At 36.8% G+C, this 70,887-nt stretch overlaps 5 protein-coding genes across 11 annotated transcripts in view; 2 read left to right on the top strand and 3 right to left on the bottom strand.

Moving 5' to 3' along the window:
- Positions 1 to 12,226: 12,226 nt before the first annotated feature.
- Positions 12,227 to 12,796, bottom strand: LOC140177483 (uncharacterized). Its single transcript, XM_072210596.1, has one exon. The coding sequence runs from the start codon at positions 12,794 to 12,796 to the stop codon at positions 12,227 to 12,229; it is 570 nt and encodes a 189-aa protein (XP_072066697.1).
- A 3,120-nt stretch (positions 12,797 to 15,916) lies between these two features.
- LOC112737634 ((R,S)-reticuline 7-O-methyltransferase) lies at positions 15,917 to 19,453 on the top strand. 4 transcript variants are annotated; one of them, XM_025787615.2, is made up of 4 exons: positions 15,917 to 16,036; positions 17,436 to 17,913; positions 18,668 to 18,966; positions 19,033 to 19,453. In XM_025787615.2, exons 1-4 carry the CDS (start codon positions 16,028 to 16,030, stop codon positions 19,327 to 19,329), a joined length of 1,083 nt encoding a protein of 360 aa, XP_025643400.1. In that variant the 5' UTR covers positions 15,917 to 16,027; the 3' UTR covers positions 19,330 to 19,453. The 4 variants fall into 4 exon arrangements, with proteins under 4 accessions (XP_025643400.1, XP_025643401.1, XP_025643398.1 ...); XM_025787616.3 differs by having other exon boundaries at positions 15,927 to 16,036; positions 17,413 to 17,913; XM_025787613.2 differs by lacking the exon at positions 15,917 to 16,036 and adding an exon at positions 16,043 to 16,184.
- A 2,349-nt stretch (positions 19,454 to 21,802) lies between these two features.
- On the top strand, positions 21,803 to 26,057 carry LOC112737633 (uncharacterized). 4 transcript variants are annotated; one of them, XM_025787608.3, is made up of 10 exons: positions 21,803 to 21,950; positions 22,624 to 22,726; positions 23,519 to 23,613; positions 23,774 to 23,842; positions 23,941 to 24,056; positions 24,462 to 24,516; positions 24,653 to 24,773; positions 25,007 to 25,054; positions 25,148 to 25,242; positions 25,572 to 26,057. In XM_025787608.3, the coding sequence occupies exons 1-10, from the start codon at positions 21,855 to 21,857 to the stop codon at positions 25,671 to 25,673; spliced, it is 900 nt and encodes a 299-aa protein (XP_025643393.1). In that variant the 5' UTR covers positions 21,803 to 21,854; the 3' UTR covers positions 25,674 to 26,057. The 4 variants fall into 4 exon arrangements, with proteins under 4 accessions (XP_025643393.1, XP_025643396.1, XP_025643397.1 ...); XM_025787611.3 differs by having other exon boundaries at positions 21,894 to 22,131; XM_025787612.3 differs by lacking the exon at positions 21,803 to 21,950 and adding an exon at positions 22,003 to 22,150.
- A 26,472-nt stretch (positions 26,058 to 52,529) lies between these two features.
- Positions 52,530 to 54,311, bottom strand: LOC112732962 (uncharacterized). The gene is made up of 2 exons (XM_025781798.1): positions 53,883 to 54,311; positions 52,530 to 53,657 (listed from the first exon to the last, which is right to left on the bottom strand). The coding sequence occupies exons 1-2, from the start codon at positions 54,309 to 54,311 to the stop codon at positions 52,530 to 52,532; spliced, it is 1,557 nt and encodes a 518-aa protein (XP_025637583.1).
- A 14,148-nt stretch (positions 54,312 to 68,459) lies between these two features.
- The window catches only part of LOC112737632 (uncharacterized), a 4,552-nt gene continuing 2,124 nt past the window's right edge, over positions 68,460 to 70,887 (bottom strand). The window contains exons 3-6 of the mRNA XM_025787607.3: positions 70,692 to 70,887; positions 69,886 to 69,971; positions 69,681 to 69,772; positions 68,460 to 69,085 (exon numbers count right to left, since the gene is read on the bottom strand). The exon at positions 70,692 to 70,887 is cut by the window's right edge and continues 30 nt beyond it. Coding sequence (XP_025643392.1) covers positions 68,847 to 69,085; positions 69,681 to 69,772; positions 69,886 to 69,971; positions 70,692 to 70,887 — 613 coding nt within the window. The 3' untranslated portion in view covers positions 68,460 to 68,846. The remainder of the gene's footprint in view (positions 69,086 to 69,680; positions 69,773 to 69,885; positions 69,972 to 70,691) is intronic.

The following is a 70,887-nucleotide window of genomic DNA, read 5'->3' as shown; positions in this document are numbered from 1 at the left end:
TATTAGTAAAAAAATAAAATTTCGAAAAACTTTTGAAAAAGAAAATAAGGATTCTAAAATTTTAACAAGAACAATAATAAAAGACTCAAAGATAAATCACAGATTAATAAAGAAAAATAAAAATTTTTTTGAAAGAAATTTTTTTTTTGAAAAGAAAGTAAAAGACTCTGACCCAAAAGATAAAATCTTCCTAATCTAAGCAACAGGATGAACCGTCAGTTGTTCAAACTCGAACAATCCCCGGCAACGACGCCAAAAACTTGGTGCACGAATTGTAAATCACACTTTTCACAACTGGTACCACTTACCAGCAAGTGCATTGGGTCGTCCAAGTAATACCTTACGTGAGTAAGGGTCGAATCCCACGGAGATTGTTGGTTTGAAGCAATCTATGGTTATCTTGTAAATCTTAGTCAGGAAATCAATTATAATTATCAGTATGAATTGCGAAGAATAAAAGAGCATGGATTAAATACTTGTTCTGCAGTAATGGAGAATATGTTGGAGTTTTGGAGATGCTTTGTCTTCTGAATCTCTGCTTTCTCCCTGTCTTCTTCTTCATGCACGCAAGGTTCCTCCTATGGCAAGCTGTGTGTTGGTGGATCACCGTTGTCAATGGCTACCATCCGTCCTCTCAGTGAAAAAGGTCCAGGTGCGCTGTCACCGCACGGCTAATCATCTGTCGGTTCCCACTCATGCTGGAATAGGATCCATTGATCCTTTTTCGTCTGTCACTATGCCCAGCCCTTGTGAGTTTGAAGCTCGTCATAGTCATTCAATCCCTGAATCCTACTCAGAATACCACAGACAAGGTTTAGACTTTCCGGATTCTCAAGAATGCTGCCAATGGATTCTAGCTTATGCCACGAAGATTCTGATTAAGGAATCCAAGAGATATTCATTCAATCGAAGGTAGAACAGAGGTGGTTGTCAAGCACGCGTTCATAGGTTGAGGATGATGATGAGTGTCACGGATCATCACATCCATCATATTGAAGTGCGAATAAACATCTTAGATAGAAACAAGCGTGTTTGAATAGAAAACAGAAATAGTTGCATTAATTCATCGAAACACAGCAGAGCTCCTCACCCCCAACAATGGAGTTTAGAGACTCATGCCGTCAGTGATTACAAAGTTCAGATCTAAAATGTCCTGAGGTACAAAATAAATCTCTAAAAGTTGTTTAAATACTTAACTAGTAACCTAGGTTTACAGAAAATGAGTAAACTATGATAGATAGTGCAGAAATCCACTTCTGGGGCCCACTTGGTGTGTGCTGGGGCTGAGACTTAAGCTTCTCACGTGCCTGGGCTGTTTCTGGAGTTAAACGCCAGGTTGTAACCTGTTTCTGGCGTTGAACTCCAACTTGTAACCTGTTTCTGGCACCGAACGCCAGACTACAACATGGAACTGCCGTTGAACGCCAGTTTACCTCATCTATCTTCGTGCAAAGTATGGACTATTATATATTTCTGGAAATCCCTGGATGTCTACTTTCCAACGCAATTGAGAGCGCACCATTTGGAGTTTTGTAGCTCCAGAAAATCCACTTTGAGTGCAGGGAGGTCAGAATCCAACAGCATCAGCAGTCCTTTTTCAGCCTGAATCAGATTTTTGCTCAGCTCCCTCAATTTTAGCCAGAAAATACATGAAATCACAGAAAAATACACAAACTCATAGTAAAGTCCAGAAATGTAATTTTTAATTAAAAACTAATAAAAATATAATAAAAAGTGACTAAAATATATTAAAAACTACCTAAAAACAATGCCAAAAAGCGTATAAATTATCCGCTCATCAGTGGCGTTTGGCGGTGGCGTGATGGTGGCTGGGTGGTGGTTGGGGGTTGGAGAAGAAGAGAGGGAGTGGAGCGGTTTGGGGACGGGGGGGGGGGGACTAATAGGGTTCGCGTGACTGGGGGGTTATAAATTTGAATCCACACGATCGCGTGGGGCACGCGGTCGCGTGGTGCACGCGGTCGCGTGGTTGGGCTGAAATAGTGGTTGACGCGATCGCGTGAGTGACGCGATCATGTGGAGGGCAAAAAGAGTGAATGACGCGATCGCCTGAGGCATGCGATCGCGTCGCTGGAATTTGTGCTAAACGCACGAATCCAGCATCGTTTCAGCGCAACTCTCTATCTCCTTTTGGGGTGTTGTGTAATCCTATGCGACGCGATCGCGTCGCTTACGCTGTCACGTGGGATTGATGTTATGCAAGTGACGTGATCGCGTCAGGGATGCCATCGCGTGGGTCATTTGTGCGAAACGCACAATGGCCGCACGATTCCAGCCTAACTTTCTAGATGTTGGATCTTTATGCCGATCTCCAGGTCACGCGAGCGCGTGAATGACACGGTCGCGTGGAAAGTGTTTTTCGCATCTTGACGCAATCGCATGAATGATGCGGTCGCGTCGCGCACCCTTTTTTTTTATATATGCAGTATGCAGAATGCAAATATGAATGCGATGCAAAACTCCAGGTTCAATAAAATAAAACTTGAAAACAAATAAAACTAAATAAAAATTGAAAAAGGGACGATCATACCATGGTGGGTTGTCTCCCACCTAGCACTTTTAGTTAAAGTCCTTAAGTTGGACATTGGATGAGCTTCATTTATAGCGGCTTATGCTTAAATTCATCCAAAAATCTCCACCAATGCTTGGAATGCCAATAGCCTCTGGGGTCCTAAACTAGGCATGTGAAGCTTCTGAGCAGCTTCAAACAGATTGTCAGGCTCCCGGGGTGATGATTGTCAGCATAGATTCTAGGATCCCAAACTTTGCTTTTAAATCCGCCTTCGTCTTGATCTATACTTTTCCATCCGGGCGGTTTAGAGATTAGATTCTCACCAGGATAACCAAGCGTTTTCCGAGATCCATCCGATTGATCATGATGTCAATCCGTGCACTTCAAGTTGAAGCGTGGAACCTTATTGAACCTTGTGCACCAGCTCTGAGTTTGAGCCATTTCCCTTTTACTTGTAAAGCTGCAGAGAGCTCTAAGCTGGCCATCTGTTTCAAGCAAACCATATTCAAGTGGAAAAATACAGTTAAAGGTTAAGGATTGTACCCACTTGAAGCTTGTATTGGGTGGTAATGGCCTTGGGATAGGTGGTTCCAGTGGTTCTGTGAGTTCTACTCCCTTGTGTGCTTCTGTGAAATTCTCCACTTCTTTGCAGGATTCTTCAAATGTATCCATGTCCTGATCAAAGCCATCTATGTCTTCCTCATCACTTAAGTCATAGACTGGAGGTTGAGAGAAATCTACCTCCATATCATCTTCGCATTCACTTGGGGAAGATTCTTCGATCTCAGAGAATTCACTTGCGGATGCAGGTTCATTACTAGGAGAACCTGACTTGTGACTATCATCATCAAGGAAATTTGCTTCTTGGGCTATTCTGTCTAGGTCTTCATGAAAGACTTGCTCTGGGGATTGCGCACAATCCTCCTTAGCATCAATTGTAACATCCTTGACAGAATGCTCCACAACTTTGGATTCCCATGGAGGTTCAGCGTCTCCTAAGTCTTCAACCAACTCTTCTTCTTCAATAATAACAGCTTCTAGTATCTCCTTCATACTACGCTCTTCATTAGATTGTCCACCTGGGGCTGTGGGAGGTCCTTGAATGCTCGAACGTCTAGAAGATAATTGACTTACTGCTTGCTCCAGTTGATGAAGGGTTGTTTAAAGTCGATTTACTGTTTCCTTGAGGTGAACCTCTGATTCTCGGGGTGATAGATTTGGATATGGTACAAGGGGAAGTGGTGGTGTTTGGGAGTGATTGGATTGGAACTGGGGTAAATGAGGATCATACGGTGGTGAATGGTGAAAAGGAACTTGTGAGTGTGGTGGTTCGAAGTTATGTTGAGAGGATGGTCTATAAGCACAGGGTGGGGCTTGTTGGTGATTACAAGGTTGTCCACCACGTCTATTTGCTTGGTATGCATTGTAGAATGGTCTTTGTCCATGATATCTTGGAGGGTGTTGTTGCCTAAAGGGTTGATCAGATCCTCTTGGCTCCATCCATCTTTGATTGCTCTGACCTTGATGCATGTTCCTGTTATAACTTCCATTCCTTTCAATAACATTAGAACCAAACTCAAAGCGAAAGGGGTGAGAATTCATAGTAGCTAATAGAAATAAAGAGGGGAAAAATAAAGACAAATAAACAAGTAAAAGAAAAATATTTACAATAACCAATAATAAGGCACACGATTGCAGTTCCCCGGCAACGGCGCCATTTTGATGAGAGAACTTTTGCGTGGTCTAGAAATTTGCGGATAAATTCTCGTTGCAAGTATAGTTTCTAAACCTTCAAAAGTCCTTTCATACAAACGTTTTGGTTGTCACAAGTAACAAACCCCTAAATAAATTGATAACCGAAGTATTCAAACCTCGGGTCGTCTTTTCAAGGAACTGTAGGGAAGTATGTTCTTATTATTGGTTATGGAGATTGCAAATTGGGGTTTTGAGAATGAGGAGCGAATAGTTTAATTAGCAATTAAAGTAAATGAAGAACAAGTAATTTAAATGGCAAGTAAAATAAATAAATGACTGTAAATAAACTTTTGGCAAGGTATGAGAAATTGGAGGTCCTATCCTAGTTATCCTTATCAATGATGATGAGAATTGAATCTTAATTCCACTTTATTAACCTTTACTAAGATAAAAGAAGGTCAAGGGATTAATTGGTTTGATCTTCGAATCCTATTTATTTTCTAAGAAAAGATTGGGATTATTGAAGTTCAGTTTAATTAACAAAGATAACAATTATCAATCATGCTTGAGTTTGATAACTCCTGAGTTACTGATTTCTTAACCAAGACCAAAAGAAGAAAAATAAATCTACTGGAATAAAAATGCCTTCAGATGGGAATAACAATAATGTAAAGAAAAGCGATAATAAACTGAAATACCTCAAATAACATTAATTCAAAAGAGTAATCTGCAACATGGAAGAATTCATAAATTAAATTGCAAAAGTAAATAAAAAGGAATATTGAACCTGATAAAGAGATAATCCTGAAAGCGAATAAAATCCTAATTCTAAATCCTAATCCTAAAGAGAGAAGAGAGAGGAGAGAATCTCCCTCTCAAAACTAAATCTAAATCATGAAAACTAACTAAAGTGGTGACTCTCTTTGAACAAATACATTCCCTCACTTCATAACCTCTGGTCTATGCCTTCTGGACTTGGATTTGGGCCAAAAAGGGCTTCAGAATTCGCTGGGAGCATTTTCTGCAATTTCTGGTGCGTGGCCTCTGTCACGCGTCCGCGTGGGTCATGCGGTTGCATCATTCGGAGTTTTCCTTGTCACGCGGTCGCGTCAGTCATGCGGCCGTGTCGCTGCTTATTCGCGCTTGGCATGCGTCCGCGTCGTCCATGCGATCGCGTGGCTACCAGTTTCTTCACAAACTCCGTTTTATGCTTTCCTTCCATTTTTGTATGTTTCCTTTCCATCCTTTGAGTCATTCCTGCCTTAGAAGATCTGAAACTACTCAACACACTAATCACGGCATCGAATGGAAATAAAGGTAATTAAAATAATTAATTTTAAAGCATAGGAAACATGTTTTTCACATACATCACATAATAAGGAAGGGAAAGTAAAACCATGCAAATAATATGAATAAGTGGGTGAAGGATTGAATAAATCACTCAGATTAAGCACAAAATATATCATAAAATATGGGTTTATCATGGTGCTGACGTGGTAGACAAGTGGGACCCTCCCTAAGGTTTTTTGGTGAGCTCTTTCCGATTCTGCACTTCGATTTCTCATTTTCTGCTCCGAAATTGTCGTTTTCTCTTCTCTCTTTGATCTTTGTGACTGCTATCATAGAAAAGCCAGATGTTTTTGCTGCCACTGACAGAAAGGGTAAATTTTGTCAAAATTGTAACCGTTCTGGGCACCTCTTCCCTGACTGTCCTTCTGTTGAATGTCGCACATGCCACCAGAAAGGTCATATTAGCTACCATTGTTCACAACTGTTCTGCCGTTACTGCAAGCTCTCAGGACATTTAATTACTGCATGTCCTACTCGCCCACCACGTCCTAGTCCACTCAACTTGTCTCATGTCTCTCTTTCTGATATTGCATCTCTTCTTCAGCGTCTTCTCTCTATTTCTGGTAATACCCCTGTTCCTTTTTCCACCCCTCTAGGTAATTCTAAATGGTACTTTGACTCGGGTTGCTTTAATCACATGTCTCCGTTGCGTAATATTTTCTCGTCCATGTCTACCACTACAAATGAACCTTCTGTCAATACTGCAAATGGCTCCCTCTTGCACGCAACACACAAGGGTTCTATATCCCAGTCAACTCTTAATCTTCCTGATACTTATTATATTCCCAAATTAAACTTCAATCTTATTTCTGTTGGTCAACTTGTTGATCTGGGTTTTGAAGTCACTTTTTCTGTTTCTGGTTGTCGTGTACAGGATCCTCGGACGGGACAAATCATTGGGACTGGACGTAAGGTCAGAAGGTTGTTTGAACTCGAGAATCTTCATATTCCTCCTGTACCAAATCTCTGTGCTGCTTCTTCTCCCTCTACCCTCCACTTATAGCATCAGCGTCTTGCCCACACCTCCTTAGGAAAACTGCGTCCTCTTGTCTCTCAGGGTGTTTTAGGTTAGGTTCCAAATGAATCTTTTGATTGCATTTCTTGCCAAACTGCCAAACAACCTGCTTTATCTTTTCACAATAATTCATCTCTTGCTTGTTCTCCTTTTGATCTCATTCACTCTGATGTTTGGGACCCCGCTCCCACTGCCTCTATGGCGGAGCTCGATACTTTGTCGTTTTCATTGATGATTATTCCCATTTTACTTAGTTTTATTTGATAACTAATCGCCATGAGTTACCTCAGATCTATATCAACTTTGATACTATGATTAAAACTCAGTTTTTCAAGGTCATTAAGGTTTTCCGACGTGATAATGCTATGGAATATCGTGATTCCAAACTCTTAGCCTTTCTTGCAGAACATGGTACTTTGTCTGAGTTTTCTTGTCCTGGTACATCTTAACAAAATGGTAGAGCTGAACGCAAACACCGTCACATTCTTGACTCTGTCCGTGCAATGCTCCTTTCTTCTTCGTGTCCTGAGCGTACTTGGGGTGAAGCTGTTCTTACTTCTGTTCATGTTATCAATAATAGACTCCCTTCTTCTGTTCTTGGTAATGTTACTCCCTTTGAGCGTCTTTATCATACCTCCCCAGATTATAGTTCTCTTCGAGTTTTCAGTTGTGTATGTTTTGTTCTTCTTTAGTCTCATGAACATAGTAAACTTGAACCTCGGGCTCGTATGTGTTGTTTTCTTGGTTATGGCACTGAACACAAGGGTTATCGTTGTTGGGATCCTCTCTCTAAACGTATTCGTATATCTCATCATGTTGTCTTCTGAGAGCACCACATGTTTTCTCGATTCTCATCCTTTGAGTCCATTCCTACTACTCAGTCACCTTTGTTTACTAACCCCAATGTTGATCTTTTTCCTAGTGATGATTCTATAGATTCTATCTCGAGTGACCCTCCATAGTCTCCTGTTCTTCCACCTTCTCCATCTCCCGATGATTCTAGACCGGACGATGATCCTGCTCCTACTGTCATGCCTCCTCCTCCCGCTCGTTCTTCTAAGGTAAGGAATCCACCTCCTCATCTTCTTGATTACCATTGCTTTTCTAATATTCTTCATCAACATGAACCTAAGACATTCAGAGAAGACTCCTCAAACCCAAATTGGCAACAAGTAATGCAAGAAGAATTACAGGCACTTGAAAAAGCACACACTTGGGATCTGGTTGATCCTCCTTCTGTTCAGGAAGTTGTGGGCAGTAGATGGGTATACAAGATCAAGACTCACTCTGATGGCTCTATTGACCGTTATAAGGCCTGCTTGGTTGCTCAATGTTGTACGCAAGAGTATGGTATTGATTATGAAGAGACTTTTGCCCCTGTCACTCGTCTTATGTCTGTTAGAGCTCTTCTTGCCATTGCCGCGGTTAAAAAATGGTCTCTCAGTCAGATGGATGTGAAGAATGCATTTCTTAATGGGAATTTGAAAAATAAAGTCTATATGAAACCACCTCCGGGATATCCTTATCCTTCTAATAAGGTTTGTCTCCTTCGCAAGGCACTTTATGGACTTAAGCAAGCTCCTCGTGAATGGTTTGACAAGTTCAGCACTACCATATGCAGTCTTGGTTTTACTTCTAGCCCTCATGAGAATGCGCTCTTCATTCGTAAAAGAGAACGTGGAGTTGTTCTTCTACTTTTGTATGTTGATGACATGATCATTACTAGGGATGATGTTGATGGTATCTCTGATCTCAAGGCCTCACTTCACCGTACCTTTGAGATGAAAGATCTTGGTCCTCTCAGCTATTTTCTTGGTCTCGAGGTCATCTCCACCGATGATGGCATCTATCTCTCTCAGGCTAAGTATGCTTCAGATCTTCTTGCTCGTGCTGGGATTACAGATAGTTGCACTGAGTCTACTCCTCTTGAGCCTAATGTTCGATTTACCCCTATGAATGGCACTGTTTTGGATAATCCGACTCTCTAACGACAGTTAGTTGGCGGTCTCGTCTACTTGACTGTCACCCAACCAGACATCGCCTATCCGGTTCATGTACTTAGCCAGTTCTTGTCAGCTCCTCGTACTACTCACTATGCGGTAATTCTTCGCATTCTTCGCTACATCAAATGCACTCTATTTCATGGCCTTTATTTTTCTACCCATTCATTTTTGTCTCTTCAGGCTTACTTCGATGCTGATTGGGCTGGTGATCCCACTGATCGTCGTTTTACTACTGGTTACTGTTTGTTTCTTGGTGACGCTCTCATTTCTTGGCGTGCTAAGAAGCAAACGTTCACTGCTCGCTCAAGCACAGAAACTGAGTACCGTGCCCTCGCTGACACCACTGCTGAAGTTATCTCGGTTCGTTAGCTTCTCGAAGATTTGGGTGCTCCTCAGTCGTCCCTTACTGATTTTTTTGTGATAACTGCAGTGCTATTCAGATCGCTCATAATGATGTGTTTCATGAACGCACCAAACACATTGAGATTGATTGTCACTTTGTTCGGCAACGTATCCTTATTGATGTTGTTCGTCTCATTGCTGTTGGAACACTAGATCAGACTTCTGATATCTTCACGAAAGCTCATCACCCGACTTGTTTCCGAACTTTGTTATCCAAACTCAAGTTGGTATCCTTAGCTCCACTTGAGTTTGAGGGGGGATGTTAGAGAATCATTAGAATCAATTAGTATCGTCTATATTTATATAGTATATCTGTACATTAATTGTAGGATTCTATGTCTTTATTACTTTGATTCATTTAGTACCTATAAATACCCCTTGTATATTGTACCTTTTGATCACAACTCAATAATACACTTTTCAGATTACTCTCTCAGTCTCTTGTTTCTAACACCACAGTTGCCCGAAGGGTACGACTTTGTTGCTTTTGGTAAATTGCTTTTGTTTGAGATTTATGAATATGGCAACAATTTTAGATTCTGTGAATATTTTGAGAATTAAAAAAAAAGAACCAGTTTCATAAATCTGAAATTGTTTGAAGCAGGAATGAACTTTGTGCATGGTTTGGGTAAAATAACACTGTCTGTTCACACTCTTAAGTTGAATGGTTTTCTTTTTTATGCATCCCTTTTTGAATTAATTTGGCAATGCTCACTTTCCAGTATTTGCGTTTTAAATTTGAAGTTGAGAATTTAACTTTGTTAAAAGAATAGCTACTTGAAAATGAAGTTTAATTAGACAACGCTTACTCTCTGACATTTGTTTATTTTCTTTCAAAAAAAGGAAGAATTGATGGTATTCTTGTTCGATGATACCCAGGTAAGTGTTACTGATATTGCAAATATGTAATGTTGGTTCACCCTTGTAGCTATCAATTCGCCATTGCCTGTCTAATTCCAAAATCCTGTAGATCAATTTTAATGTTACCAGAGCTATTTGTATTCAATTTTATACTTTGGAGTTCCTGCATAATTTACCACTCACTTGTATCACACTCAAGGTTTAAGACTGAAATATTATATTGAACTATACTCTTGAGATATGCATCCTATTCTGAAATTGCATGCTTAAAGAATCCATTTTCATTCTTTTTTGTTAGATTGTTTTCTAAGTAAAGAAGCTACTATACAAGAAAATATTGAATTATTATAATGAACTAAAGTGGTCAGTTATGTGCATATATCATGAAGTAAAAGAAACCGTTCATTTGTTCAGCTTTTTCGCTTAAGTTTGAATGCCTTGATTAGTAGATTCAATAGGATTTTTTGTGCTTATAATAAGGAATGACCGTGTAAACTTTTTGAAAATTTTGACAAAGATTTAAGAGTTTTTAATTTGAAAAGAATATCTTTTAGTTGTAGACTTTGGGTGACTTGGTTAGCTGCATGATTAATAAAAGCATTGATAAACAATATAGAAGGTAATTAAAAACAACAATTACATGATTTGAGGCAAACAATAATTAATCTTTATAAGAAAGTACAAACAGAGCAGGGAAGAGCAAGATTTTCTGTTGTCTCCATTTTGTTATATTTTGTCATGATATCTATAGGCATACTTTAAAAGAGGTTCTTGATGCCCCAAATGTTATGAATATGATTAAAGATACTAAGACAGCACAAGAGATGCCATGACAATCAAATTATTGAACATAATGCACTTATTCATTTGGCCATGCTCAATAATTTTTAAATATTATTTATTTTATAATCTGTTGAGACTGGAACTAAACTATTTACTTTCTCTTTTTCTTTAGGTTCGAACTATGAATGATTTTTATGACATGCTTTCAAATGTCAGGTTTCATTCTTGAGAGATTGTTCTCTTTTGTTCCCTTGTCCATGTTATGATTGAAATGATGAATTTCCTATATAAAAATTCTCTTTCTCCCAATAACTTTAGTACTAGTTCCTCATAATACTAAAGATTTAGGTAAATCAATAGGATATATATATAATTTCTATTTGCTCACAATAATGTTATGCACTCGCATCATAAGTTGCTGTAATGATTATGAGATTGTTGACAATGAAATTTTTATTGAATATGAATTGGTATTTAATTTGGTTATTCTATTGGCTTAATTTATGATAATATATGGTTGATGTTGTGGACGATAAATTAATTAATTGTTTAGTATTTTAACAAAAAATTAAGTTTATCGTCGGTTAAATCCGCATATCCACAAGTAAACAGTTATTAGCGAGATTTATACCGTCAGATTTATTCTGCCACTAAATCTAACGGGAATCAGGTTACCAAAAGATTTTTTCGGTAAATCCGACGATATCCAGCGACTTTCTTGTAGTGCACGATATATAGCATCATAATATAATCAATTATTATACTAAACAAAAATACTATTTATACACTAAAATTAATTATTATGTATTTATGTATAAATAATATATGTATTGTTAATTTATTTTTAATGTATATTTTGTATTTTAATATAAATTTTATATTAATGATTAATTTTAGTGATTAATTTTAATATATATTTAATATGATTATATTTTTGAATAATAATAATTATTGATATAGATATAAAAGTAACGTGCTATGACTGCTATCACGTATTAAAACTAATAAGATTATTATAAAAATCAAAATAATAATATTATATACAACACACACATATATACTGTAAGTATCATATTATTTCTATAAAATTGTTTCCAAATTTGGCTATTGCAACAACCAACAAGGACAATTTTAAATTTTTTTAAGTGGCTATTGCAAATCCCAAAAGTTCTTTCGAATCTTGGAAGACACATGTCTAATACGGTTATAATTAAGGAAGAAAGAATGCACCGCAAAGCTTGATTTAGTTGTAATTATGTTTGTCTTACTAGGAGGTACATCGAATTTAAATTTTAGTTATGTCTAAAAGGTCGATATATGAACCCATTAAAAAAAAAGAGAGAGTGTGCGTAAAGAATTAAAGATATTTGACTAAAAAAAATAAGAGAAAGAAAGAATAAGAGAACCAAAGACAAAATTAAATAAAATATTAGAAAAAAATAAAAATGTTTATATAATAAAATAAAATTAAAAAAAAAATTTTTTGAAACAAAGGAAGCTCAACACATTAAAGTGGAGCATACAAAATAAAGAAGAAGACACACAACGAGCTACCAATGAAACCAACCCCTAACAACCCCAGACCTATCAACAGCCTCCCCCAGAATCACCACCACGCCATTCTGTATAGCTCATCACCGTCATTGTGTGGATGACCTCCAGGCTTGCTCTTGTATTCTTAAAGATTCGTGCATTCCGTTCCAACCAGATGTTCCAAATTACTGCAAAGAACACTGTCATCCACATCTTCAGCCCTTGTTGTCTATTATGCAAGCCACGCCAGCTTTCAAACATTTCTCTAATGGTTCCAGGGATCACCCACTCTCTACCTAGTGACCTCAACCACTTGCACCACACCTGCCAAGCTACCTCGCACCTAAGGAATAAATGTTCAGCAGATTCTAATTCCTTAGTACACATTACACACAAACTATCTCCCAGAATGTTGACTCCTATTTTAGCCAACCGCTCATTGATGTTAACTCGATCAACTAACACAAACCACCCAAAGAGCTCAATTCTCGGAGGTACAAAACCTTTCCAAACGGAGCTCGTGAAGCTATAGCTCGTTATTTCAGTCGGAATGGTCTCCGCTTGTATAGCCTGTATCACAGAGCGAGTAGTGAAAACACTTTTATTGTCAAACTTCCACACCATGCTGTCCTCCCTACCTGATGACAACCTCACTGGCCTTAACCTCTCATGAAGCTGATTGACAAGTTCCAGTTCCCATTAGAACAACTCCCTCCTCCATTGGAAATTCCATATCCAATCAAGCCCATCCCAAAAACCACAGTCCTCAATTAGAAGTCCTTGCTGGCTTGAGATAGAGTATAGTCTCGGATAACTCCCTTTGAGAACACCACCTTGAACCCAGTTATCTTCCCAAAATCGGGTTTGCATACCATTGCCTATTTCCATTGCCAATCCACTTACCATTTTATCCCGAACCCGCGGTTCTTTTATATTCAGCTGACAAATGTCTCTCCAAGGCCCTCCTTTTACTGGTAGAGGCTGAGTTGCTAACATTACATTCGGGTTCAACTTGCTATACGAACAAACAATCTTCTTCCACAGCGGGCACTCCTCCTTTGAAAACCGCCACCACCACTTAAACAGGAGCGCTGTGTTCCTTAGCACTGCATCACCAACCCCCAAGCCCCCCACCTTTTTTGGCGCCTGGACTACCTCCCACTTAACCATAGGTATACCATAGTTACCGTTCTCCTTACACCACATAAAGTTCCGTTGTAAAGTGATCAGCTTGTCCGCCACAGCTTTCAGCATCTTGTACAGACTAAGGTAATATATGGGAAGACTATTCAGCACCGATTTGATAAGGACCAGCTTCCCTGATTTATTCAACACCTTTGCTTTCCACAAGCTAAGCTTCTGTTCCACTTTATCAATGATTGGTTTCCAAGTCTTTACCAGCCGCGGATTTGCACCTAAAGAAATTTCCAAGTATCTTACCGGTAGAGCAGCTTGCTGGCATCCCAGTATTCCACATGTCTGATTAATCCATCTTTGCTCACAGTTCACCGAGATCAGATTCGATTTTTCAAAATTGATGCTCAACCCTGACATCAACTCAAAGCACCGCAACAGTCTCTTATAGTTAACAATTATTTCAGGCTCCGACGGGCAGAACAAGACAGTGTCATCCGCAAATTGTAAGTGTGACAGTTCAATATGATCCCCCTCTACCAACAGTGGAGCAATGCGTCTGTTCCTGACAGCTTTTCCCAACATAAAATTAAAAAAAAATTAAACTAAAATTTATATATAATTTATATATAAAAAATTAAAATTTAGGGACTATTGCCGCTTTCTTCCTATGTGGGTTCGCCACTGGAGAGAGACATATTTTTGTGACCATAAGGATAATATAGCAACGTTTTGGCATAAGCAAGGGACAGATTCTGATAAACTGCAGATTGCAGATCCTCGGTTGTTACCTAATAAAATATAGATTTCAATTGCGATTTGTGAAGTGTTTGTTTCTTGTTGCACAAATAATGTCGAGGTAGAAATAAGAGGTACTATAAGGTGTAATAAAATAAGGTTTGATAGGTGAAATGGTAGGGGCTGGGATACCATTTGTCTATTTCTCAATGAGAATTAACCAGTAAAAATATTCGTTATATTAAGAAGAGGTTTCTTTCATATTCTGAAAAAGTATTTTTTTAATTAAAAAAGAATTTTTTTTAATAAATTATTTTTATTCAATTTAAAATTTATTTAAATAAAAAAATAAATTATTTGTTTTTTTTTTTAAGTTAACAATACCTTATTAAAAAAAAAACAGAAACAAAAGATATTTTTAATATTTAAAATTTTTTTGAAAAAAATCTGTTTAAATATAAAATAATTTTTGTTTGTTAAAAATAAATATTTTTTTTAAAAAATAAAAAATTAAATTTTTTTTCAAAAGTCAGATCTTATATTTAATTACGAAAAATTTGAAAATAACTTAAAAGAAAAACTATTCTTATTCGCTTTTACATGAGTTTTTAAAAATCAAATTTGTCATTGAATGGATGAAAAGGTTAAAAAATTTAGAAATTCATCTAAGATTCTATTAAAATTAAATTAGATATAATAAAATAAATTATTTATATATAAAGTATATATTTAGAAAAATAATTTTTTAAATTAGTTAAAACTTTTTTTATATAAAAAATAGATAAATTTATCGAATATTGATCCTTCACTTGTAATTAATTGCTTGCAGCTGACGGAGGCAAACAGTGAACAATAGAGACAGCAACTCGCAGAAGAGAAACAAGCTCCTCCATAACAGAAACAAGCTCCAGGCCAGGTGAACGCTCCTCAACGGCGACGACGGATGGAGTCGTGGAAAGTGGTCAACCGGCAGCGAATGGTGGTGATGGGGCTAGCGGCGAAAGAGAAAGAGAAAGGGGAGAGAAGTGAGGTTAATGATGTTGCAGAAATGGAAGGGAAGAGTTCGCAAATTTAAATTTAGGGTCAATTTTATTGGCAGATTTATCGTTGGAAAAATCCGTCGGCAATACACAATCTGTGACCAAAACGGTGCATTTCATTTAATTATCTGATCTTACTGTCGGATTTTTCTTCCCTAAATCTGACGGTAATGATCACGCCAATTTTTTTTTTACCTCTATTTATTACCAGCAAATTTATCGTCGAAAATCTGAATCCGACAGTAATTTTTACTCAATGAATATATTGTCAAATTCGTCGATAAATCTGACAGTAATATTTTTCTTGTAGTGTAATATGAGAAGTAATGTTCCTAAAAGAAGAAATAAGAGCAACACAAAAAGAAAAATAAGAAAAGAAAGAAGAATAAACAAGAAGGAAAAAAAATTACAGCAGTAAAAAAGACATTTTTGTAGCAAAATTTTAATGTCAAAATTTAGAAATTTATATATTATTGTTAAGAAATTTTGATTTTTTTGTTCTTATAAATTTTGTATAATTTAAAATTCTTCCTTTTCTTCCACATCTTCTTCTATTGTTTTTTCTTCTTTTTTATCTTTTTTTTTTATTTTTTTAATTTTATTTTTTCATATTTTTTTATTTTATTCTCTTAAAAAAAATAAAACAAAAAAATCAAACAAAAAGACAATATCAAATCAAAAAAATGAGAAAAGAAAAAAATAAAACACGGCAACAACAACATTAATAGAAAAAAGAGAAAAATACAAAAAAAAGGACATAATTTTACGTGTACGTTGTGTGAGTAAATTTTGTTCGATTTAGATCAACTTAGTTAGATTTAATTGTAAAAAATATTTGGATATGTAGTGGAATTGTTAATATATTAATTATGTTTACTCTATAAAAAGGTATAGCGAGAAGTTGTTATACTCAATTTGCAGGAAGAAAAAAAGACAAAATAAAATGATGCAGGTGAGTCCTTAAGCTCACAATATACATGTATAATTTCTCATTGCTGCATATTATTGGAGACACACGCCACATACATAATACATTTTCTTCTTTTCTTGTTTTCGCATTCCATTATTATCGTCGAAGCGTATATACCATATTGCTATATGTAAGTCCCAGCTATGAACTCTAACAAGGATTATAAACATATGCCCAAATTAATTTATCATTCATGTGACTACTTTGTATCGCTCATTGCACAATTTCATGTTCATGCATCATTATATATATTATTGGTGCATTAATTATCGATCTCTTTGTTGCTAATTAAAATTTACAAATATTAGTTATATATTAATGGGTATTATATAGAGCATAAATAAAAAATAATAAAAAATTAATTCAAATAATCTAAATTTATTCTATTTAATATTTATTAGTGATTGTTAAAAATAATTGTATAATTTTAAATGTAATAAATATATAATTATAGATATTATATGTATAAAATTATAAATATAATATTATGTAATATAAAATAACTTTAGATATTTTTTAGTATTATTGGAACATAAATAATGGACTACTACATTATAACGATAAATTGTTAAAACTAACAAATATTTTTTTTGAAGAGATATTTTTTCTTTTTCTTTAAATACATCATCCGTAAAAATGACGCTTAAATAGCTAAATACTTCATTTTACCCGTAAGTATTTTAAGTTCGAATTTTAGGTCAAGATACGCAATTACTAATATTACTCTTGTAGAAAAAGAAATTATAATTCTATTAAAAGGATAATTCAATGCACAAATATTTTGCGTTCTTAAAATCTAAAAACAAAGTCGCAATTAAAAAAAAATGTAAGGAAAAGTATAGGTAGATAATGAAAATACTAAATAATTTGAATAATGAATATATCGGATGTTTATGGGCGGTGCTAAGTAACTAATGACTTTTTTGAACAATATGAACAACCACTAATCAAATAAAAACACACTATACCTTCAAATTATCTACCTAAATCTTAATATTAGAATAACATTTCGCACACTATACATCCAATACATTTATTGTCACATTATTTAATATTTTTATTATTTACCTATACTTTTTTATTTTAATTTGATGAATGGTTATTCATGTTGTTTAAAAAAATGATTGGTTATCTAGATACATAAAAAAAACTACTTATCGGTTGCTTCAAGACTTCCTTCTCTTGGTAATTCTATTAAAAAAATAAAATTAAAATTTTCGTAAATGAACTTCAATATGTAAGATAATTAATATAAAAAATTTATCCATAAGCATTAAGTTGTTTCACTCCCAACTAAATTTCCAAAAAAAAAAAAATGATGTCTAACATCAATATCTTCAAATTTGTTTATTACTTAGCAAATTATTTGAGTGATGATCAGCAAGGTGTAAACATGGAAGACAAGGAGGAGATGGAATCATTGCTTGGTCAAGCTGAAATCTGGAAGTTCATGACCAGCTTCACAGACTCCATGGCGCTAAAATGCGCCGTGGAGCTCGGCATCGCCGACATAATCGAGCGGCACGGCGAGTCGCTGCCGTTGTCGAAGATCGGCGAAGAAATTGAAGACGCGGCTTCGCCTGAGATCTCGATGCTCCAAAGAATAATGAGGGTTCTTGTAAGAAGAAAGATCTTCAGTGCTCAGCACTCGGAAAACGGAGACACGCTGTACGGAGCCACACGCGCCTCCAAGTGGATCCTACGCGACGCAAAGATGACATTGGCGCCGATGTTGCTGCTTGAGAATCATCCCATTCACTTGAACCCTGCTCACTACATTAGTCAGTGTATCAGGGAAGGAATGCAAAATGGAACTGCGTTTTTCAAGTGCCATGGCCATGAACAATTTGTTATGACAGGTTTCAAACTCTACTCTTCTGCAAATATTCATTTCTTGCCAAATCAAGAATTAAAAGGTGCATGCAAAAACCAAAACAAAATTGATTATTAGAATTTTTTTTTTAATTTTGTAAAAGTTTTCAAATATATATTCATAAAAAAATTATAAAAAGATATAAAACATTTATTCTTATTTTAAAAATCTAAAGATATAAAACAGATCCAAGGCTTGTTTGGGAAGTTTCAAAAGTAATTTTTTTGAGCTAATAACTTATGAAAAGTAGTAGTATTAATATTTTGTACAATTTTCAAAATCAAATTGCAACTTTCTAAAAAGTTATTTAGGAGTTTATAGAGAAATTTAAAAAAATGAGTTCTTTTATAATACTACTACTTTTTATCACATTTTTATAAAAAAAAGAAAAATCACTTTTAGAGCTAAAAACTTAAATACAAAATAACTTATTTATAAGTTACTTTTAATATAATCATTTATTATTTAAGATATTTTATTAAAAAAAGTTTAATTAAGGTATTTATCTAAACTGGACATAGTATGGGCTTGTATTTGACGGTAAATAATGTTTTACTTTTTTGAATTTCTTAAATATTTTACTAATTTTTTCTATGTTTGAATTACTTTTGAAATCCTTAGAGTTTCACTCGGTTTTCAATAAATTTTCACATTTAAAATTGTTATCAAGTATATAAATATTTGTAATCAAGTTCCTATGTAGTATAAATGTTTCTAATGTTTTAAGGTGTGAAACGTAGGTTTGGACCCTGAATATAACAGGTTGTTCAATGAGGGTATGGTTTGCACTGCAAGGGTTGTGTCAAAGGCTGTGATATCAGGCTACAAAGATGGGTTCAAAGAGATTAAGTCGTTGGTTGATGTTGGAGGTGGAATTGGAGGGTCACTCTCTGAGATTGTGAAGGCATTCCCACACATCAAAGGTATTAACTTTGATTTGCCTCATGTTGTCGCAACGGCACCCATGTATGATGGTATCACCCATGTTGGTGGAGACATGTTTGCTTCCATTCCTCAAGCAGATGCTATTTACATGAAGGTATTAAACCCAACTTAGTTCATAGTTTTCAAAGTGTAAAATATAATTGCCAATGTTTTTCAACAGTGGATTTTACATGATTGGAGCGACGAGCACTGCATAAAGATTTTGAAGAACTGCAAGAAGGCAATAGGAGAGAGTGGGAAGGTGATAATTGTGGATCATGTTCTTAAGCCGGAAGGAAATGATGTGTTTGATGACACTGGGTTTGCCTTCGACATGATGCTTCTTGCACACAACAGTGGCGGCAAAGAAAGGACCCAAGAAAATTGGAACTGCCTGTTTAAGGAAACAGGCTTCCCTCGCTACAACATCATCAACATTAATGCTCTTCCATCAATCATTGAGGCATTCCCAATCTGATCTCAACAAAAACATGCTTATGTTTCTCACCATTTCATTCTTGTTTGTGTTATCGTGAACAGGGTTTTGTAGTCCCAATTTCGGTATGGTTAATTTTGTGTTTTTATAATATGATTTTTAATAATTAGTCTTTTACATCCGTTAGATAATTTAGATACACGTCACAAAATAAGTCATTATAACATTATTTAACTAAAAAATTATCAATTTAATCACAATATTATCTTTCAATAATTCATTAAGAGATTTAATTTTTCGAAATCAAAATTGATGTAAAACGCGATCTTTAGCATTTAGCTATACAAAATTATTTAAAAAACAAATATTAAAAATTATCATATTTTATTATTTTTTATTATCATTTAATTATCAATTAAATTTTTTTAATTTAATTTTTTTAATTTAATATTTTAATAATATATTTTATTTTATATTTTTAAATAATACTTAACTGATGACCAAAATTAATAAATTCTTATGGGTCTATAGTATATGTAATCGCTTATTATTTTTCATGTGTGAGAGAGAGAAGTGTATAACGAAACTGTGAGGAGAGATGTGTTTCACACTGGTATGGGATATACAAATTGAAGGCACCGATTTGTTTGTATTATTTTCTTTCTTAAACAAACAATCACAAATCGGATCCGATTTGTGATTTCGAAAATAAAAAAATTTTTAATGTTAAAATCGGACTGTCCGATTTATAGTTTATTTTTTTCTCCAAATAAATTGGACCCTCCAATTTATAATTTATTTTTTTCTTCAAACAAATCGGACCGTCCGATTTGAATAAAACATCATATAAAAAAAAGGGAAGTGCTAGGAAAACAATGAAAATTTTGAACAACATGAACAACTACCAATCAAATGAAAATACACTACACCCTAATTTAATGCTACTAATTAAATTTATTCTTTTAACCCTATTAATTCACATTGTTTATACATTGTTTAAAAATCTTGTTGGTTACCTATACTTTTCATAAAAAAAAACACCTAATCTTTCGATAACAATATATTACATATATATTTAATTAATATAAGAAAAATTAGCCATATGTAATCACTTTCCTACCATGCAAACAAAAATAATCATGACATAATAATTTGGAGACGAGAAACCAAATTACCTTAACCAGCAGCGATAGCTACGATATAGCCTAGCAATGAGGAAAATGTATGGCTTCCAAAGCCACAAAAAAATAATCCAGAAAAAGGAAAAATAAAAAATAAACAAAGCAAACCCATCACACAACACTTTGCCCTCTTCCCTTCCTCAATGCAAAACACAGCCTTCAACAAAATGTCATTTTTCCATCTCTTGTTGTTCTTCTTTCTGGCCCCACAACCACTCCCCTCTACCATCATAGTGGGTCTATTCCAGACATTGATACCACCAACAACACTGACATGTCATATCATATCATATATCATAACATAGCAGGTATTTGTTGTATCTATCTATCTATCTATCTTATATTATTCTATGCATCTATGCATCTTCCACTATAGTCTTTCTTTTTCCCTCAACAAATATTCTTGCGTAAATTTTCACCACCTTAATTTTGGATATATACAAAATAAAACAGTGGATCGCATAAATAACTGAAATGATCCAAGGTGGGCTAGTCAGTAAGTTATTTAAATTCTTAATAATAACACTCAGATGATTATGTATATATATATAATATGAACGACGAGATGAACAAATAATTGTCATTTAAACACAAAAATACAATATTTTTTTCTAAGGCAGATTCAGAAAGGAAATAAATGTGACATTTATAAATAACTTAACAACTATATCAGGTATATAAAAAAACAATCATCAAATCTGTTATTCGAATAATACATATTAAAAAATAAAATATAAATTAAAAATAAATTAAACAACATATATATTTATACACAAATACGTTGTCACTAATTTAATAGCTAATTTTTTTATACGCACGTAGTATTTGATAATTTAAACGTGTTCCATTGATTGAACAAAATTTTTAATGTAAATAAAAGTTTATATAAAATGTAATTTTTTTAATAAATAATGAAATATACTTTTTTTTATCATGGATAATTGTATAACCTATAATATATTTTGCAAAAATACTATTCATACATTAAAATTAATCATTAATGTATTTATATATAAATATATGTATAGTTTAATTTATTTTTAATATATATTTATATTTTAACATGTATTTTATACTAATAATTAATTTTGATGACTGATTTTAATATACACGCAACACACTCGTATATTTTGATGAAATTAGTGAAATTTACTTTATTATTATGAAGGTGTCTAAAAGCAATGTAATAAGATAATGTCTACGCAACAATACAATAACATACATACAAGAAATTCCCTTGATATGCTTTTTCACTTGTCCTCTTATTGAATTTCAAAGCGTTTGTTATGACAAAAGTATATAAATATTTGTCTTGTATGTAAAGTTGGTGGGCTAGAAATAAAAAATAAAAAAATAATTAAAAAAAGAAAGAAAGCTTAAAGGTATATGCTATGCAGAGCACGGACACCACCCACCTCCACTTCTGAACCAGCTTTTTTCAAATCTACTTTTCCATCACTAACTTCATTTTTACTCCTTAAAGTTAAGCAAAGGCAGAATCCCCTTTTGATTTATTTTGTTATGTGTTTCCTTCATTGTCAACTTGTGTTATTATGTCTCATGTTAATTAAACTTCTGGTTATTATTTCTCTCTCTCTCTCTCTCCCTAGTAATTGCTGAAGTGAAAAAAAAAATGAGTGGACAAACAGAATTTTTATGATTGGTAGGTTTGAATTTACAAGGTTAGCATGGCTTGGTTGCAATCATAATTCATTGGGGACCCTTTTCTTTCAAAAATTGATCTGTCTTTTTTTTATATAGAAAAAAAAATAATTGTCTTTTGTTGTTGTGACTTTTGGTTTCTGTTAAGCTTTAAAAAAGGGATGAAAGGTTTCTGAGTGTGATTGCATCCTCATGAGATTGAGAAAGAGGAAACGATGTTTTCCTTCTTGCTCCTCTCTTCACAAAGTAAATCAAATATTCTCTTCTTCTTTTTTCCCCCTCATATATCACTGATTTTTGATAATGTAGGAGTTTCTATATATAGTATTCAGAAACTGCATCATTTTTACCAGTTTCTGTAACCATTTTGAGAAAGTAAATTGCTTTCATAGGTTGTGGATTGATGAGTTTTTCATATTCTCCGAATGCAAGTGTAATCCAATTTTTGTTTTTTCTTTTTGGGTTAATACATGGCTTATGAATTGAAATGCAGGTTGATGAAGATGAGATTTATTGGAGACATAGAAAGAAAGATGAAGAGTTGGAATGGTCACATAATTCCACTCACTTAGTATCTCAGTTTGCTCAATGTTTTTGTGAGTAACCCACCCTCTTCTACCTTCATCCATCATCATCTTTTGTTTGTTTCCAGTTTTATTATTATCTTGATCACAATATGCAAGATTTCTGCACATTATGCAAATTGTTCCATTCAATTACTCAAATAATTTAACCAACTTGAGTTGATCGAGTGGTTAACTCACTTAAGTAAGTGTCGGGGGCTTCGATTCCAGCGTTATGCATGTAGCAATCCATTGTCTGACGGCAAACCCTTAAATGGAACTCAATTTCGCGACAGATTAGTTTTTCACATGATGGGCTGGGGATACCGTGAAAAACCAATAAAAGAAAAACACAAATCATTTGATTCTCTTGCATTCATGATGATAATTTCCTTTTATGTTTCATTGGAGGGTAAATTTCATCTAGCTGGAGTTCATGTGCAATTTATATACTCTATATATGACTATATTGCCTATTTTCCTTTGTTGGTTTTGTCAATTAGGATGAGTTTTGATCCTTTTATTTTTAGCCCATTTTCAAATTTCGAGCTTGTGTAATAGTGTGAGCAGTAGCTATGTTATGGAGCTTTTGCTTTTTGTCAAATAGAGACAAAGGAGCTTCTTTGCTTCATCTAAAAATTCATTTCAATGGAATGCACCTTTGCAATATAGTCTGTGTTTTAGGAAAAGCAATTTTCAAGAATGAACTAGAAGAACATATTATGTAATTCTGAAATCTACTTGGTGTTTCTCTTTATGTATCTGTTTTAACTTTCAAGTTTTGTTCTTCTATAGCTTATCCCTCATATAATTTGTTGCATGAAGCTAATGCTATGGTTGGATCAAGATCATGGATAGGAGCACTCTTTAGCCGCAGTAACACTCGAAGAAATGCTGACTATCTTTTGACACAAATCCAGGTAAAGGAAGAACCAAAGATGGTGATTTGTTTAACTAGTGCAACTATTTCACTTTTAATGCGGCAGAGAACTTTTTTTTAATTTAAATCAGCACTTATGTTTCCTAGTATGTTTCCTATTGTTATTTCTCTTTTAGTGAACGTTTCATAGTCATATTCAGGAGCAAAGACTTCAAAGACTTCAAGAACGGATGAATGTTCCATTCGATGAGGCTCGACCGGATCATCAAGTATATTTCTTTGTTTATCATGGACTCTGTAATTTCAGAATGATTTCAATTATATCTTCAAACCACACTTGACTAACAATGTCATAAACTCTCAACAGGAAGCATTGTGTTCATTGTGGCATTGTGCCTTTCCAAATGTCTCTCTGAAAGGCTTGATATCTGATCAATGGAAAGAAATGGGATGGCAAGGTCCTAATCCATCAACAGACTTTAGGTAACAACAGTTATGTTCAAATAAGATCACGGGACATTTTCGTTTCGTCCATTTGCAACAATTTGCTGAGTACATTAGTGGATGATGACAGTATTTGGCTTAACCAATTCATTTCAGACAAAGTTGTAAATAAAATCAAATATTAACTTGTGTAGCATAACAAGAATAAATTTGATCCTGGCCTTTTCTCGGTGGAGATCTGTGTCATGCAATTAGTTTAGTATACAGATTTGTTAAATAACTTATTTGGTGAAGCTCATCAATTTTCTGATTAGTTGATACAATAATATGAAAAATCACTTGTTCATTAGGCTTCAAAAGAGGTTCAATGTGCTTCAGCTTCCCATCACCTCAAAATTTTCAGGCAACTTTTTTTTTCTTTTCTGATATCATGCTTTTCCTCAGGGGGTGCGGCTTCATTTCGCTCGAAAACCTACTCTATTTCGTGAGGACTTATCCGGTATGCATTCCTTCTTTTCGTTGTGCACATATGGAAGAACTTGATCTTCTTTTATGTGCTTATTTTAATCTTCCTGATATCTGTCTTGGGAGAAAAACAAGAGTTATTACTAATTTTTATGGAAATTCAAATGAAGACATCTTTTAACAGGTTGATGACAAAGAAAGGAGGAAAGCGAGCGACATGGGAGTATCCGTTTGCCGTTGCTGGCATTAACATATCATATATGTTGATACAGATGCTGGATTTACACTCAGGTTTGTTAACCATTTCTCATTGCACTCACTTTTAGTATTTATTGATTTTATTTGACCAGCTTCACCCTCAAGATTCAACAGACTTAAAATTATGAAAGACTTAAAGACCATGAGTTATCTTACATCAATGCATTTTACTTTTATATTCTGTCATTTGGAAAATTTTTCCTTTGTCAAAACTAAGAAATGCAAGCTACATTTTGTAATAACTTAACTGATATTATTTTTGACAGAGAAGCCTAGATGTCTTCCGGGCATTAATTTTGTCAGGTTATTAGGAGGTAAGAGTGGTGTCAACTGAATTTTTTGATTTCTTACTACTCCTTCAAGGCTTCAACTGATTGAACTAAAAGTTTCACTGCCTGGTTCTGCAGAAGATGAAGAAGCATTCGATGTTCTATTTTGTGTAGCGTTCGAGATGATGGATGCGCAGTGGCTTGCTATGTGTGCAGAGTACATGGACTTCAATGTATTCTTTCTTTCTTTCTATATTCTTTCTGCATCACCAAAAAAGGGGGGAAAATTAGTTACCTTGGAGAACACGCTACACAACTATGACTTCTGAAGATGATGTTAGGATATATTATTAGGTTGTGTATGGTTCCTATCTTGAGACATAAAAGACGTTAATATTTTAGTCTTGTGATAGTAACCTAATGCTACCTTAGGAACCAAGATTGTGATGGAAACATGTACCAAACCACTTGAACAATCCAATGAATGGCCATTCCTTTCTATATGAAAACTGAAAGTGAGACATACTAATTTCTTGATTGCTGTTGATTTCCATGGCTTCAGGAGGTTCTACGAGCGACGCGGCTGCAATTGGAGAGAGAGCTATCCTTAGAAGACATCCATAGAATACAAGACTTACCTGCTTACAACCTCTTGTATCAATAGGCTTTCCACTCTTATTTTCTCTTCTTCTTCTTCCCTTGTCCATATGAGCAACAAATTCCACAAATGATGAAACAATTTTGTAGGTATTGCATATACAGTTTCATTTACAATGTCAACCCCCTCAATGTACTTCAGGGGGTTTTAGTATTCCACTTTTTAATGAACTTGTGTTAGTCACTTATGAAGTTCTCTTTAGCTGACATTAAGTGAATTAAATGAGTGGCTAATGACATGCATTCTTGAGATGCAAAATGCATATGGAATTGATTAATCAACAGGGAGCAAGAAGCAAGAAGCGGGTACCAATTCGCACGTTCTGATTCGCAATTCAATCATGTAACAGTCATTGAATATATCAAATGCAAAATACCAAACATTTATGTAGATGAAGTTTCTTTTCTTTCTCCTGGGAACTGAATCATGCTTGAAAATGTAATTTAGACATTGAATTGAAAATAATATGCTAAAATTAGGTTTAGTTTTTGGTTTTAGCTTAGACTTAGAAGTTGTCTGGTGATGATCAATTCCAGTGTTACTCGGATTATGAATAGAACAGCATAATTTGCGAACCTTTTAATGTATTAAGTTAATCAAAATAATAATCATTATTGCGATCAACATGCTATTTCAACAATTGCTTCTAGTGATGTTTGAATAGTGTACGTGTTTTCACATAAGAGGTATAGGTGGGGGGTTAGGAGTGTGTAACCCAGTGAGGGAGTCCTGAGTTTTTCTTGTATAATTTGTCTTGTTATCTTATCTTATTTTATTTGCTAAGATAAGGGAGGTATTTGAATTTAAATGTTGGTTAAAAATTTCTGGTTTTCTGGCCAGTTTGGACCGTAAAGAGGATTTTGGGCTGGGGAGTTGGGCCGTTGTTTGGCCATTTTGGGGACCCGAGTCCTAGGCCCGCAACAATTGCCCTCGGAGTGTGGGAGCGAGCTAGCTGGGTCTTGACACTAATATGAGCAAGTTCGTTTCTCCGTTGTTCAGAATTTCGGGAGTTCATGGATAGAGTGTGGCGTCGTTTCCAAATCAACCTTTTGCGTTTTTTGGCGGTAGAGTTTCATTACGTCTTTCGAAGTGCTATAATGATACTTAATGGAAGAAGAGAGGTTTTCAAATTCCATTTCTACCCCTTGTCCCTCTGCATTCTTACTTGAAACGTTGGGTGTCTATTTTCCTTCACTTGTAACGGCTTCCTTCTGTTTTCTTCGTTTTCCTATCGCCTGTCACTTTCCTTTATTCGAAAAAAGCTCTCTACTACATTTCTGAGTGGTTGCTGGGACTGCATTCTTCTGTGTTTGTGCTTCTTTGCTGTTTTCTTTCGTTCTCTGAAAATAATTTGGTGCCTTTATTTGTTTTAGCATTTTGCGCATTGTATCGCTTGTTTCTTCCTTTTTTGTGTATTTTTTGTGTCGTAGCGGTAGGGAAAATAGGGGGTGCCATTGTTTGAGTTTTTCTTAGACATTCGGTAGATTTTAGTGTAGAAATTGTGTTCTTCCTTTTCTGGGGAGCGGGCTGACAGTGGTGCCCTCATTGGTTATAGATATGGTTTGGTGGAGACCGGAGGGTGTTAGGGTTCCCGTTTACTCGAACAGAGGCGTTTCTAACAATTATTATTGGGTAACCTCCGACATGCTAGGTACGCGTTCTCGGCTCACAGAGGAGGATCTTAGAAAGTTTCATGATAAGGGTGCGGTCTGCAGAGGAGGTGATGCGGAACGTTAGTACGAGTTGGCACTATCCGGGGAAGACGAAAGGATTTGTTATATCAATCCTGATTTTCTCTGGGTTACCGACTAGATGCATGTGGGTTTACGAGCATATGTTCACGAAGCTGGGGCTATGGCTCCCTTTCTTTGCCTTCGTCCATGCCCTTCTAAACTGATGTTTGGTGGCGCCGTCTCAACTACATCCGAACAGTTGGGCAGCCGTCCAGACTTTTGACTTGGTTTGTGAACTTTTGGAGATTTCTACACGGGTGAAAATTTTTCTGTATTTTTTCTTGTGCACTATCCCAATTAAAGAGCGGAAGCACAAGAAGGGTTATGTGTCATTCTAGGCTCAGCCGTATCGCCAGATTTTTGGGTTATTTGAAGATTCCTTCTATGGTTTTAAGGAGGAATATTTTAAGGTCATCCAGCCCAGTGACACCATCCTTTCTGGTTGACTTTGGAGGGGGAGCATTGTTTCGCTACCTACTAGAACTTCGGCGCGGGTTCGTCTTATTTGAGGAAGATTACCTATGAGGGGCTGTCTCCTAAGAATAAAGATATTGCCGATGTTCTGTTGTCAATTTTTAGGGATAGGTCATTGAACCCCCAGGATGTTACAAGTGATCCAGTGGCGTGTTGGACTTACATTGGTGGCTTTTAGTCCCTTTCCTTGTGTTTCCATGATTTTCCTTTACTTCTGGGTTTTATAATTCCCAAGCTCATAACTTAACATTTTTCCTTTGGTTGTGTTTTTCAGTTAAGATGGCTGGTGGGTAGACGACTCTTGCCAGGTTGAAGGCCGCCTTCATCCGTGATTCAGGGAGTGGGGGTTATGGGGCTTCGCCATTAACTCTTCCATCTGTGACTTAGCCGGACTCGCAAATGGTTTCTCAGGAGGTGGCCGCAGTTGGGGCATTCAGTGCTGATGTGGAGGTCGTGGAGATTCCTGTTCCTAATTCCAGCAAAAAGTGGAAGAGGTTGTTTGAAGGGAGCAGCGGGTAGAATTTAGAGGAAGAGGGGCCCGTTGCTTCCATGATGGACCGGGGTTTCGATGCTCTGGGTTTCATTGATTAGCACTTATTTCCGGGCATGGAGGACTTCTTTCACGATTGTGACGTCACCGATCAAGCAAAGTCTATGTATCATGCTCTTCTTTGCTCAGTGATAAACCCCAATTTTGTGGTTTATCTTGTGCTTAATTTAGGGGATTTTATCAACATGTCCCACATTTATTCAATGAAATAGTATGCTTTTGTAATTCTCCCAAAATTTATGCTTAAAAGTGAAAATATACTTTTTAGGCCTTTAATTTGCCAATTTTAATTCACTTTAATTACATTCCTTGCCTTGATATGTTTATTGAGTGATTTCAGATTCATAAGACAAGTATTGGATGGAAGAAGTGAAGAGAAAAGCATACAAAGTGGAGAATTCATGAAGAAATGAGCATTTGGAGAATTGAAGTACGCGTACGCGTGAAGAGGACATTCAAGCCACGCGTACGCGTGAGGGGAAAATTTGCCAGCGACGCGTATGCGTCGTCCACGCGCACGCGTGACACTGATCACGTGACCTCATTAAAGGCAATACGCTGGGGCGATTTTTGAGCTTTCCAGGCCCAAATCCAACTCATTTCTGAGGCTATTTCATGCAGAATTGAAGATTGGACAAAGGGGGGGCACTTAGATTAGGTTAGAAATCATGCTTTAGGTAGTTTTCTAGAGAGAGAAACTCCCTCTTCTCTCTAGAATTAGGGTAGAATTAGGTTAATTCCTCTTAGATTTATGTTTAATTTCTTATTCTCATCTAGTTTTCTTTATAATTTCTTGTTCTTACATTTTCAATCTTCTTAGTTCTCTTGTTAATTTCCCTTTTTATGCCTCTTTTATGTTCATGCACTCTTGTTGGATTGGGATTGTCTTTAATGTAATTTTATGTTTTCATGTTTAATGTACTTTTCTTAGTTGTTATTGTTAATTTCTTGCATTGGGTAGTTGTAGATTTATTATTCTTGTACTTTTATGATGCTTTCCTTTTATGCCTTCCAAGTGTTTGACAAAATGCTTGGTTAGATATTAGAGTAGCTTTTTGAACATTCTTGACTTGGAAAGAGAAATTAGGCAATCTTGAGTCATTAATACCCAACTTAGGTTGGTGATCTAGAGTTGTTAGTTAATATTATTTTCATTGACTCTAATCTCTTGCTAATTCAATTAGTAAGTTGATTAGGACTTTTGGATTGAGATTAACTAGTCTTATTTGACTTTCTCTCATGTGAAGATAACATTATACCTTCTTCCAATGTTGGAGATGACTAAATAGGATTAGCTCTTGATAATTATTGTAATATGATTAGTGACTAGGATAGAAAGCCTAGATTCTCAATCTTTACCATGAATGTCTCTCTTTATTACTTGCTTTCTTTAATTGTTTTCTTTACTTTTCTTGTCATTTATTGGGTTGGACTTGTGACAACCAAAAAAATTAAACTTTGATTTGAGGATCGATTGTCGGTTTAGGCTATGCTCACAACGAAATTATTTTGTTAAATTCTGAACCGGTACAAATCCTCATATCAAGTTTTTGGCGCTGTTGCTGGAAAATTGCAATGTGTGCTTGTTATTGGTTATTGTATATATGTTAATATTGTAGATAGCTTAATTTTTGGTTTGTTTGCTAATTTTTGCTAGTTTTAGGATTTGGTTTTCTTTGTTTCTTGTTAGTTTTTGTTTTTATTTTCTTTTGGTACTATGAATTCTCATCCTTTTGGCTATGAGTTTGGTTCTAACTATGTTGGAGGGAATGGAAGTTACAATAAGAATATGCATCAAGGATGGGACAATCAAAGGTGGGAGGAGTCTCAAGCATTTGATCAACCTTCATGGCAACAACCTCCACCAATATGTTATGATCAAGAGCCATACCATGATGCATACCAATCTAATGTGTGTGGTGACCTACATTGTGGTTGTCAACCACAATCACCATATGCCTATGAACCACCTCCTCAACATAGTTTTGAACCACCATACTCACAAGCCTCCTACCACCAAACATCTCCATATGACCCTAATCTGTATCCACCATACCAACCACCTTATGAGCCATATGAACCATACATAGAACCACAACAATTCCAACACAATTACTCCCAAGAACCACATCAATATACATCATCTCCACTCCCCTACCAAGATGAACCACCTTCCAATTATGAACCCTTTCTCCCAAACAATGAACCCTCTCTTTCATTATTGCCTCCAATGGATGAAGCTCTCCAAACTTTCTTGCAAGAACAACAAAGAGATATTAGCTCTTATACCCAAAGGCAAGAGGAGAAGCAAAAGGGGCTAAAGAATCTAGAAGTCATGGTTGCTACCATGGCGGAAGCCATTAACCATATGGCCTCCCACCTAAGCTCATGCATCCTAAGTACTCCCATTGACGAATGTGGAGGATCAACCAAGGAGCATAGTGAGGGAGTGAACTTGAAGCTTCAAGGTGAAGAAGAGGAGTTGAAGCAAGAATTGCAACAAGGGGAGGGAGTAGAGACAATTGAGCCAGAAGGAGTGGTTGAAGATTTATGAGATGTTGAAAGTCCATGGGAATGTAGAATTATAAAGCCCTCTTCCAAAAAGCTTGAAATTGATGTTGAGGAGGGTGTACAACCTCCGAAGCATATTATAGTTGGAGACCTTGAAGAGGTTGATCAAGAGATGGATTCAATTGATGAATTCTTATCTACAATTGAATCCTCTCCCATTGGACATGAAATTGAGATCATAGAAGAATGTACACAACTTTCCATACCTTTGGTAAGCAATGAAGAAGAGATTGAATTGGAAGAAAGCTACCAAGAGGAAAAGGTTGAAATTGAAGAAGCTTGCAAAGAGGTGGAAGTTGTCAAGGAAGAACACAATGGAGTAGAGCTTGCAAAGACATTGGAGACACCTCTCCCCAAGCCATCACCATCCATCCGTTCCTTCAAGTGGGTAAATCTCTTATCTCTAAGCTTTATTATCCCACTTGAATATGGTTTGCTTGAGACAGATGGTCAACTTAGAGCTCTTTGTGGCTTTAAGAGCAAAAGGAAGATGGTTAGTGGTTGGAAACATCACTCTAGGTTCATGATGGTTGCATGTTCAAAGTTTGATTGCAAGGTTTAGTGTAGAGCTAGATTTCTCGAGTCTAAGAAGTTGTTTGGAGGCTTTATTGAGAATTCGGCTTGTTTACCACCCAAATGGAATAATAATGATCAATTCGAAGATGGGTGTAGAAACAAGATTTGGGATCCCGACATACAAGAGGATCAATTTTGGGAGCCCTTAGCTTGTGTGGAACTCCATCAAAGCTTGGAGCTATTAATTTTGAATGATGGAGCTTATTGGAAGTCCAAGCATTGGTGGATGTTCAAGGATGAATTCAAGTATAAGCCACCTTGATGAGAGCTCCCCAAAAGTCCAATTTAAGGACAATAAACCAAAGTGTTAGGTGGGAGATATCCCACTATGGTAAACTCTTTTCATTTTTCTCTTTTTGTACATATTGTTAAATTAGTTTAATTTCATGTTTAGTTTTGTTTGTTTGGGCTATTTAGTAGTTTAGTATGTTAAATAAGGTTTTATGGTGTTTTGGTAGCTGTTTGGAGGTTTGGAATGCTTGGTTTGGTGCTAGAAATTGGAAAATTTTGAAAAACAGAGCACACAGCCACGCGTACGCGTGACCCAAGAATTTCAACCCCTCACGCGTACGCCTTGCCCACGCGTACGCGTGACCACCAAATTTTTTCATGCCCAGTACAAAAACCAGAGAGTTGCGCGTGTAGTGTGTTGAAATTGTGCCTCTAGCACAATTTTGACCTACGCGTACACATCACCTATCTCTCTCTTCACTCACCCGTGTGCGTCGACGATGCGTACGTGTTGCACCTCACTTCTGCCATCCACGCGTGCGCGTGACCTGACGCGTACGTGTGACCCATTGCCCTGTTCCACCCCCTTTTTTTCTTCCATTCTCTCCATTTCTTTCCTTCTCTCTTCTCCTCTTTTCTTTCCATCCTTCAACCATCATCCAACAGTACCATTCACCATCTACCATTATTTTCTTTAGTTTTTTAGTTGTTAGTTAGTTAGTTAGTTAGTTAGCTTAACTTTTGTTTTAGTTGGTAAGTGTTGGATTATTGATTTGATTTGCTGTTTCTTGATGCTGAAATTATTCATTGTTGGAGTCCTTTACTGAGATTACAATTTATTACTTGGTTTTGAATTTTTCATGCTTAACATTTGTGAATACCAAGTGTATGACATTGCCCTCAAGTATCCTAAATCTTTTAAATTGCATGTTTTGACCATCATGTGATTTAAAGCATTTCAGTATGATTAGGCAATTTGTGTATTGTCAATGCATTTTTTTGTTACGTGATGCTTGTTTATGATTGATCCTTATTTACATCACCTATTGCACTGAGATTTTGGAATTGTGAAATTGGATAGTAAGCTTACCTAATTGCATATTTTTTAGCTTTTCAAACTTTGTGGACCATTATTGCTATGTGATTTATTTTAATTTCTACCTCTTTTCCTAAGTTTCATAGCACCAATGTCTCCCACTTCTATGTCAATTAGGTATTGCAAATAAAATTTAAAGTGTGTCATTGATTCACGTGTAAGTTTCATATTCTATTTTGTTCATTAAAGTTTACTTACACACCAATCAATATCCATTCATTATCCATTTCACAATTGCTTGATTATTTACTTGAATGCTTTCATGCTTCTTCACTACTTATTTGGTTGTCTTGACCAACAAGTTTTCTTTAAAGTATTTTAAGCACACTAGAATGAGTGAAGTGTATGCTTCTTTTGTGTAGTTGTGACATAGCTTTAAATGCTAGGGTGTGAGTTCTAAATCCCGCGCAATCTTAGAATTCACACACCTATTTTTCATCAATGTCACACTAATTCACTCACTCAATTCTAGTGATTTACCTCATCCCAACAATTTATGCTTCCTTGCTTTTGCATTTTCTCATCTTATTGTGCTATCTTCTACCTTTCATGGGAGAGCCATCATAAGCAAAAACGGAAGCGGGAGAAAAGAACACGCAGTAGCCGGTTGACCCACCAGCTGAAGGTGGCAACCCGTAAAGTCGCCGTACCCCCTTGCTCATCTTTGAATGCACCGAAGACGGTGCAAACTTTTAAGTGTAGGGAGGTCGTCTGACCGATCGGCCACTTTTGGGTGACAAATTTCTAATCCCAACACTTTTGCATTTCATTTTTTTTAGGTCTTTTAGAATTTTAGTTGCATTTTCTTAGTTTGCATATATATAATAAGTTTAGCCAAAATAATGAAATTTTCCAAAGATTTTATCTATTGGGCACCCTAATTAATTTGAATAAATTTTTTTTAGAACTTGTTTGAATTATATATTGTGGAACATGTTTTTTGAGCTAAGAACACATAGGCATGTGAGTTTTGAGCCTAATTGTGTGGTTACATCATATAACCACTTATTTCCATTCCTGTGTGCATTATTCTCTTTTTATGATTGTAATCTTTGATTTGTTTGATTCTTTATGTCTATTATTTTGTGTATAAATGCACTTATATGATTGAGGCCATTGTTTCAAATAGCTCACTTACCCAAATAGCTTATCTTTTATCTTCCATTGTTAGCCAGCTTTGAGCCTATGCTAAACTCCTTTTGTTCTTAATTTTAGCACATTACTAGCCGTCATTGTTCAGAAGGCAAAGCCAATATTGTCGAAGGAGCAGTTGAAAATTGTCGAGACTGGTCGTTTGAAGGCTGTAAAAAATACTGAGGACGCTGGTTTGGAGATCCTCCATCTTTTTGAGTTGGGGACCTTGCTTCTTTCTCAATTGGCTGAAGAGCGGAAAAGGGTTGTTGAGGCTAAATCAGGGGCCATTTCTATCCTTTCCGAGGTGGAGTCTTTGAGGACCGAGGTTGCTCAGCTGAAGAGGGATAAAAAAGGTCTTCTTGCTGATGCTAAGGATGCAATTTCGGTGACCAATGAGACCTTGAAAGCTCAAGTCAAGATGCTGCCCCCAAGGTCGATGTGTCCGTGTTGGGGGTCTTCTGGACTGTTCGTGACGGGGAGATCATTGACTTAGAGTAGTTTTTATTTTATGATATTGTGGTACAATTTTCTTAAGTTTGTAAACTGTTTGTTCGGCGTTTATACATTGCTTTTTTGTTTTAGCTAGACAATTTCTTAAGTTTGTAAGCCGTCTGTTCGGCAGTTTAACTAGTTTGTTGGCCTTTTCTGGGCTGTTTTCTTATGCACTAATTTCTAGGCCTCTTTGTGGGCCAATTTGTATGTTTATTTTGTTTTGTATATTCGTTTTGTTGGCTTCGGGGGTGATCGGGCCTCGGAAATGCCGTTTTGTTTGTATCGTATGCTCAGATAAAAAAGCGAAAAACTTAAGAGAGTATTCAAACTTTAAGAGAGTTTTTGAATGAAAATAACCTCTTTATTGAAGATCGGGCCTCGTTAAAACCTCTCGTTATTTTTGGGTAGGACAGAATGCCCAAAAAATAGTTTGAACATGAAAAATGGAATGAGAAGGTGAAATAAAGCAAAGGAAAAATGAAAACTTTAAATAAACCTTAAACTTAGCTAAGTTGTTGACTTGATGGAGTTAGCCTACGGGTTGTAGCACCGTATATTTGCAGCATTCCATGATCTCAGTAGCTTGGTGCCATTAAGTTATTCTAGCTTATAAGCTCCTTTTTTGATTACGAACTTGACTCTGTAGGGTCCCTCCCAATTGGGAGTTAACTTTCCTTCTCCTGGGGTGGGAGGAATGATGTCATTACGTTGCAAAACTAGATCTCCTGGCTTAAAGTCCCATGTTACCACGTCTCGGTTGTAATTTAGGCTCATTCCTTGTTTTAAAGCTAGTTCCCGTAAGTGGGCTATGCTTCTGACTTCGTCCACGAGGTCCTATTCTGTGTCGTCGTCGTGTCCTCCTATGGTCCTTTGAGGGCTAGGGGCTTCTAGGTTGTATGTTAGCCTGAAGGGAGTTTCTCTGGTTGAGGTTTGGGGGGACATTTGGTATGACCAGAGTATGGACCCGAGCTCATCGGCCCAGAGACCTTTGGCTTCGTCTATTCTTTTCTTGAGTCCTTTTAGGATGATCTTGTTGGCCGCCTCTACTTGGCCATTATTTGTGGGTGTTCCACTGAGCTGAAATTCTGCGAGATACCGAGCCCCACTAAGTTATTCACTCTTTGTTCCATTTGTTTAACTTTTTTGAAAAGTATAATATATTTTGAATCATGTCCCACTTTTATTGATGTACTTTCTATTGTGTAATTGTATATTAAATGATGTAGATATTTTATTATTTCATTTCTTTAATGTTATCTCTGTTAACTTTATTGTAGATTGCGTAACATAATGGCTACACGGAGATTGACAAGGAATACTACATCTACTTCTACACCACCAGCACCTACCCCAGCCCCGGCAGCCCCTGCAGCCTCTGCCCCAGCCCCGGCAGCCCTTGTCCCAGCCCCGGCAGACCCTAGTTCAGCAGCAGCCACTGTCCCTGTTGATAGGCGTATTGGTAAAAGAGGACATTCGCGTGGGATTGCAACAAATAGGGTTATCAAAACAAAGACAAATGGAAAATTAGAATTGCCGATCTCTTTGGAGAACTTAGCTCCTAATGGCATCCATGCTGATCTGTTTGCATCTGAAGTGGGTATTGTTACAAGATAAAATACTCCTTCGGATGTAGAGAAATGGAGCCTAGTTGGAGATGATGTCAAGCAAAAAATATGCGACCTTGTTTTGGTAATACATATTTATATTTTCTGCTATTATGTATATTATAGGGTTTATTTCTGCTAACTAACTTTGACAAATTTTATGTAGGAAAAGTTTGATATAGCAGATACGCAAGTAATGCGCAAAATGATTTTAGCTAAGGCTAATATATGTTATCGAAGTTGGCGCTCAAGATTGCGTGAGCACTATGAGTTGTATCAAACTGATGAGGAGCGCCTTCAAAATCCACCAAACAATGTTCTGCCGGAGACATGGGAGAATTTGGTATCCTACTTTGGAAGTCCTTCTTTTTAGGTTTGAATTTTTCATTGTGACAACCATTGAGGTATTCTTATGTTGTTATCATATTTTAGGTCAATGAAATAATTATAACTTAACTCCTTTTGTCTTTTGTGAGTTTGGTCTTATATAGAAAAAAAAGTTTAAGAAACAAAGTTAATAGAAAGCATCATGTTGTACCACATATTGTTGGTCGAAGGACATTTCAAGTTGTTAGACGTGATCGGGTAAATAGTCTTAAAGTTTTAATTTGGTCTTATGTTTTTTTCTATGTCACGTTTGCACTTAACTACATGTTATATTTTAAACTTCCAAAAAATTTGCAGCGCCATCCTAGAACCGGTGTCGAGCCTGACATTCAAAAATTGTGGCAAATTACTCATCAAAAGAATAATGGAGAATGGGTCAATGAAAAAGCTAAACAAATTGATGTAACATTACTAACTTTTTCCTTTTTCTGTTGCATGGAAGTTAAATTTTATCTTCATTTTTAAATCACAAATTGGATTGTGCAGGATGATATTAGCTGTATGCTCGATGAATCCTATGATTTGGAAAATCCTATCACTCCAAATGAAGCTTTTCTACTTGTGAGAGGTGAGAAAAGTGGTGCAAGTTATGGCATAAAGACTCCAAAGTCTAAGTTAAGGATTTAAGCACAACTTCAAGAGGCAATGCAAGACCGTGAGGAGCTAACAAAGGAAATAGATGTGCTCAAAGAAAAACTTGAAGAGCAACGAACACGTCAAGAGGAAGAATTAGCTCAAATGAAAGCTCAATTGGAAGCTCAACAAGTTGTTGTGAACTCTCTCATAGCGCGCTTTGTCAATGAGACAAACTAGACCCTAAAGGTACTCCTAAAATTGCTTATGGTTTTAATACATTTTTGTAAATGATTCCCATTTTATATTAGTATACTTTAATTTGTATATGGATCTATTTATCACATTTTACTTGTGTCATGGTTGAAAAATGACAAATGTCCTATTATTTGCTTTGATAAATTTGGTTGGGTATTGGCTGAGACATAAGTTGTGAATTGGTTGTTTTTGTTGGAATCGTAGACGGTGGAAATATCCAAGTTTTAGGAGAGGTTTTGCCAAAATTTTTCTAAAAATTTTGTATAAAACTTAGTGGAAAAATTATAATTAGTGTTACATCTTGTTTCTAATTGTTTCTTTCGGTTTTTCTTATTTACAGGAGTGATGAAATGGTGATCATATGCTACCTTGAGGGCTCAAGAATATTTTGATGCGTAGAGACACTAATCTATGTTAGAACTTTTATGTTTTGGTTGAACTTATATATGCAAGACATATAACTTGTAGAACTAATCAATGTACTCACTAATGTTATTTTGTTTGAAAACAATTTTAGCTAAAAGGATCTTGTTTGACTTATGTATGTTTTTGCATATTATATAGAAGTAAACTTGCTTATTAAAATAGTTAATATATTAGTTAATTTATAAAATAATTTAGTAAATTATGCATGCAATTTGTATTAAAAAAAAGTTGTTACAAAATAATTAATTTGCTTTTGTAACTAAAGAAAAAAAATGTTACAAAATCATATTACATTTTGTAACAAAATTTGTTGATAGGAAAAAAAAGATTGTCACGAAAAATACCTTCAAGATCAAAATTTGTTACCACTTTTGTAACGGTTTCTGATTTTTTTTCAAAAAAAATTGTTACAAAATATCATATTGAATTGTAACAGTTCCATTTTTCGTTACAAAAATTTTTTGTAATGGGACTTACTGCAACGGGCCCTTTTTTTGTTACAAAAAACTTTTGTTTCAAAGTTTTTACGTTTTGTAACAATTTTTTTTGTTACAAATACACTTTTTTCTTGTAGTGTGTAGTTCGTAAACTTTTTCACTCTGGGCAGCCTGTTGGGGGTAGTGGTTTTGAAGTGCTCCTTTGGGGCTTCTCTAAGTGCCGGGTTATTCCGCGGGGCCTTGTTCCCATGGGGCTTCTTATTAGCTACCATGACGTGGCTCACTTCTTCATCATTTATGTATGCCCTCGCCACGTTCTAGATTTCATGCATAGTCCAAACCAGTTTCGTTGTGAGGTGTTTGCGAAAATCCTCGTTCATTAGCCCATTGGTCAGGCACAGGCTGTCCATTGAGTCTGTTAACCATCAACTTCCAAGCATTCATCATTGAACCGATCCAGGTATTTCCTCGTGGGTTCGTCGAGTCGCTGTGTGATCCGAGTAGCTTGATCGGGTGCTTCGCCTTTGCGATCCTTGTGGTAAATTGTGCCATGAATTTCTTGGAGATGGCACCGAAGTAAGATATAGAGCCGTTGAACCACTTGATTGCTAGACCAGCATTTGTTACCGAAAAGGCCCTGCATTGAGCTACATCGGCTGCTCCCTCTAGGTTCATCCTGGCCTCAAAGGCCGTTACGGGCTCCTGAGGATCCTTGGTGCCATCGTACTCCATGTCAGTTGGTTTGTCAAAACATTTTGGTAGTTTGGCCTTCAGGACTTTCTTAGTGAATGGGGTGGCTCCCATTATTGTGTAATCGTTCTTCATTCATTTGGGATCTCTCTAGTGTTTTCTCTCATCGTCATCGCGGTGACATTTGGATTCCTGTGATCTGCTATGGATTCGGCGTCTACCGTAATGTTGGTTGGGCGATCTTTTGTTCCTTGCTTCTCGTCGTGATACGCTCCTAGAGATCGCTTCACTCGCGTGTTCCGACTGGTATCGCTCTTTGGAAGCGACCCGGCCTTCCAGGGTCTGTACCTGTTGGTGGAGTTCTTGAATTATCCTTATCACTTGCTCTCCTGGGCTGTCGATTACTCTGGCCTCACCAGATTGGCAGTCGTCTTCTCGCGGTTGCTGCCTGCCAGGTGTTGGCTGGGTGCGGATGACACTGGTTACCCTCTCATGGGTTGAGGGATGATCGTCATTCTGTGGCCCATACGTTGGGGGAATCTGGTGGGTCTGATTCGTGGTGACGGTTTGAAAACCACTCTTCGTGTTTGTCTGTCTTGGCAGGTCTCCACAAACTGTGCTAATGTACGTATTTTTGTTGGTATGGATTGAGGGTAGGATCAGGAACCTCACCGGTCTTGGTGATGATGTGATCGGACTTCTGGAACGACAAAGTGGTACTTGCAAAGACACTTCTACACTCAAATTAGAATAGATTTAAAAAGTATAAGTGGAAGGTTAGGAATGAATAAGGTATCTGAAGGAGTTTTTGGCTTTCCTTATATAATTTATCTTATTATTTTATTTTATTTTATTTTATTGATTAAAATAAGAGAAGTATTTAAATTTAAATATTAATTAAAAAAATTTTATTTTCTGATTGATTTAGACTGTAAGAAGGATTTGGGCCTGAGGCTGAACAAATAGTAAGAATATTCTTTGAAAGAGTACAGCTTACTTGTTATTGTACTCAATCTTTGTTAATTTGTTCATGTCCTACAATGTTATTAAATTAGAATAAATAAAAAGTTGCATAAGACTAAGAATTTACCTAGTATGATCTTCTAGACCTTTGAAGAAAATATAGTGCAATTGGCACTACCGACACCAATTTTTTTTTCTCTTTTTTTTTTTTTAATTGCTAAGGAGATATTAAACATCTAAAGAAATCCTGCTGGTTACGGAAATCAAATGGATATATTATTTTAATTATAAAAAAAGTACAGAGATCAACTAGTGGTGGAATCAATTGAAAAAAAAAAAAAAATAACATTCAAAGAGTTATTTTAATTTCAATTTTTTTTCTATTCATATTAAAAAAACAATCACATAAACTGTTATTCCTCTCTCTATAGTCCCACGCAGTACCGTCTAGCCATGGGTTCTCTCTCAGTCTCTCTTGCCGGTACAACGGTAGTTGCTGGCGAACGAACAGCAAGTCTTTTTTATTTTAGATTTTTTTACAATGATTTTAGATGTTTATTTTTTTTTAGTTTTAGATTTTATTTTAAATTTTGAATTTTTTTATTTAATTTTAAATATTTTTTATGATAATCTAAATTCATATTTTTTAAAAAAATTAAATAAAATTACTAATTAACTACAATTAACTGCATCCTTTATTGATTACCTAATAAAGTTGTTTAATTATTTGTGTTCTAAAGCAATATTGCTTTGTGGCAAGAAAAGTGAGAACTATAGGTTTTGTTTTGAATAAATAAAATAAAAATTTAGTTAATATATATTTTTAGACACATAATAAATTTATTATTAGTAAAAAATTTTAAATATTTTTATTTAATAAATATAAAATAAATATATTAAAATATTAAGTTTTTTATAATTTAATTATTTTTTTTATAATTTTAATATGTGTTTTTAAAACACAAAATAAATAAATGAAACCCTAATCAGAGGATGATTCCATCAGTATTACGGGATTTCATTTCAGTGGCGTCAATAATTGCGTCAATTTTGCTTCCTAACTTCATTGCATCTACTCATCACACTTCAGACTTTACTGCTATAGATGCTTAATTGCTTACTAAATGTTGCTTTCAAGTCCATACCTTTCTTTTCCTCATCTTTGGTGGTGATTATCCCAAACTCTTAATTTTTTATATGTACAAAAATTTATTCTTTTTTTGGTGACTATGGTTAACTATATTTAATTAATGTTAGTCCTACTGGTATTGTTTAAATATTTTGTTATGTATTACTTTTTGTAAATATCTATTCTATCATTGTTTTATCATATTTAGTCAATAAAGTTTCAGTACTAGTACGAAAAATAATTTTGAGCAAAAAATATAAACTAAAAATTTTTAGTATTATTAGAAAAATAAAAAAATTAGTCAAAATTTATTTTATTTAATATTTATTAATTATTAAATACTAAATAAAGTAAATTCTAACTATTTTTAACTAATTTTATTTAGTTATCAAATATTTTTAAAAATTTCAAATACGCTCTATCGTCTCTCTAAATTACTATAACGTCCTCATGGTCATGGTTAATCAAGATTTTCTATTTTGTATTTTTGTCCCATTGAAGAACTAACCCCTTAACTTAGAAACAGAAGAAATTTGATATATGGCAAGACTCCCAAATCAAATACTACATACTTCTTCTCTGCCAAACTTAAATCTGAAACTTTCGGTTTTATGATTAACTCTTGTGCGTGATCTTTCGGATGTGGATAGAGACTTTCATTTAGTCCTGATATTCGAGCTGAATGAGAGGTGGTACTTATAAATAAGAGTGTTTGTGGTGTGATTTAAATAAATTTTGAGTTAAAAATTTATTCGATTCGAACATTAATTTTATTTACAACGTGATTTGAATTGAATAGTTTTTTTTTAAATAATCTGACTTAATCTAATTCAATTTTAAACGGTTTGAATTAGATTAGATTTGTATTTTGTAAATAAATATTATAACAAGTCTCAATATCAAATTTTTAATATTCAATAATGACATAATAAGTAGAGATGGTAAAACGGATCGAACCCGTCGGGCCGACCCACCAAACTCGCTTAAAAATGCGGATTGGGCTAAGATTTGGAACCCGTCAAATTAAAAATATCCGTCAAATCCGCTCCGCCAAATTTGCGGGTTTTTGCGGGCGAGCCGGCCCGTTGGGCCAAAGATTTTTATTTTTTTTCTCATTAAATAAAAGAGTGCTTACTACTACAAAATTAACAATTATATAAATTTTTAACACCTTTTTTTTATTTTTTATTTTTATTCTTCTTTTAGTTATTAATTTTTTATTTTATTTTATAATTTCGTATATATGTTCAAATTATGTGACTTATTTTTTAAAATAAAGATGGTTTTATTGACAAATATTATTTTAAACAATTTTATTGAAGTTAAAAATTAAAAAAAAAGATAGTGAAAAAAATATATTATCATTTGACTATTTTTTATTTGTATTTAATTTTTTAATTATTATTTTTTGGTTAATTTTAATTAATTTTATTTAAAAAAAAAAGAGTCAAACGAGCTAATCCGCCGGCCCGTCAGTCTACCATAAAGTGGAGCGGGTTAGCATTTTGAACCCACTTTAGTTGGTAGGGCGGACTAACCCGCTCCATTTATGGTACAGGCCTAAGTGGGGGCGGGACAGATTGGGGCGGACCGGCCTACTTTGCCACCCGTAATAACAAGTTTCAATAGTATTTAAAAAAAAAAACAATAACATAACTATAAAATTATAATCTGATTAAAATAAATAAATAAATCTCTTTTAAATTCATAAAATATTCACTAAATAATAATAATACATGAATAAAAAAAATATAAAATAAAATAAATATATTATAAGTGAAATTTTAGATATAATAATAAAATAATAATATTATACTACATTGTGCGGTTTGAATTTGATTCTATCGATTTTGAATTTTGAGAAGTAGATCCAAAATCTGTTCCAATTCATGCAGTTTGCCACAAGTATAATCTAATCAATTTTAAATTAGTACGGTTTTAATCCGTTTTTTATTTGGATTGTGATGGTTTCAGTGGCTAAGAGAAGGGGGGTTGAATCTTAGCCCCCTTTTTGTTGCTTAATACTTGCTGAACTCAGAGAAGACTTTTCAGTTTTGGCTCGTCTCTGGATACGAGACCTTTTTGTTTTTGCTCGTCACTTGCCACGAGACTTTTTGTTTTGTCTCGTCACTTGGCACGAGACATTTTAGTTTTTGCTCCTGTGCAGTAGAAAACAGAAATGGAGAGAAGAAAAATTACACCCAGATATATCATGGTTCAGCTGCTAAGTGCAGCGCAGCCTACATCCAATCTCCATCACAAACATGATGGAATTTCACTATAATCAATCTGATTACAACTTGTAAAGTGCTAACCCAACTTACAAGGGGATTCCCACAGAATCGTGAAACACAACATAGATGAACAAAGGAACTCTAAGACATCTATGGCTTTTTCTTTTAATTTTGCACTCTCTGCCTTTTTCCGCTCTATGGCTTTTTCATTACAAACCTCACTGTTTGCCTTTTTCCATGAGACGCAAGACATGACAAAATTAAACAGAAAAATACAAAACAAAATGCATTGAAGGAGAAGAGAAAACTGTTAGCTCAGGAAGCTCTGAGAACACTGTGCCTTGCACTCTCAAATTTTCTCCTTGCTTCAAACGGTGGCTGTCCACCCTTATTATAGAAGAGGGGAGCCTCCACTTATTGAAGCCAAAACCGAACCAACTTCTTCCTCCTTCAACAAAACCGGTTCGGCCACATAGAGAGAGAAGAGATAACCATGCAAAACCCAACATGCAATTACCTCTAGTCCTTTCTTGATCATCACCCTTCATCAATCCGAGCTCTCCATCCTTGGCTTGCTCTCCAAGATGGATTTCTGGCCCTTGATGCTTCATGATGATGATGACTTCATCTGCTTCAATCTCTGCCTTCAACCATCACTTCGCCACTCTAGCTACTCTCTGTGGTGGTTGAGCAGAATCAAAGACAAGCCATGCTTCAAGAATCTCCCTTGCTGGCCGAGATCTTCTTCGTCCATTTTTGAGCATGAAAGGCTCAAGATACATCACCAAATCTAACCAAATATAGTGAATATCTCAGCCACAGCTCATTTTTATTTTAGTATGTTTTCTTGCCATCATTAGCTTGATGGTCTTGATGCATGCAACTTCATTTCGGTAGCTCCATGTAGCTTCCATGGCTTCCTTTATTTTCTGGATATTGACCGAAAAGAAGAGAGAGATGAGAGAAAATAAACAGCTTGAAACAAAAGCAATTCAAATGTAATAAACCAATTAGTTGGTGAAAGTTGCTTTTACTTCCCTAGCTTAGAGTGGCGTGTAGTCATTACACCCATCAATCAATTCAGCTGAACTTTTCTCTCTTATGTTCCCCATGCATTAATTAACAATGTAATAGATTTTGAAATCCATCACATGGTTAAAGGCTTGGTTCCGTTGGAAGCACTTTGCTTTCATTTTTTTCTTGGTTTCGGACCAAGTTTGGAACCATGCATCACAAATAAAATTTGGGCTTGTAGCATTGAATTTAAAACTGGCCCGTTTGGTTAACATTTGCTTTCTTGATGAGATTTGTTTCGGATCAAGCATAGAAGGTTCTCATCAAAAATAAATATGGGCTTGGTTATAATATTATTGAGTTTGGCCCATCAATATAAATTTCAGCCACTTAGTATAAAAACATGCAACAAGGCTGGTTATTGGGCTTAAGCCAGAAAGTCATTTTTCGGCCCAAAATTAAAACCTGCAACAAAAATTATTTAATCAAATCAGATTATTAATTTTTGCAGTTAATTATTTTAAATAATGTTTAGTCATCACAAATATTAATCAAGAGTTTTCCAAACTCATCAGATTGAATCGAATAAACGGTTTAATTTGGATCGATTTTGATTTGAATACCCTTGCTTGTAAGGACTCCAACGAGTCAATCTAGATCCTAGAGGTATAAGAATTAGGATTTGATAGCATATGTTATGTGTATGGTAAGTTATTTTATGGGTGATGTACGATTTTGGTCTCTAAGGTATGGGCTGAAAATTCTTTCGTCCCAAACCTTTTTTTACTTACAAAATCGTCCCTAAAGTCTAACTTATTTTTAAAATTGTCCTTTGGATGAAAATACCCTTCTCCCTTCTTCCCCAAAATCAACCAGAAACAGAAGCAGAACTAGAAGCTAAAGAACAGAAGCAGAAGCAACAACAATGAAACAATAACAACCAGATGAAGAAGAAGAAGAACAACAATGGACCATGTATACAGTTAACCATTTTCAAATAATTTCAGCATCAGTTATAGCAAATCAACAATTTCAACGAAGTGACAGAGAAGCAAGGGTAGTGCAACAACTGGTGGAGCGCCGGTGGTCTGGACATGACGGAAAGGGGGTGGAGCTGTTGTCAGTTCTGGTGTTTTGGTGGCTCTGGTTCCTTCTGCGACAGGAATTGAGGGAGGCATGGGCGAGATGGCGCGAACGGTGTTGGGTGGAGATGGTGGTTCACGGAGGTGAATGAAGAAGAAGGAAGAACTGCGGTGGTGAAGCAGGGGAGGCTCGCCGGCGGTGAGCTCTAGTTCGAGGAGGTCCGAGACCGGAAAGGAGAGAAGGAGGGGAGAGGGTCACGATTGCTTTGAGGTTAGCGCGAAGGGGAGAAGAGTAGCGGCAGCGGCGAGGAGCAGTGGCGATGGCCCTTTCTCTTCCCTTTCCCCTCTTCTTCCCTGAACCAACTCCGCCCCGCCCCCCAGCGTGATTCCCTTCCCCAATTTTCCCTTATTCAATATTTTTTTAGTTAGGGGTATTTTTGGAATAAAATTTAAAAATTTGGTAACAATGACAAGTTTAAAACTAAGTTAAATCTTAGGGACGATTTTATAAGTAAAAAAAGGTTTGGAATGAAAAAAAAATTTTAGCTCCTATCTTAGAGACTAAAATTGTACTTAACCCTTATTTTATTTATAATATTTGATGGAGAGAATCTAAAGAAAATCATAATGAATTCTTGTAAGATATTCGCAGAATTCTCTGACAGTATGATCCTGGTTTCATTTTTTACGGATTAATATCCTCTCACAAAAAATATTAATGAACTAATCACCGCTTTAGGCCCAGTCCAAGAATTAGATCTGTTCGGTAAGTCAGTTACCAGACGGTTCGGGTTGGGATCCGGGATGATGGTAGGGGCTCGTCAAGTCGTGGACTGCCAGTCAGCGATACGCGAGGTCCCGAGCACTTCGTGTGAGAGGGGGGTGCCACCTGCAAAGACACTCCGACGCTCTTGTCAGTAAAGTGTGCAGGTGGAAAGGGTGATAGAATATGTGACGTACCTTGGGAGAAGAGCAAGTCTTCTCCTTATATACCTGTTAGAGGTGCGCCCGATGAGGACAGGCCCATGTTTCCAGGGACGTTATCCCATAGCTGTACATGAGCTGTCTTGGACGCGTGTCCGGGTCGGTTGTGGGGCGTGTATCCGGATCGGGTGGCGTCCGGGTTGGGCCGACCCGCAGGGAATCTGGGCCAGGCCGTAACAGTGCCCCCGACGCGCCAGTGATGGTCGTGAGGGACATCGGTGGCGCGTGATTTCCTCGTTCGTGTGTTGTCGTCGGGTCGGCTGACCGTGGGAATGACGTGCCCCCTGCGCGCGTGTCTCTTGGTTGCCAAGGCGACCGTTTCGTTCTTTGCACTGAGCATTAAATGCTTATAATGGGTCACAAAAAATCCCGCGCGCAAAGACCATTTTACCCCTGGCCTTTTCGCGCTTTGTGCAGTGGTTTTTAAACAGTTTCTTGTTTCCTTTGCTCCCATTCTTGCTATTCCCCTCTTCTTCTCTCCCTGATATCCAAAGCTTCTTGTTCGAGCGTCTCGGTGCCTCTTCCTTTACTTTCAAGCTCCTGCAACCAATTCAGGTGACTCTCCATCCCTATTTTCTTGTGCTTTGTTAATTTTTATTGTTGCGTGCTTGCTGCTTGTATTTGCTCGTAACTGCTTGTATTTGCTTTTTTGGGATTTGTTGCCATATGACCATTTGATGCTAGGTAGATGTGTTGGGGGAGGGGTACCATTCTTTGGTAGGTTTCTAGGTGATTTGTGCGATAGGTATAGCTTTTAGCCGTATTTGGTCATGATTGAGTCGAAAGGGTATAGTTTATGGGTTTTTCCCGGACTCCCGACCTCATAGACTAACGGAGTGGTACCCCGCTGTAGGTATGCCACGTGTCGTCTCCCGGGCTTCCCTTTCCGCGGCGAGCTATGATCCGTACGCTTGGGTAACCTCGGATGTAAAGGACTCGCCAAACCAGATGGATCTGGCGGAGTTGACGGAGTTCCGACAAGCTGGGTACTTAGGCGGGGGAACAGACGAAGAGGCCAATTATGAGACCTCCGTGCCTGCCCCCCATGAGCGGCTGTACGAGATCAATCTTCACTCTCCCCGGATCGCCAACTGGATTTGGTTTTATAAAGCCATGTTCACCCAGGTCGGGGTTCGCCTTCCATTTTCCGAGTTCCAGATGTCGCTCTTGAATCGGATATCCGTGTCGCCGTCACAGCTCCATCCGAACAGCTGGGCTTCTATCCGCTGTTTCGAGATGGTTTGCGAGTATCTCGAGCTGCCGGTGTCGGTGGATGTCTTCCTCTTCTTCTTCAACCTTACCAACCCTTCCAAACAAGGGAAAGCGAGGAAAGGGTTCCTCTCTTTCCGGTCTGCCCAGGGTAGGAGAATATTTGGTCTGTTCGAGGACTCCTACCATGGGTTTAAAGATAAATTCTTCAAAGTCCGCCCCGTTAAAGGTCGCCATCCCTTTTGGTTGTCTTTAGAGGGGGAACGCCTCATCCCCACTTATTGGAGTTTTGGGGCGGGGTCGAATTCTTTTATTAAGGTGACGTATAAGAGGATGTCCTCGGTAGATAAGAAAATAGCCGATGTGCTATTTGCTCTTTTTGAAAAGAACCCCGTGAATCCCCATCTCCTCATGGGTGAGCGGGAGACCGCCAGGAGCTATATCCGTGAGTCGTCTTGTTTTGTATTTTTGTGTTGTTTATTACTGTTTGCTTTACGTGATCTAACGACTGATGTGTTTGTCTGTTTGCTGCAGTGGAGATGTCTGCTACAGTAACGGGTCTTGAGAACCTGATGAAGACCTTCTTCGAGGAAAATGATGAAGAGAAGGCCGAGGAGAAAGACGCCGGGAAGTCGGAGGGGCCTTCCGGGGAGAAGGAGGGTCAGTCTGTGCCCTCTCCCCAGGATACCGACATGTCGGGCAAGAACCCAGAAGGGGCACAGGCTTCTCCCCTTCCCGAGGTCGTCGTTGGCGGGCACTCGTCCTCTGCCCATCAGGAAGATGATGATGTGGAACTCATCCACACTCCTAAGAGGCGGAGGGCGTCTGCGAGCCCGGAGGGGACTCTCACCATCATGGAGAGAAATTTTGATGCTACAACCTTTATCGACTCGCAGATGATCCCTGGGACGGAGGAGCATTTTCATGGAACCGACCTGGCTGGGCAGGCGAGATGTATGTACCGGACTTTACTCCGGGGGGCCGTGATAGCTCGAAAGGCTGAGTTCGAGTTGTCGGGAATGCAGGCCCTCCGAAGGAAGCTCGAGTCCTCTGCCAAGGCAAACAATGACTTCAAGGTGCAGGTTGAGCTGCTCCAGAGCCAGTTATCCGAGATGGGGGAGAAGCTCAAGGCATCCGAGGAAAAGACAACATCTGCTGAGGAAAAATTGAAGGCTTCCGACGAGACGGTGGCCCGTTTAGCTGAGCGGGAGATGACCTTGGAGAGCCAGCTGAACGCCGCTCAGGGTCGGGTGGCGGTCTTGGAGAAGGAGCGTGACCAAGCCGTGTCGTCGGCTAAAGCCGCTAAAGTCGAGGTCGAGGAGCTCCGGAAGAAGCTGAAAACGACCAAAGAGCAAGGGAAGAACGCGATCTCTATGACTGAGGACGCCCTGAAGGCTCAGGTGAAGATCGTGGCTCCCGACTTTGACACGTCGGCCATTGGGGTCTTCAAGATGATTCAAGATGGCAAGATTGTTGACATGCCTAGGAAGTGATCTGTTGTAACTTGGATATTTTAGTGTGGATTTGCTTATCGTTTTGTTGAACGTTTTGTAATTTGAAACCTTATAACTTGTGCTTATCTTAGTCGTCTGGCCGGTTTGTCATTATTATCTTTTGTCTTTGCTTGTTGTATTGTTTCCATTACTGCCTTTTTGGGGCGGGCTTATTGCTTGTGCCCGTTTTTCCGTTTTACGTTGGTAATGGTTTTGGACCGCTTTGGTTGTGTTGTCGCCACCGTTAGTTATGGCCGTGGTCCAAATGGTTCCCGGGGTGATCAGTCCCGGGCTGCCATTTTAGGACGCAATCATGTGAGACACGTGTTGGGAAGCAACAGATAAGTAAGAAAATATTTTGACAAGTGAGAATTAATCGTCAGCTAGGCGAGTTTGTTAACATGGCAAGTATTCAATAGGAGTAAATAGCTAAAAAGTAACAAGGGCTAAAAATTAACATGTGAACAAAACAAGCATATATGAGCCCGTTAGGCCTCCTTGTCGGTGTGCCCGAGTTAGGAGTAGAACCTCCTCAAGTTACCTGCATTCCATGTTCTAGGGATTTCTTTGCCGTCAAGTCTCTCGAGCTTGTAGGCACCCTTGCCAAGCACTTCCTTAATTCTGTAGGGACCTTCCCAATTTGCCGCCAGCTTCCCTTCTCCAGGGGTCGGTAGACTGACGTCGTTGCGTCGCAGGACGAGGTCTCTTTCCTCAAAATTCCTCCTGAGGACTTTATCGTTGTAGCGCAGGGCTATTCTTTGTTTCAACTCCGTTTCTGACAAGTGGGCCATCTCCCTCGTCTCCTCCACCAGGTCCTTTTCCACCGCTTCGTCCACACCTATGAGTAGTAGCCGCGGGCTCGGTTCGCCGATTTCAACGAGTATAACCGCGTCGGCCCCGTACGTTAGGCGAAAGGGGTTTCCCCCGTAGCGCTTTGCTCGGTTGTTCGGTAGGACCACAGGACCGAAGCGAGCTCGTCGGCCCATGCGCCTTTCTTGTTGTCTAGGCGTTTCTTGAGGCCAAGTAAGATGACTTTGTTTGCGGACTCCACTTGTCCATTTGTCTGGGGGTGTTCCACTGAGGAAAACTTCTGTTTTACTCCTAGGCCGGTGAGGAACTCCGTGAACTTCTTGTCAGTGAATTGCGTCCCATTATCCGAAATGACGACCTCCGGGATACCGAAACGGGTTATCACCTGCCTCCACATAAACTTCCGGCAGTTGGAGGAAGATATGCTGGCTAGTGGCTCAGCCTCTATCCATTTGGTGTAGTAGTCGATGGCAACTATGAGGTATTTGACTTTCCCTGAGCCAACCAGGAAAGGTCCCAGAAGGTCAACTCCCCATTGAGCGAAAGGTCGTGTGGTCGTCAGCAGGCTCAGTTCGGAAGCCGGCGCCTTGTGGAAGTTGGCGTTTTGTTGACACTTTACGCACTTTCTAACAAATTCCCTTGAGTCTTTCATCATTGATGGCCAGTAGTATCCAGCTCGGATGAGCTTCCTCGCTAGGGCTTTGCCCCGATGTGGTGGCCGCAACAACCCTCGTGGACTTCTCTAAGTACATAGTCCGTCTGGTCGGGGTGCAAGCACTTCAATAGGGGCTGGCTGAGCCCCTTCCTAAACAGTTGCCCTTGTATGATTGCATATCTAGCCGCCTCCCTTCTCAATGCTTTGGCCGCTTTCTCATCGTCAGGCAACTTGCCTAGTTCCAGGAAGTTTGTGATGGGGTCCAACCACGAGGGGCTTGACTCTGTCAAATGGAGGGCGACCGTTGGCTCCTTCACCATGCCTTGGATGAGAGACCGGTTACCCGCTCCTGGCTTCGTGCTCGCTAGTTTGGACAGGAGGTCCGCCCGTGTGTTCCTCTCTCTTGGGACGTGTTGGATCGTGACCTCTTGGATCTGACTTGTCATTTCTTTAACCTTTTCCAAGTATTTTTGCAGGAGGGGATCCCGGGCTTGGTAGCTTCCGTTTACTTGCGAGGTGACGACCTGTGAGTCACTGCATACTTCGACCTTCGTTGCCCCAACTTCCCGAGCTAGTATTAGTCCGCCTAAGAGAGCTTCATATTCCGCTTGATTGTTCGACACGGGGAACTCGAACTTGGTCAATTGCTCGTAGATGACTCCTGCCGGGCTTTCTAAGATGACCCCGGCTCCCCCGGACGTTTGGTTGGAGGCCCCGTCCATGTGGTGCCTTCACCGTGTGCCCGTTTCCTCGGGAGGATCACCCGTTACCTCAACCAAGAAGTCTGCCACCGCCTGGGCCTTGATTGCGTGCCGGGGCTCATACTGCAAGTCATATTGGGAGAGCTCGATGGCCCAGGTCATCATCCTGCCAGCCAAATCAGGTTTTTGGAGTACTTGGCGAATTGCCTGATCCGTCCTCACGACTATACTGTGGCCCTGGAAGTATTGCCTTAACCTTCGGGAGAAAGTTAGGAGTGTCAATGCCAGTTTTTCCAGCTTGCTGTACCTCAGCTCGGCTCCTTGTAGAGCCCTGCTCACGAAGTAGACCGGCTGCTGAGCTTTCCCTTCTTCTCTTACAAGCACTGCTGCAAGCGCTTCCTCTGTTACTGCCAGGTAGAGGTAGAGTGATTCTCCTACCTTGGGCTTCCCGAGCACCAGAGGTGCTGCTAGGATCTCCTTGAAGTGGTTGAATGCTTCCTCGCACGCTGTGGTCCATTCGAATGCTATTCCCTTTTTCATCAGATTGAAGAAGGGTAGGGTTTTTGCTGCCGATGCACCGAGGAAACGGGATAGAGCCGTCAGTCTTCCCGCCAATTGTTGGACGTCTTTAATACAACCCGGGCTCTTCATCTGGAGAATCGCTTGGCACTTCTCGGGGTTGGCTTCTACTCCCCTTTGGGTGATCATGAATCCCAGAAACTTTCCGGCCTCCATGGCAAAGGCGCACTTGAGCGGGTTAAGCCTCATGTCGTGTTGCCGGAGGGACTCGAATACGCCCCCCAGGTCGCTCAAGAGATCGTCGGGTCGTGTGGTTTTTGCGAGGATGTCGTCCACGTAAACTTCCACTGTCTTGCCTATGAGCTCACTGAATATCTTGTTCATCAACCTCTGGTACGTGGCGCCAGCATTTTTCAAACCAAATGGCATCACTTTGTAGCAATAGGTCCCTCCTGGCGTTATGAACGCCGTTTTTTCCTCGTCGGGTCGGTGCATCGGTATCTGGTTGTACCCAGAGTAGGCGTCCATGAAGCTCAGATACCGGTACCCCGCCGCTGCGTCAACGAGTGCGTCGATGTTGGGGTGGGGATAGGAGTCCTTAGGACATGCCTTATTGAGGTCAGAGTAGTCTACACACATTCTCCACCTCCCATTGTGCTTTTTCACCAAAACTATGTTCGACAGCCAGGTCAAGTAGTCCAGTTCCCGGATGAACCCTGCTTCAAGGAGGCTGGCCGCCTGCCTGGCCACCTCCTCTGCCCTTTCCTGTGACATCTTTCTCTTCCTCTGGGCCACTGGCTTGGCTTCCAGTTTGACGGCCAGATGGTGTGACATGAGCTAGGGATCTATCCCTGGCATGTCGGCTGGCGTCCAAGCGAAGAGGTCGGCATTGGCTCTGATCATCTCCATCAAAGGCTCCTTTAATTTGTGGGGAAGGTTTCTGTTTATGAACGTGAACTTCTCGTCCCCATCACCGACCCTAAATTTTTCGAAATCCCCTTCCGGCTCAGGTCTGGGCTTGTCATCTACCATGGCGTCCAGGTCGGTGAGGAAGACCCCCGATGCTTCTTTGGACTTTTTCCTGAGAGAGAGGCTGGCGTGGTCGCAGGCGACCGCCGTTTCCAAATCTCCTCTGATGGATCCTACAGATCCGTCATCAGCAACAAACTTCATCACGAGCAGCTTCGTACTAATAGCTGCCCCCAGGTCGTTGATGGTTTTTCTCCCCAAGATGATATTGTAAGCTGTGGAATCTCGTAAAATCACAAAATCGGCCATCACCGTCCTTCGCCTCTGCCCTTGTCCCACGGAGGTCGGGAGTGAGATGATTCCATCCGGCTTGATGAAGTGGTCTCCCAACCCTACCACACCATGCTGGTGGGTCGCCAGATCGGCATCTCGTAGTCCCAGGGCATCAAAAACGTTTCGAAACATGATGTTCGAGTCTGCCCCCGTGTCCACCAGGATCCGCTTGACAAGGCCGGTTCCGACTCTGGTCGTGATGACCATGGGGGAACTTTCCGGCACCTCGTCGAACCATTGGTCTTCGGGGCCGAAGGAGATGGGTGGGAGTCCCCGGGAACTTCTAGCAGACGAGGAGGAGACCGCGAAGACCTTGGCATCTTTTTTCTGTGCCGATTTTGACCTTGGGGCGGAGATCCTCTCTGTTACTACGTTCACCACCGTGAGACCTTGGTCGTCCCCCTCTGGTTCTTGGCGTCGTCTTGTCGGTCGGGACCTGTTTTCGCTTTCGTGATCCCGATTGCGTCTCCTCGGCTCCCTTATAAGATGGGAGAAGTCGGCAAGTTTTCCATCCCTGATTGCCTGCTCCAGGGCGTCTTTCAGGTCGAAGCAGTCTTGGGTTTTGTGCCCGTATCCCTTGTGATATTCACAGTAGAGGCTCTTGTTTCCCCCCGTCCTGTCCTTCAGAGGTCGGGGTTTCGACAGTATCCCCTTCTCTGCTATCTGTTGGTAGACTTCTGTGATCGGTGCCGCGAGGGGGTGTAATTGGTGAATTTCCCGACTCGAGGGAATGGCTTTGGCGCTTTACTCGGGCCGCCGTCCCTGGCGTGTTCCTTTAGTCTTTCTCTGCCTTCGTAGTGTCGGGTTTGGTTGTAGGCGGGCTGCCGTTTATTGGCAGCCACGACCCGGCTTACTTCCTCATCGTTGATATACTCCTTAGCCACGCACTGGATCTCCTACATTGTCCAGATGGGCTTGTGTGGTAAGGTGCTTCCTGAAGTCCTCATTCAGGAGCCCGTTCGTCAAACACAAACTCGCCACCGAGTTCGTCAGACCATCAATTTCCAAGCATTCGTCGTTGAAACGATCCAAGTATTTCCTGGTCGGTTCCCCGGCTCTCTGGGTCACCCCTAGCAAATTGATCGGGTGCTTGGCTTTGGCGATCCTGGTCGTGAACTGAGCCAGGAAGGCATGGCTGATGTCGGAGAATTGGGTCACCAAGCCCTGCAGAAGGTTATTGAACCACCGTATTGCAGGTCCCGCCAGGGTGACCGGGAAGGCGCGACATCTTACCTCGTCTTCCACTCCTTCTAAGTTCATCCTGGCCTCGAAGGCCGTTAGATGCTCCAGAGGGTCTTGCGTTTCATCGTATCTCATGTCCGTTGGTTTGTCAAAGTGTTTTGGCAGCCGGACCTCAAGTATGGAGCGGTGGAATGGGGTGGCCCCTATTATTATGGGTCCGCGGGTACCCGTTCTCCCCTCTTCGTCGCCCTAATCCGTGGTACGCCGCCTCTCGCGTCTGGCGTAAATGACAGGGTCATGACGTCTTCTCGCACGCCCTCTCTCCCGGGTGCTTTCGGACTCATGGGGCTAGGCGTGCGCCTGGAGCGGCTCCTGGAGCGGGAGCGGGAGTGACTATGCTCTGGGATGCGCTGGTCGCGTTCTCTTTCCGCTAACCTGCGTTCCAAGTCTTGCATTCTATGGCGTAGCTCTGGCATTATTCTGGCGTGGTTGTTGCCAGTCCCCCCGAAGGGGCGTCTCTCGTGCGCCTGGGTTGCGTCCCTCGGGGGGGATCTCGGATGTTGTCGGGTTCCCGTCCCGGCGGCATCGCCTCCGGGTACGGCCTCGCGGCTTGCCTCTGTTTCGACTAGCACGAAGTCCATGGACGATCCCCACAGACGGCGCCAATGTTCGGTAAGTCGGTTACCGGACGGTTCGGGTTGGGATCCGGGATGATGGTAGGGGCTCGTCAAGTCGTGGACTGCCAGTCAGCGATACGCGAGGTCTCGAGCACTTCGTGTGAGAGGGGGGTGCCACCTGCAAAGACACTCCGACGCTCTTGTCAGTAAAGTGTGCAGGTGGAAAGGGTGATAGAATATGTAACGTACCTTGGGGGAAGAACAAGTCTTCCCCTTATATACTTGTCAGAGGTGGACCCGATGAGGACAGGCTCATGTTTTCATGGACGTTATCCCATAGCTGTACATGAGCTGTCTTGGACGCGTGTCCGGATCGATTGTGGGGCGTGTATCCGGATCGGGTGGCGTCCAGGTCGGGCCGACCCGCAGGAAATTTGGGTCAGGCCGTAACAAGATCCTAACACCTCTTTTTGAACTAATTTTACTACTTAATTCTAAAATTATTGATAAAGTTATTTATTAATTTATTACCTTTAATATTACTATAAATTATAAATGAAATAAATTTAATTTTGACATATTAATGTTGCAAAAATGTTTATCCAAATATAAACAAAATAATTACTATCAAACACATAACTCAGCTATTGGAAGATTTATTGAATGTGAGGGACCAAAGGCATGGAAGAGCAAAGCACAAAGGGATCGGAAAGTGGGGAAGAAAGAAAAACAATTTCCTCAGTTGACTAGCTGAGGATCATGATGACGCGGTTTTGCTTGCTTTACAAGCATTAATATCTAACATTTTTCTCTCCACCATTAAAGCCTATCCATTTTCATTTACTTTGTTTTTGTCTTTTTATCCGCCAATTATGACATTGAGCATAGTGTCCGAAATTGATACTCCTTTCTCCTTATTTATTTATTTTTGTTTGTAATTTTATTCTCTATAAATAAGTATTTACTTAGCAAATTAATATAACATTGTTATTAGGGGTGCACATGGGTCGGATGAAGCCGGGTTTGATGTGACCCAGACCCGGCCCGAAATATACACCGGGTCTATTTATTAGACCCGAACCCGACCCTAGACCCGATGAAACCAATACACTTTCGGGCCACAATTATACCGGGTAAAAACCGGGTGAAAACCGGGCCGTTAACATTACATTACATTGATACCTTCTTGTAAGCTAGCATGTAAAAATATCCAAAGTTCCAAGACTCCAACCATTATTTAACATGATAAAATTCACTTAGAAAAATATAACAAGAACCAACCCTTCTTCAAAATTAAAGCATAACCACAATCAATACTAAAGTATAACCACAATCAATACTAATATTGTCTAATAATACCAAATATTTAAATACATACAAATAACACAATATTATGCATTCTAAACATAAAACATTAACTTATAGTCTTATAATGACTAATAACACAAAATATTAAGATTTACAATACTTAAATTCCACATAAGAATAGTCATGATCCATCACTAATAACACAAAATATTAATTGTGTATGATGACCGGGCCACCGGGCCGACTTCGGGTGACCCGAGCTATGGCCCGGACCCGACCCGAAATAATGACCGGGTCTATTTTTGAGACCCTTACCCGGCCCTAAACCCGATGAAATCACACCAAATTAGCCCCAAAAGTGTTCGGGACCGGGCCGGGCCTTCGGGCCGGGCCGGGTCTGTGCACCCCTAATTGTTATATTTTCCAGCCATCCCTAAATCAATGGATGAGATAAAGAATTATAATAAGGATGATGAAGGTAAGGGAGAAAGCCGAGAGTAGAGAGGAAGGGTCTTAGAGAAAGGAAGATATCCAGATAGACATGCTTGATTGTGAATTAATGAGCCAAAGGTCGTATTCGTACACAAGTTTATACATACCCTGCAGACGTGCACTGCACTGCACTAATGTACCAGCTATACATAAATGCTAATAACTAATTATCTATAAGGTTGGGTTTGTTTTTTTAGAATAAAATAAGATAAGATACTAAAAACAAGATATAAAGGATAAAGACACAAAATTTTGTATTTTTATTCCTATTTGATAATGAACTAAAATAAATTATAAAAATTTAATTTATTCTCATTTTTTTTCATTCAAAAAATTTGAGCCAAAAAATATAATCGTAAAAAATATAATTATAAAAAATTAATAAGAATAATAAAAAAAATAAAAAATAAGTTGCGTCCCTTGTTAGTATTTCCGTATCTTTTCTGTCAGGATAGACACAAAATACACTAATTTAGTGTCTCTGAATACATTGTCTCTATCCATGTCTCTTCTGTCAAACACAATTTTGTGTCTCTATATTCCTGTCTTATTGTCCTGTCTCTGTAAACAAATGCAATCTAATGGAATCCCATAACCTTTTACAAGATAAATTAGTAAAATAATTAAAAGAATAATTTTTTGTGTGTGTAATTAAAAGAATAATTATTTCTATGAAGAGTAATTTTGTAATTTATTTTTAACATTTATAATTTTAACATATTTTAATCATTTTCTTAAAACAATATTACGTATATACCTAATTTAGTCATCAAATTAACTATTATGTATTTATATATAAATACATATAGTATTTAGTTTATTTTTAATATATATTTTATATTTTAATATATATTTTATACAAGACTGATTTGGTGTTAATTTTTTATGTACACATAGAATGTTGAGAGTTTGTTTGAGTGTCATTAAGTTATTAAAAATAGAAGACGGCTTATCATTATCTCTTGGTGCAAAAGTGGAGACTACTCTTCTTACCTCAGAAGACGGATATTCAAAAAGTTACCGTTTAGGTTAGGTCCCCAACCTACCTGCAGAATTATATAATAAATTCTTTCTCTGGAAAGTTGGAAAAGCTCTCGGAACAATACTTAAAGTGGATGAACTCATCTCTATACACTCCCGAGAAAAAATCGCAAGAATATGCGGAAAAATTGATATGCGAAAGAAGATGGTTCCAACTATCACAGCTCTTGGCAAAGAGTTTAACATTGTCTATGAAGAATTACACTAAATCTGTTTTAACTGCGGTAAATATGGGCACAGAATGGAGTATTATAACAAGAGGACAGTTAGAACTGCCACTAAAATTGTCACTGGGATGACGAAGGGCACCCGGCCTGGCCATAGGAACTCCTTTAACGGTCAAGAGACTAATCAGGACATGCAGAATCAGCAACCAAATCTAGAAAGGAAAGAAAATTCCGCAGCAATTATTACGAATGACACACCAATCACACCTGAGGCTAGGCACCAAAAAGCAAGTTTCCTAAAATATGGCAACCAATCAAAAAAGCATTAATGAAGAGCAAAATGGTAACTCTTTTGGACCATGGATGATTGTAAAGAGAAATTAAAGAAGAAATAAAACCAAAGCTGATTCTTTGGAGAAGGAAAGAAAGGAAAGTTTTCAAAATTCAAGGTTTCACATCCTTGCAAATTAAAGACAAATCAAGAAGATAATCATTCTAATAAAGAACTACCCTCGAATAGGACCCAAACTATTAATTCAGGAGATGACAAGGACGCATGTTTAGCAGAACCTAGCACAAAAATAGCAGCAAATCAGAATCTCAAAAACAGAAATACTCACCATATACAAAAAAATGAACAGAGGCAAAAAAATTTCATTCCTATCATTAAAGAAAAGTATATTACAATAAGTAAGAAAATAACACCTGCCGCTAAACACATCAAACAATTCAGTCAAAAGACCAAGATCATCCAAAGCACTTTCAGAAATCAGGATAAAAATAAAATTATAAAAACACACCAAAACAGTCATGAAGCATCCCAAAAGAATCAGAAATGCAAGAAAAAATTCATGAAAAATATTGGAGAAAATTTTCTTACCTAAACAAAGAAATTGCTAAAGTTGAGTATGTGCAACCAACTCTTCTAAGGGACTCTTTAGATCATACAATTAAAGTCCTCCTCACTAGTATCATGGAAGGTGGGTATAATAACGAGGTCAATAACAAAGAAGGGAATAAACCTCTAGGTCCAAGAGAGTCTAGCTCCAAACCAAGAAAGGACAAAAACATAAAAGACCTTGATACCTTGATCTCCAAAAAGGAGAAGTTGCTAACCAGAATATAGAGATGGACGTTCAAGCCATCAACAGCAAGCCAAATGAGGCTCAGTGAATCCTTTTCTTTAAAGGATTTTTTTTTTTGAAATTGTTTCCATCATAGTTTTTATTATGAATATTTCAATTTGGAATTATAGAAGGGTGTCTGCCAAAGGATTCTCCATTATTATTAAAGATTTATCTTATCGATTCAATTTGAATTTGTGTGTCCTCCTTGAAACTCATGTTTCAGGATCTAAAGCTCGCTGAGGTGATTATCCACAAGCTAGGTTTTTAATCTTGGTGTAAAAGAGAAGCTGAAGGTTTTACGAGGGGTATTTGGTGCCTTTGGAACAAGAAAGTGAAATATCAAACCTCTAGAAGTCCATAAGCAATTTATCCATTTGAATATCAAAGACAATGAGAATCAGAATTAGTACTGCACTTGTGTCTATGGCAGCCCTCAACCTAGGACGTGGAGTAGCCCCTGGGAGGAGTTAAAAGATTTCACAGTGACTATTCAAGGACCTTGGTGCGTTGGCAGGGACTTTAACTCTATCATTTTCCTTGAAGAAAAAGGGGGGCAGTTTTAATCTTTCTCAAAACTCAAGAAGATTCCAAGAGTGTATTTAGAATTATGGCCTAAAGGATCTAGGTTTTTTAGGGCCCTCTTTCACCTGGCAGAGGAATAGAGTCAAACAAAGATTGGATCGGTTTATTTGCAACTTAGGTTTCAATGATCTTTTTCCATCAGTCGGTGTTAAATATCTCCTTAAGTTGAAGTCTGACCATATCCCCATCCTTTTAGACTTCAATAACTTAGAGACGAGAAGAAGAGATAAACCTTTCAGACTTCTTGTGCCTTGGCTCCTTTATGAAGGCTACTGAAGATTAGCCAAAAATAGTTGGATCAAGCAGGGAGATCTTGTCTCTAATATAAATAATTTTACGGATAAAGCTAAGATTTGGAATAAAGAGGTTTTTGGTCACATCTTTAGGAAGAAGCAAAGAGTCCCCCTCAAACTTGATGGAATCAACCAAAGTCTCTTTTTTAACAATAACCGTTTCTAGAGAAACTTCATAACGACCTTTGGAAGAAATACGAACAGATTGTTGTTCAAGAAGAGAGCTATTGGATGCAGATGTCTAGGTGTAATATCGTCAATTTTGGGATAAGAACTCTAAATACTTTCATCAATGAAGGAGAATGGATTGACGATGTGGAAGAACTCAAACACCTGGGTGTATCTTTTTTTAAATTTTTATATGCTTCTGATAACTGTATGGTGTTTCCTAATATAACTTTTCTATTGTAGGTAAATTTTCTAGAGTGGCAGAAGATGACCTTGCCCACCTAAACAAGAATATCACCTTCAAGAAAGTCAAGCACACAGTTTTCAATATGGGTAGTTGGAAGGCTCTCGAGAGTGATAGACTTCCAACAAAGTTTTTTCAACATTCCTGAGATATTGTGGCAGATTCCCTAGTGAGTTGAGTTCAAATGATTTTTAGGAACCCAAATAGCATTGTTAGAGTGAACCAGACTCTTATCTCTATTATTCCTAAAGTCCCTTCTCCAAAGAATTTTGTCCAGTTCAGACCGATCAGCCTATGTAACGTTTGCTATAAGATTGTTACTAAGGTGATAGCTGAAAGGATTAGGCTGACTCTAGGGGCTATCGTGTCGAATACTCAAGCAAGCTTCATCCCAGGAAGGGTTAGTGTGGACAATATCTTAGTCGCACAAGAGGTGATTCATACAATGAGGACCAGAAATGGAGGTAAAGATCTTATGGCGATTAAGATAGACCTGGAGAAGGCGTATGATCTACTCAACTGGGGGGTTCATCATTGACGCTCTTAAAGATATTGGTATTCCGGACAATATTTTAAACGTTATTTATCATTACATTTCCTCCCCAACCATGAACTTACTTTGGAATGGGTCTCATTCAAAAACTTTATCCCGACCAGAGGCATAAGACAGGGAGATCCCTTATCCCCTTACCTTTTTATTTTGTGTATTGAAAGGCTATCCTATTTAATTAACTCCTTGGTTGAAAAAAAAGTTGGAAACCTATTACTTTATTTAGAAATGGACCTCAATTATCTAATCTTTGTTTTGTAGACGATCTCATTTTCTTTGCTCAAGCAAATAATGCTCAAATCCAAATCATCAAGGAGGTTTTGAGTATTTTCTGTGAAGATTCCAGTTAGAAAGTCAGTCTCAGCAAGTCTTGCGTGTTCTTCTCTAAGAATGTCAACCACAACATTAGAGTAATAGAACTCATTAGAGACCTTGGCATTCTCCTAACCAACAACCTTGGAAAGTATCTCGGAGTATCCCTTATTCATGAAAAGTGCGGAAAGCAACACTTTCAGTCGATCATTAACAAGATGCATGCAAAGCTATCCAATTGGAATATGAAGACCTTCTCGTTAGCAGGAAGGAGCACTCTTGTTCAATCCGTCCTCTCAACGATACTAAGTTATACTATGCAGACTAAGAAAATGCCTAAGGAAGTTTGTAATCAAATTGACAAGATTTGCAGAGATTTTCTTTGAGGATCTGACGCGGGAGATAAAAAGATCCATTTCATCAATTAGGATTCTATTTGCAAGCCTAAAGAGTTGGGTGGACTAGAATTGCGTAAGGCTCAGGAAATAAAACAACCTTTATATCATGAAATTGGCTTGGGGTTTAGTCCATAATGACCAAGCACTTTAAGTAAAGGCTATGAAGGCTAAGTATGGCTGTGGTGATAGCCCTATCCTCAAGGTGGCTAAGAGAGTAAACTGCTCAAATGCATGGAGAGGGATTGTTAAAGTATGGGACCGACTTTCAACCTAATCTTGTTTGGTGAATTGACGACGGTAAGAGTATCAAGATCTAGAAAAGTCACTGGATCCTTGGTATTGAAAATCTTAGTGAGTTATCGCTCAGTCAAATTAACGATGATAAGGATAACAAAACCCTAGAGGCCTATGCTACAGATGATGGCTGCTGGCATTTGAAAAAATTATCTCAAGCCCTCCCAGATAAGGTTGTTGACATGATACGAACTTTGAAAGCTCCAAACCACTCCCTAGGTCGAGACTCTATCAGTTGGCTACTAGAATCACATGGAAGTTTTTCTATTAATTCAACTTATAAGGCTTATTATATGGAAGAAACAAATCCTGATTAGATTTATAGATTATGTTGGAAAGTCAGAGTGCCTCAAAGACTAAAGACTTTTTCTTGGTTATTAAGTCACAATGCTCTGCTAACTAATGCCAAGAGAAGGAACCGAGGACTTACTGATGATGGGTGCTGCCCCAGACGCCCAGATCAAGATGAGAGTTTGCTCTATATTATAAGGGACTGTCCTTTTACCCGAAGTATTTGAATTAGCAACTCAAATAGAGATCCACGCGACCCATTTTTAAGCCTGTCTCTTCAGGAATGGCTTACAGACAATCTGAATAAGGTCTTTCACATTGACAGTGGGACTCATGGTCCACCTTCTTCCTCACCACATGCAATGTCATCTGGAGAAAGAAAAACAATTTAATTTTTCAACGGGAAAATACTCCATTCCAGCAAGTGATTCCTGAAATCAAAGGAGTGGCTAGGAATTATGATGAAGTTCTAGTACTTACTAACATAAGTAGAATGACTCTAAGAACAACGTCGTCGATTTTGGTTGGGTGGAAACCTCTAAAAAATGGTTGGGGTAAAATTAATGTTGATGGATCAGTCCTCCAAGTTTCTAATTCAGGAGTTTGCGGTGGAATTATCAGGGATTCTAATGGTCTAATGCTTATTAGTTTCATGATGAACATTGGCAAGGTAACCATTACGGAAGTAGAATTGTGGGCAATTTATTTGGACCTTAAGATTGCAATTAATATGGGATTCACCAAGATTAAGGTAGAATCTGACTCTACCTGCGCGGTTAGGTTGATACTGAGTAGCTCTACTTTCCTCCATAGAAGTACGACCCTCATCGATGCCATTAAAGAGCTTCAAGCCAAGTCAGGAGAGTTCAAAGTTAATCATATTCTGAGAAAGGCCAATTTTAGTGCAGACGAGCTTGCTAAACACGCTCATAGCCTACTGGTGAGTCTTCATCAATTCGTTACTCTGCCCTCTTTCATTGTTCATGCGCTGGATGCAGATAAAAGGTGCATTGAATTTGCTAGAGTGATGAGTACTTAGTTCTTTTTTGTTTTTTCTTGGGCATTATCCCCCTTTTCCCATTAAAAAAAAGAATTTCTTTCAATGAAAAATATTTTATTTTTTAGTGTGTTTGACAAATTTTTAATAATAAAAGTAAAAAATTAAAAAAATTCTTTTTTTTAAATCTATAATTATATTCTTTCAAAAGAATATTTTTTACTTAAAAAATTTATTTAACATAATAAATAAACGAAAAATATTTTTATATTATTATATTTAAATATAATTAATAAATAAAAAATATTTTTCTATAAAATATCTAAACATCAGATTACTTTTACCATTTTAAAAATTTTTTTAAGAAAATATCACTTAAAAAATATATTTTCTTAACAGTTCACCCAAACAAATTCTAATAGCATTATAAACTTATATAATCATGTTAGGTAACCAACTAAGATTTCAGTCAACTATCACTCCAAAACTCACTTTTATCCTCTTCCTCGCAGTAAAAAAAAAAGACAATTAAAATTGTCACATTTTCTTTTCCTCTCTCATAACTTCTTCTCCAATGGTAACACTTCTCCTCGTGACTATCTCCGCCACTGCACTATAATCAATCTTCCGCCACTAGTTGTTGCATCATCTGTCACATTGTGTTGGAAGAATGTTGCTGCAATGGCCTGCGATTCATCAAAATATTGTCGTTAGCAATAGTTCTTCTTCTCCTCCTCCTTCTCTTTCTCCTTCTCTTTTTTCTTCCTCCTTCTTTTCATCCTCTTTTTTCTTTATTATCATCTAATTGTTATGTTTGTGAATAGTCTTTTTACTATACTTTAAATATTTTTTTGGTTAGATTTTAGACATTTTTTTAAGTTTTGAATATTCTATTTTAAAATGATTTTGGCCTTTTTTTGTTAAATTTTAAATTTTCTTTTTGATAATATTAGATATTTTTTTGTTAAGTTTTGAATTTTTTATTATAAAATTAACAAAAAAAATGTTAATTACCTAGACTTTTTCAAATACAATATCCTTAATCTGTTATTAATCCAAGTATTTTGAATTGATTATTTTTCAAGGGGACATGCGTGGGCGGAAATTGTAAGATGGAGTAACACAAAAAGTAGACCAAAAAAAAAGTCTTAATTTAAATAAAAAAAAAGTATATACTCAAATAGGTTTTAAATTAAAAAAAATTTATTGGACATTTTTATTTCTAATTTTTTATTATAATGAGTTCTTTAAACTTTACAAAAATAAGATATATATGCTCTTAGTTTAGCCAAATCTTTTGTTTTTATTTGGACAAATAGATTTTTAAAAATGTGACGAAATAATTTATATGTCTTATTTTTATAAAATTTAAGGACCTCAACGTAGTAATTTTTTTTAATAATAAAAATGTCCAATATAAAATTTTTGGGAGACCTATTTAGATATATATTTTAATAAAAATAAAAAGAAAATCAAATGAGATTATTATCGTTCAAGAATACAAAAGAACAATAGCTTAGATGAATCACAGATTCGGATTTGTCTTGTGGGAATGGGAATCTAAAAGTAGCAAAATGAAAGAGTCAATATGAGGAAGAGATGGTTTTTATTTTAATTTTTATTACAGCGTATATATTAAGTAACGTGCCGGCTCAACATTGTTTAATTCTTGGTTTTGCTTTAAACCCGAATCTTTGATTCCTCCATTCTTTTGCCGGATGCCTCATTCCGGTGGTAATTTTGGTTGGTTTTTGTTTTTTATTTGTTTGCTCACCTTGAGTTTAAGCTTATCTTATCAAAATAAATAAATTTTTAAGCTAAGGGACCAAATATATGTTAGAAAAATGCTAGGAGATTATCTGAGTTTATTGTTTTTGGCAATTACTCGGTTATCAACTCAATTTTTTTAGTCTAATAATTTAATAACATACTTTATCCTATACGGACTTTTAAACATTGATGATTAACTGATGGTCAAAAATAATAAATTTAAATAATTTTTTAATAATCTGATCATAATTACCACTCTTTTAATAGATTCAAACAATGTTTTAACTAGATCAAATAATGATACTGTTGATATAATTTATTGAGTAAATAAAAAATATTACAATAAAATTAAATTCTTAGAATATTATATGCATGTTTTAAGGAATTTTGTGATTTTAGGTGTGACATATGTTGTTGAAAAGCTGAAATCCAAGTTTGGTTAATTATGGAATTGATTGAGATGGTTTTTTTCCCCTACATGACCAGAATGCACGAACTTTAATGATAGCTATAAAGCTAAGTACATGAAAGTCAAGTGCCAAACAGCTATGTTATCTTGAAGCATTGACTTTCATGATCATAAAGGTGATGTGGGTTTCTATTTTGATCATATCTTGATAAAATTCTTATAAAATTTAGGAAAAGTTTAGGTATACCGAGAATATCGATATTTCAGTTGTTTTAAGTTTTAACTATTCATCTGAATTATAAAAAATATATATAATATATTAATTAAAATCAACGGTTAAAATAACTGAAACACCGATATTTTCAGGTACAACTGATAACTTTTCTAAAATTTATTGCTTTCTCATCTTAACTTAGACTTTGGAGTTTTTCTTTTTTTTAATTATTTAAAATGTAGTCAATTGTGTATTTATGTAATTATATTGTATTTTATGTCACCAAAAAAAAAATTATATTGTATTTTATGTATTTTTGTAAATTTTATATTTATTTAATTTAAATTAAAAAATCCTAAACTTTGTGGCAATTTGCTACATATTTCACAAAAAATGATTGGTGTCAAATATACTTGTATAATTTTTTTTTAAAAAATATATGTTAAGAGCTGTTAATCGCAGTTATAGCATCAGTCAAATGCAATTATCCCTTTTATGAAGAAACAATTTGAAAATGGGCCACTTCTAGTGTTGACATCTAAGTGGAAAACAAGCTGTAATTAGCTCTAATTAAAATGGGGGGTTTAGGACCAATTTAACGTCACTGTATATACATACCAAGAGTCAAGAGATATAGGACAGTTATATGTCACAATGCTTTGTTTTTTGCTTATGACTTGTCACAATTTAATTATACAGTTAGCTTCATAATTTTGAAGATAAAATTTATATTGATTCGGATCTATATTATTGATGTTTATATGATTTTTTTATTAGGTAAACAGTAATCAACATTCTTTTAATAATTTTTATAAAAGCTTTATTAAGTAGAATGAATAATTGAATATAAATCGTTACAGGCTACGAAGAAAGAAAAACCATGCTTCTCCTAAATAAGTAGTGAAGTACGTCCAATAAGCTTAGTTCAATAACAACAAATTCGGTCCTAATAAATTTCATCATCAATATCGAAAATTTGAATTATGGGATGATGCTATCTTGAAAAAATCTTAATAATAAAAAATCTGTAAAATAATAATAATAATAATAAAATAATTTGAAAAAGATATTATTTAAAGAATAAAGACAAATAAATTCCAAATTAATTTGAATTTAGAGACAATTAGGCCCTTGTCCATTTCTGAACCTGACACGTTAGCGTTTTTTATTCAGAGTTGACGGAGAAACACTCACAAAAACCGCATTATGTCACAGAAGTAGAGAACAGCGACCAAAATAGATCGTTTTTATTGTGAGGGATCGTATTGTCATTCTAAAAAATAAATAGGGACTGAATTGGTAGTTCACTAAAAAATATGACTATAGAAGTCAGCCCAGGTTTAAAATATAAAATTTAAAATATTATTAGAGTAACAAATCTTAATTTTTTTATCAGCGCCATTATTATTATTATTATTTTTTTAATATTTTATTGAATATATAGTATAATAAGTACAAAATAATTAATAAATTATTCAAATTTAAAAAATTATTTATTATGAAACTAAATAAATAATTTCTCAAATATAATTTTTAAACATATAAATAATAAATATTATAATACGGTTAATACGTTAATAATAATAACTCTATGATATAATATTAGTATTATGATTTAGATCATTTTTACAACAAAATAAAAACTAATAAATATATTATTGGATATATGGTAAAAAAAATTTTAGTAATAATAAATTTAATTTTTTTCTTTAAAATAAATTAATAATTTTTTTTGATATCTTTGCACTAAATACACTATGAATAGGCTATTAATACTAAATGAAATAAAACATATAACACACACACACACATATATATATATATATATATATATATATATATATATATAAAAGACCATTTATAAACTCAACAAACTCAAAGCATCAATAATATTATTAATCTATTAATTTAGTTTAAAAAGATAAAAAAATTAAATTTGTTATTATTCAAAAAAATTTTACTATATATCAAATAATGTGTTCATTAGTTTTTATTTTATTGTGAAAATTATTTAAATCATAATACTAATAGTATATCATAGGATTATTATTATTAATGCATTAACTGAATTTTAATATTTATTATCTATATATATTTAAAAATTATGTTTGAGAATTATTCGTAATAAATGATATTTTTAAATTTGAATAATTTATTAATTAGTTTGTACTTGTTATATTATATGTTCAATAATTTATTAAAAAAAGAATATTAATATAATAAATAAAAAAATTATTTAAAGAATAGGGACAAATAAATTCCTAACCAATTTAAATTAAGAGACAATTAAGTCATTGTTCATTTCTGAACCTGACACGTCAATATTTTTTGTTCAAAATTAACGGAAAAACATCTACAAAGAGCGCGTTGTGTCACAGAAGTAGAAGATAGGAACTGAAGTGGATCGTTTTTATTGTGAGATATCGCGTTGTCATTCTAAGAAATTGGCAGCAGCCGAGTTGGTAGTTCACTTTTTTTTTAATAAATAAAAATAATAATAAAAAAAGAAACGCTAGGAAAGACAATTATGCGGCTACATAACACCGCATGTGTATTTGTTCATGTCTATCAAATCAATTAAAATATTTCGACCCACGACATTTTCGGTGATATGATAAGTATCTTCATTTGTATTTCACAACCACTTATTTTTTTGTCAAGGCTTAAGCCAATCCATGTGCTATGTGCTGTCATTCAGCTATTGGGCCAGATGTAATAAATTCGTTATCTAATATTTAATATTTTTTAATAAAAATATTATAATACCTAATAATAATAAGATAAAAATTAATCTAGTCAACAAATTAAATACTTTTTATTTTTATATATTTACCCCAATTTAAATTTTATATTAAAAAATAAAATTTGACGGATCTCACTCTATTTTCAATGAATCTCCTTGAATGCATTATTTTTCAATCAAAATTAATGCATACCAAACTATATGAAAATGAAATGCTCCTTATGCTAAAGGAGTACAAATGTGTTGCAAAATTGAAAGCAAAAATATCCAATAGAAGGGTAGCACTTGCACATTAAATTCTCCACAATAATCCACTACATTACTTGCATTAACCATCAGGGTCAACATCAACTTGATTACACAATCTACACAAGTCTCACTCTCTACATGACCCTCCTCAACAAACTCTCTTATGTACAATACAAAGGAACCTCTTAGCACAACATGCTACAAAGTCAAACTTCATTAGTTACTTTTTCTATGCAAATCTCTCACAAAAGGTCTAGCCCTTTAAAAAACGAAGACAAAGGCTCTCCAAGAGGGGTTATAAGTTATAACAAACTATAAATTAAAAGGAAATTAAAGGTGCAATTAATGGTCCAAAACAAGGTCAACTAATCCCCCCATGCATTTTTTGTTCAAGGCATGAAAGGCTAATGCCTAATGCCAGTGAAGTAATTGAAGTCATGATGCTGGACCCTAAGTTGCTTCAACCATGAATCAGCCACGCTGAATAGTGAAACCAGTTTTTCTTGGTCCCTACCATAATGCCCTGAGACCCACAAGTTTCCTTGCATCTTGTACGTGGCTAAACCAAACGGTGGCAGTGTTATGCCTTCCCCTTGCTTTCTCTTTGAGTGGGCTCCCTCTGGATCATCATCAAGGTCCATGTCTGTGCATACAACATCATGACAAAAAAAAAATTTCCAACTCAATGCATAATTCTCCTATGCAAAATTTACCCGTAATTACATTTTACATTGAGAGCATAAATGATCATCTAAAAGAATGAATGTAATTAGACGAATACTGTAAATGCATCTAGTGGCAAAACCAAAGGGGGACAGCGTGGGCCATGGGACAGAGTTCAATTATATTAAAGTGTTTTTCTATAATCTTGATACACTATTTTTATACATTAGTTTATTAAAATCAAACATAATAAAATTAATAAAAATATTATATGCACACCAAAACCAACCACTATATATTTTTTAAAAAATACATGTATAGTTTAATTTATTTTTAATATATATTTGTATTAATGATTATTCTACACTAATGAGTAATGACTAATTTTGGTAAATAATGCATCAAAATTAAACTGTTAAAAAATATATCCTGATTTTCTATAAAGTTTAGAATATCTTAAACGCAATAAACCCCTTGTTTTGTTAAACGTGACACTTACAATCCATTTTAGAGCTGTGACTAGCAAAATTTGTGGAAAAAGAAGGCAGAATAATTGTGAATAATCATAGGAGTACCTTGAAATGATGAAGAAAGTGTGTGGTAAGTGAGGAAGCATGTAGAAAGATCTTTAATTGTCCTCCCCATGGGGATATGATATATAGGGTACCTGAAAAACCATAGAGAGATTCATCATTGATCTCACAAAGTGGTAAGTACACAAAAAATATGTTGTAAAATCCCTTTTGTAAATGAAAATAATTCATCTCTAAAATTAATTACCATGCAACTGCCATCCAACTTGCTGGTGAAAGATCCACACTTCTTAGTGACATCAACCCTGGGTATCTTTCTGCTAACCCAGTAATCTGAAAAGTGAGCAAAATAAGAAAAGACTTGGTCAACAAAAGAATCTTCTCACTTGATTGTATATTTGTATTAACGGTTAAGGTAGTGGAATTTTTTAGTTGAGATTTTTTCTCCACCACTCTTCTTTAACAATCACTATAATCCAAAGAACAATGAAAGAAATACATGAATCAGAATCAAACCAAACAGCAAGACTTTTGGAAGGAGAACATATGCTCCTAAAGTATGTAGTATATACGGCAAATGAAAATTAAAGGAATAGGAATTTGTATTGTTCCATTTTCCACTGAAGAAAAAGATAATGAAGAATAGACCCTAAATATGGACAAAAGAAGAGGAAAACGTGCTTTCTAGATTCAGATTGAAAAGTCAAAAGATAAACAGTTTATCTTTAATTGATGCTCTATCATGAAAGGAATTATGTTTTAGATAAAAAATTCTTATTTTTATTTTCACCAATATTAAGATCCTTAGTGTTTTTATCTGTCAGCATCACTGGGTTCATTCTTAAAAAACTATTATCTGACACAAGAATAGAGGATTCCAAAATCACAAGTGACTCCACCAAGAAGGAGCTGAAAAGTTCAATAGCTTCTGATCTGATCTTATCATTATATATGAAGAAAAATGAAATATGCTCTACAAGACTGAACTAAGAAAAAGAAAGATGCAAAAAGTGAGAGAAATGACTAAAGAAGAATAAAAACAACTCAATTCACCTTATCCATGAGAGGAACTCTTCCATATGGTGCTGATCTTTCAAAATATTGAACATAGAGGTGACCCAACCTATCATTCAAATTCGAGAGGCTATTATCATGTTCAAATCCTCCCTCTTCTGATGAGGTTCCATCCCACCTCCATAGCTTATCGCTCTCGCTCTCCTCACTGTACGAATCGCTGTATGAGTCTCTT

Source organism: Arachis hypogaea, chromosome 13 (assembly GCF_003086295.3).
Source record: "Arachis hypogaea cultivar Tifrunner chromosome 13, arahy.Tifrunner.gnm2.J5K5, whole genome shotgun sequence".
Classification (NCBI taxonomy): Eukaryota; Viridiplantae; Streptophyta; class Magnoliopsida; order Fabales; family Fabaceae; genus Arachis; species Arachis hypogaea.
Note: the sequence above shows the minus strand (reverse complement) of the source record. Positions and strands in the feature narration are given on the sequence as shown.

Excerpts from the sequence above, each read along its gene's own strand:
- LOC140177483 (XM_072210596.1), bottom strand. The coding sequence starts at position 12,796 with ATGGTGTGGAAGTTTGACAATAAAAGTGTTTTCACTACTCGCTCTGTG.
- LOC112737634 (XM_025787613.2), top strand. The coding sequence starts at position 16,062 with ATGTATAATTTCTCATTGCTGCATATTATTGGAGACACACGCCACATA. Across the intron at positions 16,185-17,435 it reads TATATACCATATTGCTATAT|CAAGGTGTAAACATGGAAGA; the intron begins GTAAGTCCCAGC and ends AGTGATGATCAG. Across the intron at positions 18,967-19,032 it reads CAGATGCTATTTACATGAAG|TGGATTTTACATGATTGGAG; the intron begins GTATTAAACCCA and ends GTTTTTCAACAG.
- LOC112737633 (XM_025787608.3), top strand. The coding sequence starts at position 21,855 with ATGCTATGCAGAGCACGGACACCACCCACCTCCACTTCTGAACCAGCT. Across the intron at positions 24,517-24,652 it reads ATTTCGTGAGGACTTATCCG|ACATCTTTTAACAGGTTGAT; the intron begins GTATGCATTCCT and ends ATTCAAATGAAG. Across the intron at positions 25,243-25,571 it reads CAGAGTACATGGACTTCAAT|GAGGTTCTACGAGCGACGCG; the intron begins GTATTCTTTCTT and ends CCATGGCTTCAG.
- LOC112732962 (XM_025781798.1), bottom strand. The coding sequence starts at position 54,311 with ATGAGATACGATGAAACGCAAGACCCTCTGGAGCATCTAACGGCCTTC. Across the intron at positions 53,658-53,882 it reads TGGACAATGTAGGAGATCCA|ATAGCAGAGAAGGGGATACT; the intron begins GTGCGTGGCTAA and ends GTCTACCAACAG.